Raw genomic sequence first — 72,089 nt, forward strand, 5'->3', positions numbered from 1 at the left:
TCACCAATAGCCACAAAAAACTGAAGTTAAGCTGATCTGAAGGCAAGATCCAGGAGCTTTTTCCAGGTCCCAAGAACTTAAGCCATGTTCTGCTGCTTTCCCAGGATAGCAAGGACTGGATTGGAAGTGGAGCATCCAGGACATTAACCAGTGCCCCCATGAGGTGCCAGTGCTGCAGACAGAGGTTTAGCATGCAATACCTTGGCACAATCCCCTAATCTATGGCTTTTACACGGTAACCAGTACAGAATAGAGACACAGAATTTGACCAAGTGACATGGAGAATTATGTTTTGCAAAGAACAATATTTATTGAATTATTTTTTATCCTTCTGATTTTTACCTCCAGAATGGAAAACAGTCTCAATAGCAATAGTAAATGATGAGAAGACAGCCTCATCTGCAATGTATCTGTACTTCCCAATTCAACTCCCTATTGTAACACTTGGCAGACCAATGTGTTTTCAAAGTAGAAATGAATATGCACTGTTATGCTATGGGACCTAGAAGATTTAATGGAAAGAACACCAATCAGAAGCCAGAAGACCTGGTGTTGAACAGTCCAAATGCAACCAATTCCAACTTTGATTTCTTTACTTACAAAGTGAAATTCAACAGCTATTTTACAAAAGATTTTTACTCATTTGAAAGGCAGTGTTATAGAGAGAGAGAGAGGGAGAGCTTCTTCCATTCACAGGCTTATTCTCTAAGTGGCTAAATTGGCTAAGGGCTGTGCCAGGCCTAAGCCAGGAGCCTAGAGCTTCTTCCAAGTCTTTCATATGGTGCAGTGGCCCAAGCACTCAGGCCACCTCCCACTGCTTTGCTGCTTTTCCAGGTGCATTCACAAGGAGACATATCAAAGTGGATCAGCTAGGTCTTGAACTGTCATCTATTGGGATGTCAGCATCACAGATGGCAGTTTAACTTGCACCGTTGAGCCCAATACAACGGTTATTGATGAATGTATAAACAGAAAGACCAATATATCCCCACAACAGAATATTATTCAGCTATAGAAGATTTGCAGAATTGACACACATTACAACAAAGATAAGCCCTAAAAACATTACACTAAATGAAAGAAGCCAGGCACAGAAGTACATGTGTTTCGTGACTGTATTTATATGAAAAATGGAGTGGCTAACTCTAGGACAGAAAGTAGATTACAGGATTTCTTACTGGGTTGATAAAAACCTCCTAAAATTGATTATAGTGATGGCTGTATTTTGTTTTAAATCTTGTGAAATACTAAAAACACTGCATTGTATATTTTAAATAACTGAGTTGCATGATATTGAATGATTTTTTTCAATAAAACTGTCATAAAAAGAAAACTGGAGTATACATTGTGAGACTCAAATCAGTTGCTTTTACAAAGAAGAAAACCACTTCAAGCTATTCAACAATAATTATTATTTTTAAGTTTATGAACTCCTTAAATCAGAGGTTGGTATACTAAAAGGGTTTCCCAGTGATCACTGGCATTTTCCTAGAGCAGCAAAGCAGAGCTGCTTACACTGACTTCTGTGAATGCACATCAGACAAGAGGGAGAAGTTCCAAACTGAGGAGAATGGCAAAGGGAAGGAAAATACCTGGATTATACACTAATCGATATTAGGGCTTGGATTCTTTTTCCCTATCTTGCTACCTTTCACAATCCCAGTGCCTCAGCCATTGTCTGGGTAGATAAATGTGGACAAGTGAATGAATGAACAATGGAAGGATGAAAAAGTCAAACAAGTGAGGTTAAAGTTTATCACCCCACCAATGGAGCCTTTCTCCCAGCCGGGTCTCACTTTGATGTTGACAGTGATGAGGAGATTTGGGATACTTAGTCCATTACCGAAGGAGGACTAATTCCCTGTTGAGTATTGTTGCCTATCACAATGGCCTTATTTCTCTTCAACCCTTCTGAGTGAAAATGTGATTCTGGAAGACTTCATCAATGTCATGGCTAAAATCAGCTTCACTTTCTACATTTGATCTTAGCCCAAAAGTCGAGAAGCGATTTAGCTTCACTTTCTCTGAGTTGTAAGGGGCCCAGGAGAAATTGGTCTCCAAAACAAAAGAGGGTAAGGCTTAGTCCAGCTGTACAAGCAGCACCAAGGGACTGGAAACACCTATAAGTTGCTTTAGAATGAGAGCAACACCTTTGTGTAGTCCTGGCATTGTAAGTCACTGTGATGAGCTCAGGAGTCCCCAGTTTTGGGGAGAAACAACTTCTTTTCATTTCTCCTTTCTTACCAGTTTGAAGAGACTTGTGACTTTGGGTCAAGTTAACACCATGGCAAATCAGTGCCGTTTAATAGGTGAAATCAAGTGGAAATTAGCCTAGGGAAGGATATTCCATTTTCTAATGTGTGTTTCTCCTCTTGTTTCACTAAAACTTTTCTTTTTTAAACACACAGGTATCTTAGTCCTTGTTATGATGCTGTAACAAAACACCTAAGACTAGGTGGTTTAAAAGAAATATAGGTTTATTCTGTTCATCATTTTGGAAGCTGGGAAGGCCAAGAGCATTGCACTGGCATCAGATCAGCTTCAGGTAAGGGCCTTGTGCTACATCAACTCATGTGCTACATCAAGTGTGTTCAGAAGGGGCAAAACACAAGGGACAACCTTGTCCTGCATTAAAACCTATTATCAGGGCAAAACGGTCACACAAGGGCAAGTACTCATAAAATAAGGGCATAATCCATGCAGGAGGGCTCCAGCCTCATAATCCAAACACCCCACTCTGGGTTCTGCCTCTCAACACTGGGGCATCAAGGACTTAAGGTTCCAATATGTAAACTTCTAGGGGACACACTCAGACCACAGCAATCCTGGTTATCCTAAAAATTCTAACTATAATCCGTGAAGGGCCATTTAGGTCTTATGTGTAAGTAACAGCCATGAAAATGAGGTTGGAGAATGTTAGGACCTGGTCTGTTCCGAGCAATGGCTACCTTATTCAAGCCTTGGAAATTTCCATTTAGAAAGCAAATCTGTCTCAAGAGAGTTCCTTATGGTAAGAATAAAAAGGTCACAACTGGGAAAAAAGAGAAAGAGAGAGAGAGATGTGGAACATGCAGTGTAAGCTTAAACCAGTGTACTGGGTGCCAAAGACTTTTCACAGAAGGGTAACTCCAGATTTTCTAATTCATGCTTCAATGGACGGTTGGCCCTTCTATCCAAAGGCTTAACAGCAGTGGCAGAAGGGACTTTCTTAACTTTTTACTTTTCTCATTACATGTCCAGTCACTTTAGCAACAAGTCCTGGAGCAAAGAGCAGTAAAGTCTAAATTTTCAATGCCTCAACACCTTTCTTCCAAAAATAGACGTCTGAAAATCCAACAAAGGAACAAATACACAAACACAAACTGGTGGTAAAACCAGCTCACTTAAACAAACAAGTAAAAGCCTTTAAAAACTCCAAATATCTACTTTCTTGAATTTATAAATACCTGAAAATATGTTTGGTGATAACTTTGGATTATTCTGACTTCAGGCAAATTTATTTCAGATTGCAAATTTGAAGCTCATGGTCTATTTTTCCTCAGGGGGCAGTCTGAATGATACAGTTGCACAGATTTTGGAACCAGGCAGAGCTAGGCTACAATGAGGCTTCATGAGCACCAGCTGAGAATCCTGGTAAATGGGGCAAGTGATGTAATCTAATCTTCATCTGAACAGTGGGAGTAATAATACACAGCTCAGACTTGCCATAAGGAGCTAATGAGATTGTGACTATAAATGAAAATAAACTCTGGGATAATCCCATCCCTGTCTCTGACTATACTCTGCTTTCTGAATCACTGTTTTTGTTCCCTAGCCCTCCAATTTCTTTATGCAAATAAAAGCAAGTGTGTTTCTGTGTTCCTCTCTTGCTTTCTAGCTCACATAAAAGGAGCATACAACTGCTCTCTATTTTGTTGCTTTCCCTTAATCTGTCTTGGAAATCTTTCACATCAGTACAAGGAAATCTTCCTCATTCTCTTCCCCCAATCCCAACATCACAGCATGAGATTCCATTGTGTGGTAAAAGCACACTTTATTAACTACCCCTGATTGAGAGAACTGAGATGATTCCCAACTTTTCCCAGGACAAATAAAGCTTCAATATACATCCTTATACACCTCATTTTTTACATACATGTGAGTATGGGGGAATTTATGCATTTGAAATTTTCCAAAATATTGTTGTTAACACAAAACTTACTGCACTTTTTATTTTGATGGTTTTAACCAAATTTCCTTCTGCTATGGTTTGAGTGTGATTTATCTCTACCAAAAATCATGCTCAGGTTGGACTCCTCCATGTGGCAGTGTTGGGAGGAGGACTGTGAGAGGTGTTGGAGTCATGGGGACAGAGTGTTTATGAATGGATTCATGCTTTTCTCATTGGAATGGTAAGTTATCTATCACAGGAGGTCAGCTCCTTTTCTCTCTTCTGTATGCATCCACTGGCTTTTTTCAGCTGCTGAGTTGGACTTTCCAGCTTTCAGAACCACAAGCCAAAATAAATCTTTTTTTCTTTATAAATCACTCGGTTTCAGACGTTGTGTTATAGCAACAAAGAACAGACTAAGGCGCTCTGAAAGGAGTTTGTGCCAAGTGTGCTCTAAACTCTTAGGAGGGAGTTCTTCTAGTCAGTGTTGGAGGGTACAGAGAAGATGGCAACTTTCTTTCTTTTTTTTTCAGAGATACTACCTGGTAATATTTATATACATTTCTACAGTAAAATACTTCAAGTAGTAGAAATACATGGTAAGATTCTGAAGTTCTCCTTGGCCAACACTCCTTTCTCTCTCAGCACTCCCATCCCAACTCTCCTTTTTTTTTTTTTAAAGATTTATTTAAAAAAAAAAAAAGATTTATTTTTATTATTTTTTTATTGGAAAGGCGGATATACAGAGAGGAGAGACAGAGAGGAAGATCTTCCATCCGATGATTCACTCCCCAAGTGAGCGCAACGGGCCGATACTATGCCGATCCGAAGCCAGGAGCCTCTTCCGGGTCTCCCACGCGGGTGCAGGTTCCCAAGGCTTTGGGCCATCCTCGACTGCTTTCCCAGGCCACAGCAGGGAGCTGGAAGGGAAGCGGGGCTGCTGGGATTAGAACTGGCGCCCATATGGGATCCCGGGCGTGCAAGGCGAGGACCTTTAACCACTTGTGCCACCGTGCCGGGGCCCAACTCTCCTTCTTGTGAACTGTATGATTTGTCAGTTAACAACTGTCAAATCCAGTGACCAGTTCCCAATTGCCATCTTCCCTGAGAACTCTGAATATCTCTTCCCTAGATTCTCTTTTCTTTTGGCTTCTGTGATACAAACATTTTTCTGGATTCTCATAGTGCCCTGACCCTTCACCATCTTCTCTGGTTTCTCTCTCTTCTCTAGCCTTAAACAACAGTCCCAATAATAGGCAGAATTTACTGATTGCTGATGATGTGCAAGACCAGAACCAAGAGGAGCCATTAAGGCCTTGGAAGTAGTTGGTAGATTGTTTACAAAGGAACCTACAATCATTTCTCCCTTCTCTGTATGTGATTGGTTTTCTAATGTTGCCATAACAAAATACCACAAAATGTGGGATTTAAGCAACAGAAGCTTATTTCTCCACAATTCTGGAGACTAGAAGTCCAAGATCAAGTTGTTGGCAGGGTTTGCTTCTTTTAAAGCCACTTTCCTTGGCTTACACTTGGCTTTCTTCTCCCTATGTCAGCATTTAATCTCTTCTTACAATGGCCCTAGTCATACTGAATGAGGGTGTACCCCGAGGAGCTCATGTTTAACTGAATTACCTCTTTAACGACCCTCTCTTTGAACTGCTTACATCCCATATCAGAGTGTCTGGTTTAACTGCCAACTATTCTGATTCTTATCCACCTTCTTGCTGGTGTGGATCCTTGGAGGTAACAGATAACGGCTCACATACTTAGGTTCCTGCTAGTCAATGTGGGATACCTGGAGGAGGTATCGGGCTCCTGGTTCATCCCTGGCTCACCCCTGGCTGTTGTGGACATTTACAAGCATGAACCCACAGATGGAAGACTTTTCTCTGTTTTTCAATAAAATTAAAATAGATAAAGTATAAAGACCTTCTCTCCAATAAGAGACACATTCTGAGGTTATGAATTTAAGGACCTCAACCTATGAATCTGGGAGACACACAGTTTAGCTGGCAGCTATAAGCATATCTTTCACAATGTGACTGTGTTACCCTATCCATCAAGGGGTGTAACTTCTTTTTTTTTTTAAATATATTTTTATTTTGAATTTTGAATTGTGAGGCACAATTTTGTATAGACTGGGATTCCCTCCCAAACTCTCACCCCTGTCAGATTTTTCCCATTTTGTTACAGTAGTATAGTCCTTCATAAGGAATCATAGTTCTATCAGTCTTTTATTTAAGTGTACCCTGACATTGTTGGTACAGACAATGTCAGACAGTCCAGCATCCCATTGTCTACACATGTCCAACAGTTTCATTGGGATTCTATCTTTCGTCTGGATGCAGGGATGCATGTTCCGTTATACCCTCACATTTGTATATGACAGGCCCCAGGACTCTATCACTATACATTACCATAAGTGAGAAGCCATGAAACAAGGTCAACAACTGGTATGAGTTACAACAGCCACAACAACAACAACATCAAGAACAAATTATAGCACCTGGAAAAAAAAATGTGCCACTCAGCAACCAACACATCAGTGACAAAAAGGGAACACAGAAGTCTCTTGAGAAAAATGATGCCATCGTGTAATTCATGAGCCCGTGATGAATTTGACTAGAGAAAAGAGATTATTTGGAATGAGTCAAATTGAAATAAAAAACATCAAAACAGATGGGATACAGCCAAAAGAGCAAACAATCAAAAAACAGTATGGATTGGACTATTGGAGTTACATTTTCCATGTTGGTTTCCTTATATAAGAGAGAATATATGGTATTTGTTCTTTGGTGATTGACTCATATCACTGAGCATAATGGTCTCTAGTTGGGACCATCTGGTTGTAAAAAGAATAATTTCATTCTTCTTAATAGCTAAATAATATTCCATGGAGTAGATGTACCGCAGTTTCTTTAACCACTCTTCCTTGGACGCACATCTGGATTGTTTCCATGTCTTTGCTACTGTATATTGTGCTGCTGAAAATATAGGATTACGGATCCCCTTCTTACATGTAGATTTTATCTCTACTGGGTATATTCCTAAGAGAGGGATAGCTGGGTCATATGGCAGGTTTATTTGGAATTTTCCAAGCACTCTCCATACTGATTTCCACTGTGGTTGTACTAGCCCACACTCCCACCAGCAGTGAAGGAGGATGCCTTTCTCGCCACATCCACACCAGCAGGTGTTGTTAGTTGAGTTCTGAATGTAGGTCAGTCTCACTGGAGTTAGGTGGTACCTCAATGTGGTTTTCATTTGTATCTCTCTTATGGCTAGGGAGCCTGAGCATCTTTTCATATGTCTGTTAGCCATTTGAATCTGTTCTTTCGAGAAACATCTGTTCATTTATTTTGCCCATTTTGTTACAGGATTTTTTTTTTTCTGCCCCGGTTCCTAAAGCTCTTTGAAAATCCTGGATATTAGTCCCCTATTACTTGTGTAGTATGCAAAAATTTTCTCCCATTCTGTTGGTTGCTTCTTCACTTTGTTAATTGTTTCCTTTGCTGTACAGAAGCTTTTTAGTTTGATGTAGTCCTATTTGTTCATTTTAGCTTTGACTGCCTGTGCTTTTGGCAAATTTTCTAAGAAATCTTTCCCTGTTCCTAATCTTGGAGTGTGCTTCCTATGTTTTCCTTTAATAGTTTGATGGTTTCTGGGTGTAGATTTAGGTCTTTGATCCATTCAGAGCTAAGTTTCATATAATGTGACAAGTGTGGGTCTTGCTTCTCAATTCTGCACGCTGCTATCCAGTTGTCCCCACAGCACTTGTTGAATACAGATTTTTGCCTGTATTGTTTTCAGTTTTCTTGTCAAAGATTAGTTAACTATACATGTGTAGGCTCCCTTCTGGGGTTTCTATTCTATTCCACAGATCTTCTCTGTTTCTGTACCAGTACCAGACTGTTTTGATAACCACTGCTCTGTAGTATGTCTTGAGGTCTGGAATTGTGATTCCTCTAGCTTGACTTCTTTTTTCAGGATAACTTCAGCTATTCGTGGTCTTCTGTAATTCCAGATGAATTTTTGTATCATCTTTTCTATTTCTGAGAAGAATGCTGTTGGGATTTTGATTGGGATTGCATTGAATCTGTACATTGCTTTTGGTAATATGGTCATTTTGATAATGTTGATCTTGCCAATCCAGGAACGTGGTAAGGTTCTCCATTTCTCAAGGTCTTCTTCAATTTCCTTTTTAAATGATTTATAGTTTTCATGATAGAGGTCTTTCACATATTTAGTTTAATTCCTAGGTATTTAAGATTCCTCTCCTCTATTTTAAAGGGGACTGTACTTACAATTTCTTTCTCTCATGGAATTATTTGCATACACTAATGTCATCGATTTGTGTTAATTTTGTATCCTGCTACTCCGCCAAAGTCTCTTATGAGTTCCAATAGTCTCATGACTGAGTCTTTTGGTTCTCCTATGTAGAGAATCATTTCATCTACAAATAGCAATAATTTCAATTCCTCATTTCCAATTTGTATTCCTTTAATTGCTTTTTCTTGCCTAATAGCTCTGGCAAGGACTTTCAATACTAAATTAAAGAGTAGTGATGATAGTGGACATTCCTGCCTAGTTCTAGATTTTAGCGGGAAAACTTCCAATCTTTCCCCATTTAGTATGAGGCATTGATTTTTTTTGTAAATTGCTTTGATTGTGTTTTAGAATGTTCCTTCTATGCCTATCTTGTTTAGGGTTTTCAGCATGAAGTGGTGTTGGATTTTATCAAATGCCTTCTCTGCATCTATTGAGAGGATCATATGGTTTTTATTTTTCAATTTGTTGACGTGATGTATCCCATTTATTGTTTTGTGGATGTTGAACCATCCCTGCATGCCTGGTCCCGGTGAATGATCTGCCTGATGGACTGTTGGATCCTGTTGGCTAGTATTTGGGGTGTAACTTCTTTCTTCACTCAGTACACTAAATCTAGCCTGCCCTTGTGATTTGGTTGGATCATTATAATGTGACAGAAGTGCTGGTGTGTAACTCCCAAGTCTAGGCTGTAAGAAGCCTTGCAGCTTCTGCTTACACTCCCTCATATTGCTGCCTTGATAGCACATGTAAGGATGTTGGCTTAGTCTCCTGGAGAGTAAGTGGGCACAAGCAAGCAAACCACCACACCGCAGCCATCAATCAGCACTACATGTCATTTGAGTGAGGGCTTCTTGGCTCATGTAGCTGTTTCAGACATCAGCTGACTGCAGTTGCTTTAGTTAGCCCACACAAGACAAGCAGGAATGTCCATTCAACCATTAGAACATAGTGAAAAAGAGGCATAACTGCAGATTATTGTTGCAAAGTTACATTTTTATATAGCAACACTTCATTAATACCAGAGGAGACAAAGGAACTAAACTAAAAGTATGATGAGTTTCACAAAGGGAAAAATGCAAGTTGAAGCAAACAGTGGGAACCACACCAGCACTGGAACCGGCAGGGGCAGAGTGGGATGGGGGAGTCACGAGGGCCACTTGAGGGTGAGTTGAATTGAGATATTTATGACAAATATTTGCACTGACATACTTAAAATGAATAGTACTAGTGAGGCAGAGCTGGGGAATGGGGCAGAGAAGAATGTGTAGATTGCACTCTAATCGAACATTCACTCTCCTCTTGCCTATCCTTTGCAGGAGGAATGAACTTCCCTGCCCCACTGATGTTGGACTTAGTCAGCTGTTTCAACCAAAGGCAAAATGGCATTGTGCAATTCCCATCCTAGGCTGTAAAAGGTTGTGTGTAGTTCTATTTGCTCTCTTGGAGCTTCCAACCTCTGCCAACAGTTGAACATTTACCAGACAACCCTAGCAGAATGGTGGGTACATGGAAAAGAGCCACATGTAACCCACAACGTGGAGCTGAGCCCTGCCAGAATCAGACAAATCCTAGCTGACTCAGAGAAGCATGAGTGGGAAGGAAACACTGTGGCATGCCATTGGGGTTTTACGGTTGTTTCCCAGCAATAACTGACCAACAGGATCACTGGCATTCTAGGCAAAGGGAACAGTAAGTACAAAAGCCCAAAGGCAAGAGGGCAAAGTATATTTCAGGAGCAAAACTAAACAGTATGGTAGGAACCTGAGAAGTAGAGATGCTCACCAGAGACCAGAAAGGTCAGCAGAGCTCCAGCACTCAGGATTTTGCAGGCCATGTAAAAGATAATGAATTTTAGATAAAAAGTGTAGCTGCAAAGGAAAACAGCATGAAGGTTCCTAAAAAAAAGTTTGAAAAAGTACAGCCATATGATTCCAAATTATCTCCTTTAAGATTGTATATCCAGGGCCTGATATGGTGGCCTAGTGGTTAAAATCCTCGCCTTGAACGCGCCGGGATCCCATATCAGCACTGGTTCTAATCCCAGCAGTTCCACTTCCCATTCACCTCCCTGTTTGTGGCCTGGGAAAACAGTCAAGGATGGCCCAAAGCCTTGGGACCCTGCAGCCATGTGGGAGACCCAGAAGAGGATGTGGGCTCCTGGCTTCAGATTGGTGCAGCACCAGCTATTGTGGTCACTTGGGAGTGAATCATCGGAGAGAAGATCTTCCTCTCTGTTTCTCCTCCTCTCTGTATATCTGACTCGGCAATAAAAATAAATAAATCTTCAAAGAGCTCATTTAAAAAAAAGATTGTATATCCAAAGAATCCAAAGTGTGATCTCAGAGAGATATTTGCACATCAACATTTAATTCAGCATTATTTATAATAGCCAAGATGTAGAAATGACCCAAATGTCCAGTAACAGATTAATGGGTAAAGAAAATGTGGTATATGCCTACAGGAAATACTACGGTCACCTTATAAAGGAAATCCTGTCACATGTTAACAATATGGATAAACCATGAAGACTTGATGCCAAGAATTATGAAACTTTCACAAAGAACAAATTCTGTAATTCCACTCATATAAGATATGGAGATAAAAATCATAGACATAGAATGGAGAAATGCTTGCTAAAGGTATGGTATAGAGAGTAGAAATAATCAGTATTTAATGGACAGTGAATTTCTGTTTTACACGTAAAAATGTTCTAGTGATCTGTTACACAAAAACATGAATACACTTAACACCACTGAACTGTATACTTCACAGCAGTTAAGAGGGTATATGTAGTGTTATACATTTGTAAACATAATTAAATATGAATTAAAACTTGGGGCTGCCATTACTGCACAGAGGGTTAAGTTGCCACTTATGGCCAGCTTCCCACATGAGCACCTACTCAAGTCTTGGCTACTCCATTTCAGAACTAGCTCCCCTCTAATGCCCCTGGGAAAGCAGCAGAAGATGGCCCAAGGGCTTGGGCCCCTGCCATCCACTTGGGAGACCGGGATACAGCTCTTAGCTCCTGGCTTTGGCCTGCCTCAGCCCCGGCTATTGTGACCATTTGAGGAGTGAACTTGTAGATGGAAGCTCTCTCTTTCTTTAATTTTGCTTTTTAAATAAATAAATGAATCTTTTAAAAAATAAGTGAAACTTATAAAAGAGAACTCAGATTTTGTTTTAAAAGTACCTGGAGACAATTTCAGGTCTTAAACAGCAGCGACCTGCTCAGTATCCCTGTGCCTTCACATACCTGTGCATCATTTCCATTTCAACTGTGGCCTCTGTTCTCACATGTGCATCTCTGGTCTTGATTTCAACATTGCAGGCTATATGATGAACTTCCCAGATGGCTGAAACAGTGTATCACACTAAATTCAACTGATGTTAGGCTAGACATTATGGATTTGATCATGGCAATTCCAAACCTCAAGGGTTTCCTGACACAAATTTGATAACTAGGCACATAATGAAATAAACACTACCCTCTTTTTCTCTTCTTCCACCTCTCCTGTGCCCAGCAACCAGGTCAAAAATCACATTCTCTTTAATACTCACAGGTGAGTCATGCCCTCCAAAAGTTACACCTGGGTTTCTTGCTGCTAATGTGTTAAATTAACCTGTATTTCATAGAAATAACTGATGTACGTATTAAGATGGAAACTTTGAATGGGAATTCTTTATTTCTGTAGCTGGAGATAATTTTTCCACTCTAAACTTAGTTGAATCACAACACTGAACAGCATAGCTAATTCAAATCTTTCAAGAAAGATATGATGATGGAGCCTAGGTTCCAGCGGACTCCTAGGTGTTAAATGTAATGTGTGGGGTTGCTACCTTGCAATGGAATCTCCCCAAATTCTTACAGTTAAGTCCTAACCCCCATTACCTGGGATATGAGTGTATGCTAGATCTTCAGAAAGTTCATAGAAAATACACACTGTAAAAACATTACTCAGGGATTTCAGACCTTTTGTGTCAAATTATCCTTTAATTCCATTTCCCACAGACTTTTCCCTCATATTTGGAAATAGAATTAAAAAATTTTATTTTTTTTAAAGATTTATTTTTATTATTTTCTTATTGGAAAGGCAGATATACAGAGAGGAGAGACAGAGAGGAAGATCTTCCGTCCGATGATTCACTCCCCAAGTGAGCGCAACAGCCGATACTATGCTGATCCGAAGCCAGGAGCCTCTTCTGGGTCTCCCACGCGGGTGCAGGGTCCCAAAGCTTTGGGCCATCCCCGACTGCTTTCCTGGGCCACAGGCAGGGAGCTGGAAGGGAAGCGGGGCTGCTGGGATAGAACCGGGGCCCATATGGGATCCCGGGCGTGCAAGGCAAGGACCTTAACCACTTGTGCCACTGCGCCAGGCCCCCCCAAAATTTTATTTTTATCTTAAAGGCAGAGTTATAGACAAAGAGATTTTTCCATCTACTGGCTCACTCCTCAAGTAGCCACAATGGCCAGAGCTGAGCTGAACTAAAACCAGGAGTCAGAAGTTTCTTCTGGGTCTCCCCGATAAGCGTAAGGACCCAAGGACTTGGGCCATCCTCCACTGCTCCAGGTCATTAGAAGAGAGGTGGATTGGAAGTGAAGCAGCCAGGACATGGAATGGCACCTGTAAAGGATGCCAACATTCCAGGTAGAGGCTAAGCCTACTACACCATGGCACTAGCCTTTGGAGGTAAAATTTCCAGAGGAGTGACTATCTTAAAAGGAAATCACTAGGGAGGGTCCTACCACAGTGCAAATGCTGTCAACATAAGGAGGAAGAACACATGTAGAAGACTGTAAACCAAAGCCAGAGGCTTTGGAGACATGAATCTACTGACATCTTGCTCCTGGATTTCTCAGCTCGTGTAAGAATAAGTTTCTGGTTAATCCCCCAGTCTGGAGTGCTTGGTGATAGCAGCTCCAGCAAATGGTCCAGAGGGGCTATGACATTTGCTTTATAGTTATAAATTAAACAACAACAACAACAAAAACCCAAGTAAATAAATAAATAAATAAAAGATTTTGGAAAAGAACTTGAGGTTAGGAAACCTGAATCAGAATGGACCTATCTCAGGGCCCTCCTGTTTGGAGTTCATTTGTCATTCTGAGGGGAGGATCATGACAAAGGCAGGAGACAGGAGCAAGTTCCCTGTACTTTCACAAATGGCTGGCAGGGCAGCCATTGGGCAGGCACTGGCCTGGGGCCAAGCTTACTCCGCCGGATTATGGTGGGCAATTGAGGAGCATGAGAGAAGGAGAGAGAATGAGACAGAACAATGGAAAGATTCTGAGTACATTCTGCAATAAGTAAAACTGTTTTTTTTTTTAATACTAACACTTATGTTTAGAACATCATAATGATATTCTTAAAATGAACATATTTTCAACTCAGAATTGTCTCTGTGACTTTAATGAGGGTATGTATGTTTAGCTTGGCTTTAAGAAAGATCTCTGGAGCCATTCTTGTTCCAACATGTAGAAATGGCTCTCAATTATTTGTCTTGTTAAAAGAATGCACAGGACTACCTATTATTAGTGTATATTATTTTTCTCAATTTCTTCAGACATTTTGGCATTTATTTTACTGTTGCCATAGGAACCCAGGTTCATAATAAGCAGTTCTTTAAATTCTGACAATTAGGCTTCTATAAAGGAATATTTTAATGAGGTGAAGAATTTGAAGAGCCCAGCCAGAGGTCTGGCAGAATAGCTTTATTCTCCAAACAGAAAATTAGCCTAGATTGTCCTTTGTTACAATTGCCTTCTTTGACAACTGCTGAGCATTTATTAGCCAAGCCTCCCTAACGACTTACAGTTTTCCATAAAGACTGGAGGTTTGCTTCTTTCTTAGGAATGGGAATTCTGTTCAGCTCACTCTCCCTCTTGCATCTAGACTGCTCTTCAGTTGAAGGGAAATGTAATTTCTTTTTGCTGTCAGATCAGGTTTACCTTTAAGCCTGGCAGACAATAAAGGCTCTTTTTTTTTTTCTTTTAAATTAGCCAAAAAAAGCAAGTACACCTTTCTATATCATACAAGATTCAGAAGCCATTCTTTCTTATAGTTTTTGCATGTAAGAAAAAGATTTTTTGGAGAGGCAGGTGTTAAAGTGTAATGGGTTAAGTCCCTGCCTGTGACACTGCTATCCCAAACAGAAAATGGTTCAAGTGCCAACCACTCCACTTCTGATCCAGACCTGCTAATGTACCTGGGAAAATGCTTGGGCCCTATCACCCACTTGGGTAACCCGGACGAAGCTTAAGGTTCCTGGCTTCAGCTCGACCCAGCCTTGCCTAGTGCAGCCATTTGGGGAGTGAACTAGTAGATGAAAGATTTTCTGTCTCTTCCTCTGTCTATATAGATCTGCCTTTCAAATAAATAAATGCTTTAAAATATATATGTTGCAGTAACATTTATTTAATATGTTTTAGTGATAAATAAGCCATCCCCATTGCGCAAACATTAAGAAACACCCAGTAACATTTAGTCTCCCCTCTAATGTTGAATTGTTAGCCCCAGATGGCAACCATGGTAACCAATTTCCTTTGTTTTTTTCCAAAGATATTTGCTACACACACACACACACACACACACACACCTCACACAATATTGTGTACACTGCAGTGAACTTTATTTTTTCACTTCTTATTGAAATTTGGATGTAATTTTATCTCACTACAGAAAGGGCTGCTTCAATCTTTAGAAAAGGTTTTTCCTGTAATTGTTTGGTGGTCACACACTGAGTGTTATTGCATCATTTGGGCAACACTGAGCTGAGGACCACACAACTCCAGCTTTCAGGAATTTGTGTCAGAAAGATGGACACCTTTGCAAGTTACCACTATCCAGTGCACAGTTATGTGCAAGACAAAGTGGATGCACACAGAAGAGAGTCTGGCTTTGTTCAGATGGGTGACAGAGAGGCACACAGGAAGATCCTTGTGCATCATCTATACTAGTAAGCTGGGAGCCTTCAAGAAGAGAAAAGCAAGTTCATTCTGGTTGGAGGGGATAATAAGCATTTGGTCCTATAGATTATAAAGTAGTTCTGGGAAATGAAAGGAGTTTGTTATGGTGGGAAATTAGGTTAGGTGTGTATGTGTAAATAAGACTAGATCAGTGCATCTCAACCGTTTTTGTTTTTACTCCAACCAACAGTTAAGACACATATTAATTACATCACCACATAGTATGTAAATATGTACCATTATTAAATGTAGTATCATGGTCTGTTTTGTGTTGCTATAACAAAATACCTGGAGCTGGGTGCATTACCCCAAGAAGTTTATTTAGCTCACAGTCCTGGTGCTTCAGTGATGAAGACATTATGGAGGATGGCACCACAATGGTGGGAGCAGATACAGAAGAGATGGTGCACAGGACAACGAAGGAAGAAAAGAGAACCAAGACAGTGACCTTGTTTTATAACAGCCCATCCTCAGGAAAACTAACCCATTCCCTAGGACCAATAATTTCTTCCAGGGACAGGACACTCGTAACTTGACCACCTTTTGCTAGGTTCCCACCTTTGAAGGTTCCACACTGGGACCAAGCCTCCAAAACACCAACCTCTAAAGTACATGCTAAATCATACTCAAGCCATGGCGAGTACTCTAGTATTTGCTACTAAATTCCTTTCTAATAATTTTTTCCAAAATGCTTGTCATGATTCATTACTTTGATTTCCAACAGGAGTTGGAAAGTTCTGGACTAGTTTGTCCCCTGATTTATATACATTTTATAAAAGTTTCATTTATTTGAAAGGCAGAGTAACACACAGAGAGAGAGAGAGAGAGAGAGAGAGAGAGAGAGAGAGAGAGAGTTAGAACTAAGCCAGGATAGCTAGCTAGAGAGTCACAGAGAGAAATAGGTGAGAAAGATTGTCCATCTGCAAATGTCCACAATAGCTAGGGCTGGGCCAGACTAAAGGTGGGAGCCAGGAACGCCACCACGTCTCCCACATGTGTGGCAGGGCCCAGAGTATTTAAGTCATCATCTGCTGCCTCCCAGACATCAGCAGGAAGCTGGATGAAAACCAGAACTAGGATGACTTGTGCACCTTGACATGGAATGTGGGTGCCCAAAGCAGTAGTTTAAATTACCATGCTAAACACCTGCCCTTCCCTTATTTGTCTGATCAAGACCGCTTTTTAAATGAAAATATATTGATGAATCAAGTAGTTTATATATTGATGAATGAAGTAGTTTATCAAGTAGTTTAACCGACATCTACAATGTCTTAGACACTACTCTAGTAATACAGTGGCAAAAGAAAGCAAGATTTGGCCTTTACCTCACAGAATCAAAAACTGGTGTCCCAGAGGAATTATTTATTTAAAAATATGAAGTTTATAAAACATTTAAAAAAAATGGTCAAGCTATGTGAAAGAGTATAACATAGTAAGCAAAAAAATCTTAATTTGTGTGTAAAGTTGGCTTATTATTATAGGCTAGAAGGACTGAATTTCTGTTTAAATCTCTGACCCCATGGAAAGCATTTTCAGCAGAATATGACTCAGTTTTCCCCAGAAATTCATCAACTTCCACATCGATAAAGTCTGTTTCAATGACATCCTGTCTAGAAGCCAATTGCTTGGCCTGTCTATGTCTTAACTGGACTTTGAGACTCCTACATTTGGCTGGGAATGAGCCCCGGCTGTGATGGCCATTTGAGGAATGAACCAGCACCTAGAAAAATCATTCTCTTTCTTTGTCACTCAACTTTTCAAAAAAATAAACTTAAAAAAAGTTTAAAAACACCAGTGTAAAGATACCTATCTCAGGACAGACAAAAATGGCAATACAAAGTGAGTCTTAAAAGAGGAACAAGTAAGAGAAGGAACAGGAGATGAAGAAAGAAGAGAAGTGATGTCTTAAGTCCTTAGGCTCCTAACTGTTTCCCCTTATCACATATCCAGTGCATGGTGGGATGATGGTCACAAATATGCCCTACTCCCTGGGCACTTGATTTAGGCCCTTTGGCACAGACAAGGTATTTGCAGTTTCTGGTGCATAACTTTCCTTTTCACATATCATGTTTATGACATTATCATAACATATTACAATAGAGGTTACACACATACACCAGGATGCTTCAGAAAGTTCATAATATGTATTTTCATGAGCTTGTTGAAGAACCTATACATAATATACATACACATATACATGCACACTCTGTAATATTTGTTAAACTCTTTTTGTTTATTTTATTTTTCATATTATGGTTCCATAGGCATAGCGAGTTCCTTTTCTACTCCTCTATTCTCCCCAACTGCTTCTCTCACATTATTCTGGTTGGATCTGAAGTCAAAGAGGAAGAGGCATTGAAATAGGGGAATCTGAGATGAATGGAAGTTCATGAAGTAAAAAAAGAGAATTAGAACCTTTGGTGACTAGGACTAACTTGAGGTTCTTTCCCTGGGCCCTCAGATTTTAGTAAAGCTTCAGGTTACAGCTTAGTCACTTTGAAGTTTTCGATAATGCCATTTTTGTTGATTTGTCATTGTACATATCTGTTTGCCTTTGAAGTGATCCAAAAAACTCAGCAGTGGGGTTTACGAAAACAGTGTAATAAACAGTGTGTTCATTTGCCAGAACTATCCCTCCATGAAGCTCCCTTGGGAGCTTGAAGAGGCCACAAGGGTCTGGCCAGAGGCCAGGGATGTTGAATCACTGCCAAATGGCGTCCTTGAAGATACAGCACACAGGGACATTCCAGGAAGAAGGAACAGCATAATCCAACAGTATTTTGTTTGTCAAATGGAAATATCCTTAGTGACAAACAGGTGTGACCTTTGGTTATGCAACAAAATCACGGATCAGCTAGAATGTGATTTTTGAAAGACCCAGACTGTTTAGTTCCCTAAGAGGATCAATTGGTTTTGTCCAGAAATACTGTCCCAACACCAAGACTGCATTTGTAACTCTAGAGGGCCTTTCCCCCATTAGTGGGTACTACCAGTTGCCAGGAGAATCAGGTGGGAGTGTGTGCATAGCCAGTGGCATGCAAGCTACTATCGCTTTCAGAAAAACAGCTCAGTATGTCTTTTCTGGTGGAAGGTCAGAGACATCTCTTTTTGGTCATTAAAAGTGCAGTCACATGCTCTCATACAACAAACTATTTGGGGCGGGGAAGGTAATAATCTTTATTTCTTCTCCTATAGTAGATGCTTGACACTGCTTTGATGTTTTGAAGTGATAGTGTTCTCTGAATCTGTGGAGTTCAAGGAGTACTAGAAGCTTCACTGGGCACTGTTCTGCACAGTAACCACATCAACAACAATTAAAAAAAATCCCCACTGACTGTTTTTACAGATTAGATTCAAATTGACTATTTCAGGTCACAGATTTGTAAGCCAAGTTCTCCTTTGATGACAGCCAAGGGTCAGCAGCCAAGGGTCCTTGTGGCAGCTATGTGATAAAGCAAAAAGCACAGAGGAGTTAGGACCCTCCAGTGCCTGACACACTCCTTCTCAAGCAGTTCACTGATCAGGTAACAAAAAGCCAGCCATCAGTGCAACCTAGCAGGAGTCATCAAAGGGAACAAGCCACGAATTCTAGAACGTGTGAACATGGAAAGAACATTCCTACGAAAGAATAGCCAGGCACACTAGAATTCTTTAAGTCAAAGACCAATAAAGGGGAGCAGCAGAGCAGCCAGGAACGTGTCAGCCCAAGTTTAAGGATCCTGCTAAAAGGGGTCACGAATCAGTGAGAATCATCCAGAAAGCAGACACTACAATATTCTCCATTACCCCTTAAAGAATTCACATTCATCCTGGGCCCGGTGCAGTGGTGCAAGTGGTTAAGGTCCTCACCTTGCACGCCCGGGATCCCATATGGGCGCCGGTTCTATCCCGGCAGCCCCGCTTCCCTTCCAGCTCCCTGCCTGTGGCCCAGGAAAGCAGTCAGGGATGGCCCAAGGCTTTGGGACCCTGCACCTGCGTGGGAGACCTGGAAGAGGCTCCTGGCTTCAGATCAGCATAGCATAGGTCGTTGCGCTCACTTGGGGAGTGAATCATCGGACAGAAAGATCTGTCTCTCCTCTCTGCATATCTGCCTTTCTAATAAAAACATAATAAAAATAAATCTTTAAAAAAAAAAGAATTCACATTCATCAATTTGGAAAAAGTTAGTCCTAGCCTCACACTGATTTTATGAAACTTCTAGGAACTACTACTTCTATTCCTTTTATTTATCAACTCACTATCCCAATCAATCAGTCAGCAAATCAAGCTTCAAATTATATATTGAACCATCCACCTCTTTTTATCTCTAATGACATGCTCCCAGTTCAAGACACAATAAAATCAATTGCTTTAGTTCATAAATATTGTTCCAAGATCCAAGATTTTTAAAAGATTTATTTATTTTCATTTAAAAGGCAAATTTTGCAGAGAAGAGATAGAGAAGGTCTTCTATCCACTGGTCACTTCCCAAATGACCGCAACGTCCAGAGCTAAGTTGATCCAAAGTTGGGAGCCAGGAGCTTCTTTCAAGTCTCCCATGTGGGTGCAGCCAGGATAGGAACTGGCACCCATATGGGATGGTGGCACCATAGGGTAGACGATTAGCCTGTGTACTACTGCACTGGCCCCGCACTGTATTTCTTTCTTTTTTTTCTTTCTTTCTTTTTTTCTTCTTTTTTATTTGTTTATTTATTTATTTTATTTATTTATTTTTAAAATTGTTAATAACATTGTATTATGTGATACAGTCTCATAGGCACTGGGATTCCCCCCACCCACTGACTGTATTTCTAACTCTAGTAAGCCTTTCCTCTACTGGCAGGTACTTCTGGTTGATAGAAGAATCATGTGGGCACATGTACATAACACTGTTGCACATAAGCTACCATCACTCTTAGAAAGAAAGCTTCGTTCTAGCAGGTCAGAGATATCTTGGATCAGTCATTATGGGAGAGCAGTCATACAGGCAATAAACTGATTGTTTTGGGGGACAGCCTCAACAGCTCGTTTCCTGCTTTCTCCATATTCTTGGCTTCCCTCCAATTCAACTTTTGTATGGAGAAGGTTTTTCTGAACAAAGTGTACAAATTTGCAAAGGCAAAGTTTTGCAGATGAAAACATTTTTAAAATGTATTTTTTATTTAAAAAATCCTATTTACTCACTTAACTTAGTTTATTGGAAAAGCAGAGAAAGAAGCATGTATATACACAGAAAAAGAAAAAGCTGTCATTCCCTGGTTAGGTTCTCACATGCCCCCAATAGCCAGGAACTCAACTGGGGTCTCCCAACTGGGTGGCAGTGACCTAAGTACTCAAATACTCTCACAGAGGAGCCTGGATTATGACTTTGGATCCTGGCTTTAATCTGGTCCTGCCCTGGTTCCTATGGGTATTTGGGGAATAAACTAGGAAAATCTTTCCCTGCAAATCATCTGTTTTAAGTTAAAGATCTTCCCAGTTTTTTGTCTCTCTTTCAAATAAAATAACTTAAAAAAATTTTAAATGTCTTATTTTACTGATCATCAAGAAAGTGAAAGTTATTACTTTTGCCCACTATAATAGCAAGATTTTAAAAATGCAATAAATCTAATACTTTTCTTCACAATCTGAGAATTCATAATTCATTTGGTAGAAAACATGACAATATGGGTATCTCAAAGATTTATAGCTTTTTACTAAAGATTTTATTGTTAGAAATAAATCATAAGGTAATAATCACAGATATGGGTGAAGAGTCAACTAAACTGTGACATAACAAGAAGATTCAATTATACTTGTAACACAGTAAAAATATATACCTTGTCTCTGCCCAAGCTCCTGACACAGAGCTCCAAAAACCCTTGTGATTTCCTGAATCACAGCTGTAATTTTTTTTTACATATTTGTTAGGCTATCTGGCATTTGACCTTGTCACTGATACCAAGCTCCTAAATCTCTTGTAATTTCTGGGTGACAGGATCTTTTGTTCTAACAAGGGAACTCTTGGTGGATTCCTGAGCACCTTCAGGATGCAGGCTGATCCACAAGCCTTGATTAGCTTAGAACTTTCAGTCCCCCCACAAGCCATCCTCTGGGGAGCAAAGAGGAGCTAAACACTGAATTAATAACGGATCATGTCTACATGATCAAGCCTCCATTAAAAAAAATCCCTAAACTATAGGGTTTGGAGAGCTGCTGTGTGATGAACACATCATATGCAGGAAGAATGGAGTGACCAGAAATGGCATGGAAACTCTATACATCCCTTCACATAAACCTCACCCAACATCTGTTCATCTACCTCCTTCTTAGTGACCTCTCAATTGTAGGTAAGTGTTTCCCTATGTTCTGTGAGCCTTTACAGCTAATTATCAAACCTGAGGAGAAGGGTTCTGGAAATTACTGATTTGCATCCAAGTCAGAAGTGTGAGAAACCTGAGTACCCTTGCGACTGGGATGTAAAGTGGAAGGTTGTATCGGCATGTAAAGTGTAAGGGTGACTGCGCCCTTTACCTGGATCGTCAGGGCCAGTAGTTAAGAATTCCTTGGGTTGGGAGATCTCCACATTTGATATTAAAAGTGCTGTATGAGTACGATAGTTCATCTGAGAATTATTTAACTGATGAAAATAAAAGGCCTGAATAAGGGCATATTTAAATTAATATATTATATAAAAAAGATGAACTATGATGCTTCTACAAAAATGTTTATGAAAGCTCAATACATTAAATATACCAATTTCCATAAGTTAAATATAAACTTATCATAATTCCAATAAAATATCTTTAGAAACTTTTAACAGAAAAATCAATTCTAAAAGTCACATAAAAAATAAACAATAACAGCTAGGAAAATTCTAAGTAACGAAAAAAACATTGAAGGACTGCCCCTACCAGATGTATCTGTAAAGCCTGCATAACTGAAGGAGTGCCACTAGAATATTAGTACAAGAATGGAAGGAAGAACACAGATACAACATATATATATATATATATGTATATATTTGTTATTCTGTGAATATCTTAAACAAAAAGGGAAAAGGTAGACTGGTGAATAACAAATTCTAAGGCAGTCTACCATCTGATAATTGCATAAAGAAAATGTGGCATATACACATGATCTTATACTACTCAGACATTAAAAAAAGCGAAATTCTAATATATATAACAAAATGGATGTAATGGAAGTCATTGTGCTAAGTGAATCAAATCAGGCCCAGAAAGACAAATAATATGTGTTTTATTTGCAGAAAATGTATATAGGGTGAGTGGATTTTTCTTTTGAATTTTTTTCTGATCTGTTTCCTTATAGTACCATTTACCTTGTTCCTCTTGAGATCTTAAAGTTAAGTTTAGAAGATTAGTTATCTTTATGTTAAGCTTTTTGGGCAATAATATTTCATATTATACTTTGTATCCTTTATTAGTGAAGAAGAATTTGTTCAAGTCTTATTGGCGAGAGTAGGGAAACATGCATTGTACTGGACCTATCACTGGTGATGGAAGTGGCATTCCAGGGTTAAGTTCATTAATCATCTGTCCGTCTGGGATGGGCATAGTGCCATGCTTCTTGATAGGAAAAGACTAGATACACAAACCAAAGGGGCTCTTTAGTCAGGAGGAAGCAGATGGTCTTCTCCACTATCCCTCCTGCGCATAAGCAACTTCTGTTGAGGTTACTCTTAACACATGCCAGAAACCCATCCAATGTTTTCCATCTGCCTGTTCTACCTGTTCTAGTTTCCATGACTTTGGTCTCCAGTGGTAAATTCCTAATCAGTCTCCTTGTCTCCAAACTATTATCAATACAGAAACCGGAGTTCTCTTTTCAACTCTAAGTCAGATTATGTCAAGCCCCTGATTTAATCATTTCAATGGCTTCCTAATGCATTTAAAATAAAACATCCAAATCTCAACTTGGCTTACAAAGCCCCACACCATTTGGTCCGTGCTTACCTTCTTAGTCTTGTGATTTACTCTCCTCCGGTGTCAGCTACGTTATGTGGCACTCTGCTTCTTATTGATTCAGGGTTTGTGTACACATAATTCTTTGCATGGGACATTTTTTTCATTCTTTGCCTGGAAATAAAATATAGAGATGAAGTAAGTAGAGTCTGGAAAAACACCTCTCAATGTACTAATCTTCTTTTAAAAAAAAAGATTTATTTATTTATTGGAAAGTCAGATATAAAGAAAGGAGAGACAGAGAGGAAGATCTTCTGTCCAATGATTCACCCCCAAGTGAGTGCAACGGCCGATGCTATGCCTGTCCAAAGCCAGGAACCAGGAACTTCTTCCGGGTCTCCCACATGGGTGCAGGGTCCCAAAGCTTTGGGCTGTCCTCGACTGCTTTCCCAGTCCACAAGCAGGGAGCTGGATGGGAAGTGGAGCTAAAGGATTAGAACCAGAGCCCATATGGGATCCTGGGCATTCAAGGTGAGGACTTTAGCTGCTAGACCACTCTGTCGGGCCCTAATCTTTTTTTTTTTTTTTAAGTTTTTTTTTTTTTTTTAATTACAAAGTCAGATTTACAGAGAAGGGGAGAAACAGAGAGGAAGATCTTCTGTCTAATAATTCACTCCTGGGCCCGGCGCGGTGGCGCAGTGGTTAAGGTCCTTGCCTTGCACGCCCTGGATTCCATATGGGCGCCGGTTCTATCCCAGCAGCCCCACTTCCCTTCCAGCTTCCAGCTTTTTTTTTTTTTTTAAAGATTTATTTTTATTATTTTGTTTTATTGGAAAGGCGGATATACAGAGAGGAGAGACAGAGAGGAAGATCTTCTGTCCGATGATTCACTCCCCAAGTGAGTGCAACGGCCGATGCTATGCCGTTCCGAAGCCAGGAGCCTCTTCTGGGCCTCCCACATGGGTGCAGGGTCCCAGTGCTTTGGGCCGTCCTCGACTGCCTTCCCGGGCCACAGGCAGGGAGCTGGAAGGGAAGTGGGGCTGCCGGGATTAGAACCAGCGCCCATATAGGATCCCGGGCGTGCAAGGTGAGGACTTAACCACTTGCGCCACCGCGCTGGGCCATAAAAATAAATCTTTTAAAAAAAAATAAATCTTTTTAAAAAAAATAATTCATTCCCCAACTGGCCACAGTGGCCGGTGCAACACCAGTCTGAAGCCAGGAGCCAGGAACTTCCTCTGGGTCTCCCACGCAGGTGCAGGATCCCAAGGCTTTGGGCCATCCTTGACTGCTTTCCCAGGCCACAAGCAGGAAGCTGGATGGGAAGTGGAGCTGCCAGAATTAGAACTGGTGCCCATATAGGATCCCAGCAGTTCAGAGTGAGAAATTTAGCCATTAGGCCACTGTGCCGGGCCCAATCTCTATACTAATGTTGATGCAAATTATTTTCTATTTCTTGTTTTCCTGTTTTAGACTAGGAGAATGAGATTGGTATAATGGCTCAATTGGCTAATTCTCCATTTGCAAGTGCTGACATCTCATGAGTGTTGCTTTGTGTCTTGGCTGTTGCACTTCCCATTTAGCTCCCTGCTTGTGGCCTAGAAAGAAATGCAGACACAAAGCCTTGGGACCCTGTACCCATTTGGGAGACCCAGAAGAAGCTTCTGACTCGGGCCCGGCACAATGGCGCAATTGTTAAAGTCCTCGCCTTGAATGCGCGTGGGAGACCTGGAAGAGGCTCCTGGTTTCAGATCGGCATAGCATCGGCCATTGCGCTCATTTGGGGAGTGAATCATCGGACGGAAGATCTTCCTCTCTGTCTCTCCTCTCTGTATATCTGCCTTTCCAATAAAAAAAATAAAAATAAACCTTTAAAAAAAAACAAAAGAAGCTCCTGGCTTCTGGCTTTGCACTGGCTCAGCTCTGGTTGTTGTAGTCATTTGGTGAATAAACCAATGGATGAATATCTTTCCCTCTGTATCTCCTTCTCTGTAAATCTATTTTTCTAATAAAAATAAATAAATCTTAAAAAGAAGAAAATGAGTATGATAGCAATAGTATCACAAAAGTACTGCCTGAGAGGTAAATAAATGTTTAGTTTGCTTTTATTTTTCTGTGCCTTTGTTTGAGCCATTGAACTTACACCTCTATTAGTGCAGATTAGTTAATTATATAACAGTATGTTTGTTTAATGTGTTTGATTTGTTTAACTTACTTCTCTATCACTGGAAAATAAACTTATTGAGGACATGGAACTTATCCTGGCCTCCTAGCAACTAACCCAGTGTAGGCACATAGGAGAGGCATGATAATTATCAAATGAGTGAGTAATAGCATAAGAAAATGTTTATGACAGTATTAGGTGAGTCAAATAACACTACACAAGCAATATGTAAAAATAAGCAAACAGACTATGCATAGGAAAAGTGGATGGCAGTAATTCCAAAACCAAACAATAATGATGTGAATAACATATCTTTGTGTGACTTTTTTCCTTTTTCCAGATTTCCTTGTTGATAATCTATTTGCATGTATGTATACATGTATATATAATAGAAAACATGTATGGAGGTAAAATTGCCTGAGGACAAAGCAGTCGATCATGGAGGGACTTGAAGAGGGAGTCTAACCATCTGTGGTCTGCACAGACTTTTTCAGACTCTTCAGATACACAAGTTGTCACATAAAAACTGGCATGCTAGTCAGACTCTTAATATAAGGAATGGAACTTGCTTCTTTTAAAAAAGCTATGAAAAAATATCAGATGACGTCTGATATACTGGAACAATAAGACAAAAATCTTTAAATGTAGCGGCAATCAACCAAAGGACATTGCTATGTTAAAACTTGCAAGGAAATGTGACTGTTTCTATCACAATTACACAAATGAATTGGTTATAATCATCACAGAGTTATGTACACTGAGAGAAAGCAGTGAGCCAATAACACAACTAAAGATTCCAATAACACTTCTGTGCTCATTTATGCTGTTAATGTTTGCTGTTGTTGTTGGCTTATGTATTGAGCTTGATCATAGCTCTGATTGGGTAAAGATGTATATTTCAAAAATATTTGTTTTGGAGCAGGCGTTGTGGTATAGTGTTAAGCTGCTGTTTGTGAGGTGGGGTGTCAGAGTCTTGGCTGCTACGCTTTGGATCTAGCTCCCTGTTAACATGCCTGGGAAGGCAGCTGATGATGGCCCAAGTGCTTGGACCCCTGCCACTCGAGTCAGAAACCTGGATGGAGTTCCAGGTTTTTGGTTTTGACTTGGCCCAACCATTGCAGCCATTTGGTAAGTGAACTAGTACATGGAAGATCTCTTTCCCTCTCTGTCACTCTGCCTTTCAAATAAATAAAACTTAAAAAGAAATTGGTTTTAGGGACTGGTGATGTTGCATAGCATGTGAAGCCACTGCCTGTGACACCGGCATCCCATACGGGTACTGGTTCATGCACTGGCTGTTCTACTTTGAATCCAGCTCCCTGTTGATGTGCCTTGGGTAAAGCAGCTGAAGAGGCCCAAGTGTTTGGGTGTCTACCACTCATATGGGAGACTTGGAAGAAACTGCTGGCTCCTGGCTTCAGATCGGCTCAGCTCTGGCTGTTGAGGCCTCTTGGGACTGAACCAGCGCATTGTAGACATTCTGGATGGTTATGTTTACACTGGTTTCACTCTTTCGAATTCCAGGCTGGACCTTGGAGGACCTGTCTCCTCAAGCAGAATTTTGGAGAATTGTCCGGTCGAACGTCTAGATCTTACCTGAGCACTTAAGATTTATGTGAATGGAGCATAAAAGAAGCATAGCTTCTTACAATGTTCAAGGGACTGGCATTCGGGATAAAGCTGGTAACAAAACAATGACCTTACCTCAGGGAATTTGAGTGTAGTGAGAGCAGCTTACTATGTTGTTCCTCCCCCGAGGTGCAAGATGGACGCATATCCAAAAGCAGGCGATCCTCCACAGATGTCTGAGAACACAGGTTGGTTGGCGAGTGGTCACCAGACCTGGGCATCCAGGTAAAGGACATTTTCAGCAACGTGTGGGACAATCCTTCTGGGGATGGTATTGTTGGTGTCAAGAGGAACAGGGCAAGGTTTTGCGCGCTGACCGGGGATGTGATAGACAGGACAGCCTCAGAAGCGTACACCCATCTGGAATCGTCTGTGGATGGACAGGAGCAAAACAGAACTCAAGAGAGCCTAGTCCGACTTCGGCAAATATTTCCTGAAATCCACAAAGTCTTTGAGCGCCACAGCGACACCTGGCTCTCCTCCCAGAGAAGCTTCCCTCCAGCGCCGTGAGGCGGCCTTCCCGGCGCCCTGCGAGGGCGTGGCTACGCGCGGCCGGCGCGGGGTCGAAGGGCGTGCGGCGTCGGCGTCATGGCGGCCTCCGGGCTGGGCTGTGCCTGGGTGTCCTCGCGGCTCGGTGGCCTTGGCCTGGGCCGCCGACGGTCACCCCGAGATCTAGGCGCCCGCGTGCGGCGACTCCCCGGGCCAGCCGTGTCGGGGCGGAACGTGGCGGTGGCCAGCGGAGCGGGCGCCGCAGGCTCTGAGCACTACTGCCTGGAGCTGCTGCGGTGAGCGCGTGCGGCCGGGAGGAGGAAAGGAGGCAACTGGCACCTGCACGGGGACCGCGAAATTGTGGCAGATGCCCCCCTAGTTCTGCTCTCGCCCATCACTGTGCCTGGGACCTAACCTGATTCAGCATTATTTGCATGCCTAGCTTCTTTTTGTTTATATAACGGCGAGCAACAGTTTAGTGGCAAAAGCAGTCCTGTGGGTCCGGCACTATGCAAATACAATTAATTTATTTCATTCTCATTATCTCCTACTTAGGGTCGTGAGGAAGAAAACATAAAAAAGCATAAGTTAGTATAAGGTCTGGCACTGAAAAAGAGTCATAGAAGTCATGACTGACTTACTAAATAGGCAAGAAAATGCGGTTTTACATAGATTCGGGAACTTGCCTGGGATTCCCTAGAATAGTCTGGAAGCCAAAGGCATGAAGTCCGGTTTAGTTGGCATGTGTACAGCCCTAGGAAGGCGTGGCACTTGAGAGTTTCTGCTTAATCCTGTGTGGGGGATGGTGGCGTCGGACCTGGCACCCTTCCTTGTGAGCTGTAGTCTCAGGTCTCAGAGTTCTGGAGCCCAGACTCCTGAGAGAAGTATTGGAGAACTTGCCTACCCTAGATTTCATCAAGAGAATAACACTGGAGTTTGAAAATACAATTTTAGTGAAACGTGACAGGCCGCATAAACTTCAGTGTTTTTAGTCACCTCTTCAAAATTGTGTTCCCTCCCCTGCCTTATTTGTTCCTTATGTGATGCCTTATTTGTTCCTTATCTGAGACGCTAGGTAGCAAAAGCAGGAATCATGACTGGGCCAGCGCAGTGGGTGAAGCCACTCACGATGGGAGAACCTTTTGGAAGCCCTTCTACTCTGCTTACAGTCCAGCTGTCTGGCAGTATGTGGGAAGGCAGCAGCAGATGACCAACTACTTGGGGTCCCTGCCTTCCCTGCCATCTATATGGAAGACCAGGTTAAGGGTTACCTGGTTCTGATCAGAACAAATTCTGTGGAGGTTTAGAGGTGTAATAGCTGATGGAAGATCTCTCTGCCTCCCTCTTTGTTGCTTTCAAAAAAAATTTTTTTTCTGAAAAAAAAAAAACTGTAAAATTCACTTTTAAAACGTTGTACTGGCTTTATTTGAAAGGCAGGGCAAAGAGAGAGACATCTTCCATCTGCTGATTCACTTTCCAAATGATCACGAGAGCTGAGCGGGCCAGGTGGAAGCCGGGAACTTGGGGTTTTTCCTGTGGGTAGCAGGGACAGGGCCTAAGTATTTGGGCCATCATCAGCTGATTTCCAGTCCAGTTAGAGCTGGATTGAAAGTAGAGCAGGTAGTATTCTACCTGCAGATAATTTGAAATGTCAGCATTTGAGGGGGTGGTTTAACCCACTGAATCAAAATATTTTTTTACATATTTTAAAGTTGATATTTTTTTGATGATAAAAAGTTCAAGTTAGCACCTATACTTATTCATATTCAGAAATTTCTTAGGTGTTTGCCTACTGATAATCTATGGATCTGCAAGTATGTGATGCCTCCACAAAGCTCTATAAATTGAAGAGTAATTAGTAATGAATACAGTTTGGGCAGACAACTTCAGTACTGTGTAAATTTCATGTTTCTAACTTTCTTGCATTTCAAAATTCAAGCATTTATGGAAGATTTTTTTGCCAGAATCTGATAGTTATCAGATGATGATCTGTAAAAATTATATCATGTCAAGAAACATATCAAGAGACATTGTACTGATTGGCAACTTTTTCATTCTCTTCCCATTTATTTATTTACTTATGCTAGTAAGAGCTCCTATTACAAACTATCATATTATTTTGTGCTACAGTCTAGAAAGCCAGTTTCTACCTTTGATAAGTTCTCTCTATTCCTCAAATGCTTCTTTACTTTCTACTCTAGAAGATATTCCAGGGAGCCATAATTTCCTTTAGTGGAGAATGGTTTTAGGAGCCAGATGTAAGAGCTAGGTGTATTCACTGATTTAGTGAGTATAAGGAGAATCCATGCTTCTAAACTCTTCTAATAGATGCTTCTAGAAAACAGTGCACACACACACACACACACACACACAACCCTATCTATGTTATCTGTGTCTTAGGCTTATATCTTTAGTGTTAATAATGACAGTGAATTCACTGCCAATACTTGCTTGAATTAATTTTCTAACCTTGATTTCTACTTTTGTACCTTATTTGAGTTGTTAGTAAAACCAAAGTTGAATGGTCTTTCTTCCCTTGTAGCCCTCTCCTGTCACTATAGCAGGAGACCTCTCTCTCATTCTGTTTTAAATAACTTTTGCTTTGCATACTGAAGAAAAAAAAAGTATTTCTGAAATAAAACAAATATTACATAAGTAAAATAAATTTCATATTGTAGTGAAATAGGTATCAATGTTGACTTGTTCTTAACTGAAACTTCATTATTTTCAGTTCTTTTTTTTTTTTAAGGTTTATTTTTTTTTTTATTGCAAAGGCAGATTTTACAGAGAGAAGGAGAGACAGAGAAGGATTTTCCATCTGTGGGTTCACTCCCTAAGTGCCTGCAACGGCCAGGACTGGGCTGATCTGAAGCCAGGAGGCAGGAGCTTCTTCTGGGTCTCCCACATGGGTGCAGGGTCCCAAGGCTTTGGGCTGTCCTCAGCTGCTTTCCCAGGTCATAAGCAGGGAACTGGATGGAGGGTGGAGCATCTGGGATATGAACCTGTGCTTGTATGGGATACCAGCACATGTAAGGCAAGGAGTTTAGCTACTAGACTACTGCATCGGGTCCTTTATTTAACCTTTTAGAAAATGTATTCATTTATCTGAAAGACAGAGTGAAGGAAGAAGGTGAGGAAGAGACAGAAATCTTCCATCAGCTGGTTAATTTCTCAAAGGGCTGCAGTAGCTGAAGGTGGGTGGGTCTGGAGCCCGCCCGGAGCCAGGAATTTCTGTGGATGCAGGGACCCAAGCACTTGGGTTACCCATTGCTTTCCCAGGTCTGTTAGTAGGGAGCTGGGTCAGAAGTACAGCAGTTACAACTCAAATCAGTGTCCATGTGGCATACCCTATGCCACAGTGCTAGCTCCCAGTTAATTTTGGTTAATATCTTTTTTGTGAAAAGTAACTTTTTTTTTGTTCATTTGTTTCTGTTGTAGGAAACGAGATTATGAAGGTTATCTCTGCTCCCTGCTGCTCCCTGCAAAATCCCGAAGTTCTGCTTTTGCACTGAGGGCCTTCAATGTGGAGCTGGCTCAGGCTGGTATTAAAATACCTTAAAACAATCTTTGCAGGATTGTGCTGTAATGTGTTTATTTCTGAAATTAGATAGATACAGTTGTAATTTGTATGTTAGGTGTGTTTAAGGTCTCTGCTGGTGATTTCTTGGCAATTATTTGGGCCTAATAGTATAAGGCCAACAATAAAACTAACTGATGAACTTAATATTTCTAGAAATGCTGTTCTGGAGTTTTTTACTTCTTTTTCTGAGATTTCCATGAAATTATGCAGTTAATATTACAAAGCACTTATTTATTTGTTTATTTAAGAAACATGTAATCTCCTACCCACATGGGAGATTTAGGTTGAATTCCTAACTTGAGTTTGGCCCTGCTCAGACTGGGCATTTGGCTAGGGGGACAGTAGGGGGTTAGTAATCTCTCATTGTTTCTTTACCTCTCTCTGCCTCTCAAATAAATAGGTAAGATAAATTATTAAAAAGTTAAAAACAAAAAATTACTTAGTTTATTTTAAAATATGTATAGTATAATGCATCCTCTGTGGTATACAGTTCTCTTGGTTCTGAAAAATGTAGTCATGCTATAGAACAGATCTATTGACCTGTTTCCTTAAAATACTAATTCCTTACAAATACTAATTTTTTGAGACTGTGAACAATGCATTTGCTAAAGTTTTTAAAACTTATTTACAGGTTAAGGACTCAATCTCTGAGAAAGCAATTGGACTGATGCGAATGCAGTTCTGGAAAAAGACTGTTGAAGATATATACCATGACAATCCACCACCTCAACCTGTGGCCATTGAACTGTGGAAGGTAAATAAACAAAAGCTAAACTACAGTGCTAGGAGTCCCCCCCAATCCTTTGATTTTTAACAAGCGAGGAGAGAAAGTAAGAGAGAGCCCTCTTGGTTCACCCAAATGCCTACACCTAGCAGCTGCCTGGAACTGGGCCAACACCAAAGGCAGGAAATGGAAATGCAGTCTGGACCTCCAGTGTGGTAGACAGGGTCCCATCCTTGAACTTTCATTGCTGCCTCCCAGCTCACATTGGAGCTTGCAGCCAAACCAGGGACTTCGATTTGGGAGATGACAATGTCTTAATGACTCAGTTCACTGAACTCTTCCCCCAGGTTTTCTTTGTCATAGGTTCAGTTTGGATGGTGATGATGGTGAATCTTTTCTGAAACTATTCTCAGGCTCATGGGATGGTCAGATCTATGTTTGTTCAGACAGAAGAATTTGAAGTCATCCACTGTTAATTTGTACAGGCTTGCCATGTACTTCCTTATGAAAGGAAAAAGAGGAGACTCATTTCTTTATATGATGTTGCTTGCCTATTTTCTACATATTAAGTTGTGAGATTTACACCTTGTCTATTTTGATGCAATGGCAAGTAAAATTTTCTTTTGTGTCTGCCCAGTAGCTTGTCCTACCAGTATTTTAATCAAGACTCTCTGGGCTATAGAACAGCGTGTATATTTGTGGATTTGTTCTCATCATTGTCTAGACACAAATCTAAAGCTATCCTGTCTAGTTTAATAGAATTGCCTATTTGTTGCTGAATTTTAGGTACTAAAGAAGGGAAACCTCTAGGTTAAGAGTGTTATTTGTATATAGCTAGGTGTGTATAATTAGTGGTTTTATATTAAAACAGCTATATGCTGTCTCATTCAAAAACTGTCCATGTTTGGAAGTGTGCTAAAGTATGAATGGAGAAAGGGAATTAGGTAGCTTTTGTCTCTGATTGCTGCCCAGTGTGTATTGTGAAGGGTGCCAGGAGAGGGTGTCTGTGCTAGGAGCCATCCTCAGATAGACCTGACAGTGGCACGCCTCTTCTCAGGTCTGCATACCAGCAGAGACAGGTGCATTTTCTGGGTCAGATCGACTTCACAGACCACCCTAGTAAAGGTGCAAAGCCACAAACCTGCCCCTGCTGCTGGGGACTGCCTGAACTGAAAAACTTGACGAAGCTGTGAGTATGATAGTAGTGGTTTAACATTACTGCACTTTAAGAACTTGACCTAGATGACTCACTGTAAAATTTCTCTAAATTCCATAAACTCTGTTTTTCTATTATTTTATACACAGATGTGGCTATACCGAAGATTTATGTTAACACTTGCATTGAAGGCTATGGCTTTTGTCAGGAAATGCAATGAAAGATAGGAATAAACTAAATTAACCCTAACCCCTCTCTCCTTGATTTCTATTAACCAGAAGTCGCATCTGAATTAGAGAATCTTTGAACATATGCTGATTTAGAGTTTTAAGTTTGTCCAGTTTTAATTGCTGCTTAACTTTTTCTGATCAATATCAGCTACCTTTTTAATGTAATCAGTGTTAAAAGTTAAAACGAATATTTTAAACAAAAAGGTAGTGTTTAGAGCAATTTTTATTAAAGATTATTTTATTGGAAAGGCAGAAGTACAGAGAGGAGGGACAGAGAGAAAGGTCTACTATCCACTGGTTTACTCTCCAAATAGTTGCAATGGCTGCACCTGTACCAGGAGCTTCTTCTGTGTCTCCTGGGTTGGCTCTGGTGAGTACTTGGATGAGAGGCTCATAAATAATTATTTTTAAAAACGTGTGAAATGAAAAGAGTCAACGTGATTACACAATAGAGTAACTCAATATCTAATTCTTTGCTTTTATTTGAAAGTGAAGCCATTAAATTACTTGTGTACAATGGGAAAAAGGACCAAAAGATTGGTGGAAAAATACCAAAAATGTAATCTTTATATGGAAATGTTCTCTATATTTCTTCAACACAGCTGTCTATTCATGAGTGATTATAATGTGCCCTAATTTAATTTGTATTTTGTTTGTTTAGGTCTTCAGAAATCATTTCTAGCATTTTCTAAAATTTTTCAATACTTTTTTTAGGCTGTCAAAAGACATAATCTGACTAAAAGATGGCTTATGAATATCATTGATGAAAGAGTAAGTTGAAATTGTTTAAATCACAAGTAGCTTTTAATTTTATTCTTTAAGCTAATTCTTCAGGATAAAAATGTCCTATTTATGTCTGTTTATATTTTGGAAGGCAGAAGCATCTCAACTACAACCCCACTCTATTATTTTGAAATTTTTAATCAAATGTTTATACTTATATAAAGGCGTAAAAAATTCTGTATTGTACTTTCATATGTCTGAAACTCATGTTTTGTTACCAACACACATCCAGTCTTGTTTCATCTTGTTTCTTCTCTTCACACTGATCACCATTGGATTATTTTAAAGTGAATTTCAGATACCATATATTTTTTATCTGCAAATACATGAGTACCTTAAAAGATAAAGACTTTAAAAATTACTAAAAGTTTCTTAATCATATCAATCATATACATACCTTAATGTAATCCCAATATTTGGACCTATACCCAAACAGTAAAGGAAATAAATTTTGACAAGTTGCAATGAGTAGAGTTCTGTACAGAACTGTTAGAGAATCAGGTCTAGCCAAGCCTGCAAGTTGCTATGTAGCCTTACCTAACTTGTGTAATCCTCCTAATGTACTAGGCCAGCATCCTCATTGTGCTGGTATCACATACTGTTGAATTATAAGTTACTTAATCTATTCATAAATAATCTGTTGATAATCATAGGCTATCATGCCTAGTAAGACAAAAAGGTAGAAATGACTTTACTATTAAAAGAGAATTGCTCAGTTGACTTACAGGTTGAATTAGCACCAAGGAAATATATGCATTTTTTTGGTTTTCTTTTTTACAAGGTAAACAAAATAAGAGAGTTCAAAATGAAGACACTTATTTTGTTAAATAAGAAATAAGAAATAACATTTGACATTTGACATTTGAAGGAAGGGATATTTAAAATTAAAGGACTGCAGTCAAATATTGATCTATATATTAAATGTGATCCCTATCAGAATTCCAGAATTGCTTAAACTTAGAAATTGGTCATAAAACTCGTGTGGAAATAGAAGGGATACAGAACAGCTAAAACAATCTTGACAGTGATTAAAACAGTTGGAGGACTCACATATCCTGAGTTTGAAACTTAACTACAATATTGGTGCAGGACACGTATATGGAAGTGGGAGTCCAGATATCAACTCATATACTTAGAGTCTGTTGAGAGGTAGGGATGTCAAGAAAATCAATGGATAGAAAATAGTCTTTTCCAAAATAGCTGTTACATATATTCAAAGAAATGAATTTCAAACCCTACATCACACCATATACAAAAATTAATTCAAGTCAGGTTAAAAAAATTTGAGGGTAAGAGCCAAAACTGTAAAACCTTAGGAGAAAGCAAAGGCATAGGTCTTTGTGACTTTCCAGGGTTGGGAACATCTGACACATATGACCCATGGAATCATTTGGTCTGGCTCTGCCAAGGCAACTGCGGGCAGGATGAATTCAGTAAATCTGTAGCAGGCTGTAAGTTGATAACTTTGTTTGGCCTGTCAGTGATGTTGTAAATGTCCAAACAGCTTTGCAAAAGCAAAGCTTTTAGGTAATGGTTTTTTGAATAGGATAACAAGGCACATGTAGGAAAAGAAAAATTTGATTTCATCACTATTAAAAGCTTCAGGTGGCTAAACAGACTAATCCTTTATGTTCAAGCACCGGTATCTCATATGGACACTGGTTCTAGTCCAGCTGCTCCATTTTTGATCCAGCCTCTTGCTTACAACCTAGGAAAGCAACAGAGGATGGCCCAAGTTTTTGGGACCCTGCACACATGTGGGAGACTCAGAGGAAGCTTCTGGTTCCTGGCTTAATATTAGCCTAGCTCCCCTGTTGCAACTATTTAGGGAGTGAACCGGTAGATAGGTGATCTTACTCTGTCTCTGCTTTTCAATCTGTATATCTGCCTTTCCAATAAAAATAAAGAAGTCTTTAATAAAAGACCAAAAGCAAACAAATGAAAAAACCGAAAGTTTCAAGAAGATTAAAATCTATAAAATGGGAGAAAAGCTTTGCCAAATGCATATCTACTAAGAAACTAATGTCTAAAATATATAAGAAATGATTACAATTCAGCAATAAAAAGACAACCAACTTAAAATGGGCAAAAGATTTGAGATATTGCTCCAGAGAAGGCAGAAGAATGACCTATAAGTAGCTGAATAAAAATACTCAATATTTTTTATTAGAGAAATGCAAATCAAAACTATGAAATAACACTTTGCAGCCATTAGGGCTACTGCAATTAAAAACATTTTTTTTTAGAAAAGAAAAATAGTTGGGTTGGTGAAAATGTAGAGAAATTGAAGTGCTTCATGCATTTCTTTTAGAAATATGAAATGGTATGATTTCTTTTTTAAAAACAATTTGACAGTTGTTTAAAAACTTAAACAGAGTTAACCTTAAAAAAAAGTTTTATTTATTCTGAGCTGAGTCGATCTGAAGCCAGGAACCAGGAGCTTCTTCTGGGTCTCCCATGTGAGTGCAGGGTCCCAAGGCTTTGGGCTGTCCCTCACTGCTTTCCCACATTACAAGTAGGAAGCTGGGAGGGAAGTGGAGCAGCTGGGACACAAACTATTGCCATATGGGATCCTGGCAGTTGGAGGTGGAGGATTAGCCAGTTGAGCTATCACACCAGGTCCATAGTTATCTTTTATGCAGCAGCTTCACTCCTGGGTTTATATCCAAGGGAAATGCAAGCATATGTCCTTATAAAACTTACATGGATGTTTCAAGGAGTGCCGTTCATAGTAGACTAAGTAGGAAGGAGTCATAGTCTGTTAACGGTTAGACAAAATGTGGTATATCAGTACAGTGGATGTTAATCACAGTATGTCCAATTTAAAACAATGATGTGCTCCATGGCTGTTCAAACGTGGGTGAACTTTTAAGCATGCTATTGAAAGAAGTGAGACACAAGAAGCTACCTATTCTATTACTTTCCTAAAGACTAACTTACTTTATCTGAAAGACAGAGGTTACAGAGATAGCCAGGGAGGCAGAGAGAGAGGTCTTCATCACTGGTTCACTCCTCTAATGGCTGCGGCAGACAGGATTGGAGCAGGCCAAAGCCAGGAGCCTGGAAATTAGAAATCCATTCAGGTCTGTTTTATTATCAAATGCCCAGAATACACCAATCCATGACCATAGAAAGTAGATGAGTAGTTTGCTGAGGCTGACAAGAAGGAAATGAAAAGTGGCCACTTAATTCGTACAAGATTTCCTTTTTTTCCCTCCTTAAATATTCATTTGTTCATTTAAAAGGCAGACTTTACAGAAAGAAAGCTCTTCCCCCTGCTGGTTCACTCCCTAGATGGTTACAACAGTTGGATCTGGTCAGGCCAGAGCCAGGAGCTAGTAGCTTTTGGGTCTCCCATGTGGGTGCGGGGGCCCAAGGACATGGGCAATCTTCAGCTACTTTCCCAGGCCATTAGCCTGAAGCTGGGTCAAAGTAGAGCAGCTTGGCCTCCCAGCTGGAACACATGTGGGATGCTGTTGTCATGGGTAGTGGCTTAATCCACTAAACCACAAGCTGGTCACTGTTATTTAATAGTAAAAGGGGGAAAAAGCCTTTTGTTTTTAAAATGTTGAGTTTAGCAAACTATATGCATCTACTTTGTAGGAAAAAAATTTGGATGACAAAGCATATCGGAATATCCAGGAACTAGAGAACTATGCTGAAAACACCCAGAGTGCTCTTCTTTATTTGATTCTGGAAACGTTGGGTAAGTTTTCTGTCTCATGTTTCTCCAGTGAAACACTTTTCAGATTTCTCTCTTTCAGAACCTGACATTTACAGATTTAGCACTGAAGCTTTTCTTTGTAGAGGAAAAGGTTGTGTTTAATAAGGAAGAGACTCCGTCTTTCTGTCTTTCTTTGATCCAAATCCTCAGTTTCTCGGGAAAGAATACTTTGGTTACCTCATGGGAATGCAGTGGTTAGCCATGTCATGGTTATGAGTGACATGACTTTTTTTTTTTTTTTGCTACATCACTTCTTTTTGCTTAATTTTTAGTATTATTTAAAAATTTTTATTTGAGGCCCGGCACGTAGTGTAGTGGTTAAAGTCCTTACCTTGAACATACTGGGATCCCATATAGGCGCCGGTTCTAATCCCTGCAACCCTGCTTCCCATCCAGCTCCCTGCTCATGGCCTGGGAAAGCATTCGAGGACAGCCCAAAGTCTTGGGACCCTGCACCCGTGTGGGAGACCCAGAAGAAGCTCCTGGCTCCTGGCTTTGGATCGGTGCAGCACCAGCTGTTGTGGCCGCTTGGGAAGTGAATCACCATACGTAAGATCTTCCTCTCTGTCTCTCCTCCTTTTTGTATATCTGCCTTTCCAATAAAAATAAATAATAAACCTTAAAAAAATTCTTTTTTTATTTGAAAGGCAGAAAGTTAAGAGAGGGAGAGACACAGAGAGAGATCTTCCATCTGCTGATTCACTCCCTAAATCGGCTGCAACAGCCAGAACTGAGCCGGTCTGAAGCCAGGAGCCAGGAGCTCCCTCCAAGTCTCCTACATGTATGCAGGGTCCCAAGATCCTGGGCCATCTTGTATTGCTTTCCCAGGCCCAAGCAGGGAGCAGGATAAGAAGTGGAGCAACTAGGATATCAACCAGAGCTCATTTGGGATGCTGACACTACAGCATAAGCTTTGCCTGCTACACTCGGGTGGCAGCCCCGGCATTATTATTATTATTTTTAAAGATTTATGTGTCTTTTATTTGAATCTCAGAGAAAAGGAGAGACGGACAGCATTTTTCATCTGTAGGTTTCCTCCCCAAATGGTCACAACGGCCAGAAATGAGCTGATCTGTAGCCAGGAGTTTCTTCCAGGTCTCCCAAGTGGATGCAGCAGGCTGAGGACTTGAGCCATCCTCTGCTGCTTTCTCAGGCCATCTGCAGGGAGCTGGATTGGTAGTGGAATAGCCAGGACCCAAAATGGCTCCAGAGACATCTCTGGAGGTGTTGACTCCAGAGAAGAATGGTTAGTGTGCTACACCATCATGCTGACTCCATTACATTTCTTAACAATTTGGAAGTTTTGGAGCCTTACTCTTCCTTTCCTTTCAGTAATGCTCTCTGTGTTCTTTTCCGTTTTGTTTTGTTTTTAAAGTGGAAGGAATAAAACAACTTGCACAAAAGTTTTTATGAGGAAGCTATTCAACCCCAGTACATATCATCTTACTTGAAGATAATGTGTTTTTATGTCACCTTACAGGAATAATGCAACTGTGTGTAATGTTTCCCAAGCCTAGTCTGCACACACCGCTAGTGACATGTCCGCTGTGCCCATGAAAGGTGGCACCAAAGAGCGGAGTGTTTACAAAGCCTACACTGTGAGGGAGGCCTTGTGGACACTATCCTAAGGAAAAGAAATGCAAGGCTTGAAATGCAAGGCTTTTCCATGATAGCTGATTAAATTATTCTAAATGTATTCTTGGTGTGATATAATCGGAGAGAAATGCTTTTTTTCTTTTCTTTATTTTTTTTAAGTTTATTTACTTTTATTTGAAAGAGCTACAGAGAGAAGAGAGATTCAGAGGAAGACCTTCCATCTGCTGGCTCACTCCCCAAATGGCTTCTGTGATCAGTGCTGGGCCAGGCTGAAGCCAGGAGCCAGGAGCTTTATCCATGTCTTCTACATGCATGGCAGGGACCCAAGCACTTGGGTCGTCCTCTACTGCTTTCCCAGGCCATTAGCAGAGAGTGGATCAGAAGTGGAGTATCTAGAGTGTGAACTGGTACAAAGAAAGTGACTTAACTCACTATGCTACAACACAAGCCCCTAAAGGGGAGCGCTTTTATTAAAAAGGTTGAGATTTGGGGCTGACATAGTGGCCTAGCTGGCTAATTCTCTTCTTTGCATTGCTTACATCCCATTTGAGTACTGATTCAAGTCTGGGTGCTTCACTTCCCATTCAGCTCTATACTTACAGCCTCAGAGAGCAGTAGAGGATGGCCCACGTCCTTGGGTCCCTGCACCTATGTGAGAGAAATCAAAGAAGCTCCTGGCTCCTGGATTGGATCCTGGGTTTAGTTTAAATGCACATCAGTTTTGAAATAGTAATACTTGGGGCCTGTGCTGTGGAGTAGTAGGTTAAGACAATGCTTTGGTGCCAGCATCCTATCTGGGTGCTGGTTCAAGTCTAGGCTGCTCCAATTCCTAACCAGCTCCCTGCTTATGGCCTGGGTAAGCAGTGGAGGATGGTGTAAGTCCTGTACCGATGTGAGAGATCTGGAAGTAGCTCGTGGCTGGTGGCTTTGGATCAGCTCTATCTCAGCCAGTGTAGCCATTTGGGTAGTGAACTAGTAAACGGAAGACCTCTCTCTCTCTGCTTCTCTGTAGAATGATGCCTTTTGGGCCCAGTGTGATGGCGCAGTGGTTAAGGTCTTTGCCTTGCATGCCCGGAATCTCATATGGGCACCGGTTCTAATCCCGGCAGCCCCGCTTCCCATCCAGCTCCCTGCCTGTGGCCTGGGAAAGCAGTCGAGGATGGCCCAAAGCTTTGGGACCCTGCACCCACATGGGAGACCCCGGGGAGGCTCCTGGCTTCGGATCGGCATAGCATTGGCCGTTGCGCTCACTTGGGGAGTGAATCATTGGACAGAAGATCTTCTTCTCTGTCTCTCCTCTTTGTATATCCGCCTTTCCAATAAAAATAAAATAAATCTTTAAAAAAAAAAAAAGAATCATGCCTTTCAAATTATATATATTGAGGTTCAGCAATCCATTATTTCAGGTGAATGATCAACATGTCTTCCAGCCCAGTTTTTCGCTCATCATTCCTGGTTTTCAGCTAGAATGCTTAGGGTAAACAAATGTCCTCTTATATGGTACAGATGATTTCTTTGTGGTTTCCTTTGATTTGCTGTGCACTTGAAGAGAATTGCCCCATTGTCTGATCTCTAAAATCATAGGTGTAAAGGATCTTCATGCAGATCACGCCGCAAGTCACATTGGAAAAGCGCAAGGAATTGTCACTTGCCTGCGAGCCACGCCCTACCACGGCAGCAGAAGAAAGGTGTTTCTCCCCATGGATATCTGCATGCTGGTGAGGCTGCCTTTTGCGCTGTCGGGTAGTTTACCTCGGGACCAAGAGGGAGGGAAGTTAGCTCCTGGTTTTCTTTCTTTTTCTATTCCACTAAATGCTTTGAAATGAGTGCATTAAGCTTCTTGGAAACATGACTTTTCATTTTGCCTTCAATTTCTGAAGTCAGAACCTTATCTGCAGCTCCCAAGTTATTTCTCGTGTTCAGCTCACCTGTTCTTCACTTTTTCATTTTGGTTTGTATCTATTAGAAATATGTTGTTCATAAGAATTCATGTTTTCATTATGAGAGTCAGTATTACCTATTGTTTTAAATTTCTGTATGTTTAGGATTTAAAAAGTTTTGTTATTTTGATTTATGATACAGTTTAATAGGCACTAGGGTCTCTCCCCTCCACCCAAGTTCTCTCACCACTCCACTGATCTTCCCTCCAGTTTTACAGTTGGTGTCTTTTTGTGAACTTTCACAAGTCCATCATGCTGCCACTGAGATGTTTCCCAACAATGTAGGCAAGGACAATGTCAGAGAGTCCAACGTCAGGACATTATCAGCCATTTCACTGTGCATCCATCGTTGCACTGCATGCGTGGAGACATACTTCTCTGTTTCCACCTGTGAACATATTAATTTCCATTACACTTCCATTATGCATCCCTTTAAATACAGAGCCAATGTACACAGTTCACCACAGGGAGGAAAAAATAGTAGACCTTCATCCACATGAAGTTAATGAACATGTGGTATCAGTGTCACAGTAGGGTGGTGAAAAAGAGTGTCAAGAATCTTCCTGTAGGAATAGATTCCAGCTTATGTCCCATGTGGCACTAATGAGAGTACTGTAAGGACTACATCATTGTTACTTATGGGCAATAGCAATTACAGTCATAAAAGGGACATACCAATCTCAGGTAAGTTGAAATAGGGAAGAGCCATTCCCTGAGATGATGTACAAAGCTTCCCCTAGCCATGTTAGCATTGAGCCTCATCAAGGCACAATCTCTTACAGTTAGATATATTAAATATATGTTTACCTGCATTCATTTGCAAAAATGCATTCTGTTGATTTTCCTTGATTCCTGGAATTCTGTTCTCTGTTACATCCTTTGATTGTGGGGTTATATGTGTTTGTTTATTCACTTTGTTATTGTTTTGTGTTTTTAATGGCTGTTATATTAGAGCAAACATATAATATCTGATCTTTTGGGGTTGGCTCATTTTGCTTAACATAATAGTCTCCACTTCAGCCCATTTGGCCACAAGCAATTGTATTTTTTTTAATAGCCAAGTAGTATTCCATAGTGTAGATGAACCACAGTTTCTTTATCCAGTTCTCTGTTAAAGAGCTTTTAGGTCACTCCATGTGTTTGCGGTTATTGATTGTGCTGCAGTGAACATAGGGGTGCACGTTGCTTTCTGATGTATCAGGTCTTTTGGATACATTTCTAGAAGTGCAGTTGTTGGGTCATATGGTAGATTGATTTTCAGTTACCTGAATATTCTCCATACTGATATCCGTAGTGGCTGCACCAACCTGCAGTCCCACCAGCAATAGAGCAACCTTGCCAATAGGTGTTATTGGTAGTTTTTTTTGTATGTGGGCCATTCTCACTGGAGTTAAATGAAACCTCAGTGTTGTTTTTATTTGAATTTCCCTTATTGCCAGGGATCTTGAGCATTTTTTCGTATGCCTATTAGCCATTTGGATTTGTTCCTTTGAAAAGTGTCTGCCCGTTTCTCTTACCCATTTCTTGACTTTTTTGTTTGTTGTTATGATTGTCCTGGAGTTCTTTGTATATTCTGGATTTTAGCCCCTTGTCTCATGTGTAGTGTGCAAAGATTGTTTTCTATTCTGTTGTTTGCTTTTTTACTTTGTTAATTATTTCCTTTGCTGTGCAGAAGCTTCTTAGCTTAATGTAGTTATGTTTAGGGTTTTTTTTTTTTTTTGCTCAAAGTCCCTTGTACAGGAGTGTGCGCGCACATACACACACACATATGTATACCTCAGAAGAGCAAAAAACAGTCACTGTACTGTACATGCTGTCAGCTGTTTTCTTGAGTTAAATTAGTTAGTTGTTAGTGTCCTAATATAATATGTATTTTTCCATATAGCATGGTGTTTCACAAGAGGATGTTCTACGGAGGAGCCAAGATAAAAATGTGAGAGATGTGATATATGACATTGCCAGCCAGGCACACTTGCACTTAAAGCATGTGAGTAGCCCCTCTCTGCCCAGTCACTTAGGTCACTGTCCTTTCTGGTCATGGTCCTTTTTCCTCAACACATGAGTGCTCGTTTTTCTGGGTAAATCTAGCCCGAGCATCCCAAGGGGCTGCTATGCCCCATTCATATCACCCTTTTCCCCTTTCAGTACAGGGTGTCTCTGCCTTGCTCCATGGGCCTTTATTTCCTGCTTTCTGTTCTCTCCCCCGTCCTTACTGTAGTCAGTGCTTAGTTATCATTAGAAAGATCTTTTGTGGCCACTTTTTCCAAACTCACACCCTCCCACGCGCTCACACACACACGGGTCTCTCACACGAGTCTACCCTTACTTATATAAGTACTTTTCACTACCTGATGTATTAAGGATTTGTTTACTGCCTTCCTCTTCATGGAATGTGATTTTGCTTGGTTCTGTGCTGTACTCTTGAGCATCTGAAGTGCCTGTTATGTGACAGGCACTCATTTACTTACTAAATAAATTAGTAAGCAGATTATAATTTTTAATTAATTTTTTTCATTTTAAAAAATTATTTGCAATTCAGACTAACAGATAGAGAGAGAGAAAGATATTGCCTCTGCTGCTTTACTCAGCAAGTACTGGCAATAGCTGGGGTTGGACCAGGTTGAAGCCAGGAGCTGGGAACTCCAACCAGGGTCTCCCGTGGGTATCTTGGGAACATAAGCACCTGAGCCATCAGCTGCTACTTTCCACGGTGTGACTAGCAGGAAATTGGAATCAGAAACTGAGCTGGGATTGAACTGAGGCTCCTGAATGTGGCACGTGAGCATCCCAAGTGGGATCTTAACCTGTACACCAAATCCTCTTCTCCAAATTGTACACTTTAAAAAACTATTGTGTTCTAAACATTTATATATGAAAGTCAGAGTTACATGGTGGTGTGACAGGCTAATTCTCTGCCTGGCATCCCATGTGGGCACAGATTCATGCCTCAGAGCAGTTGATCCAGCTCCCTGCTAATTGCCTAGAAAAGCAGTGGAAGGTAATCCAAGGCCTTGGAGCTTTGCACCGATGTGGGAGACCAGGGAGAAGCTCCTGGCTCCCAGCTTTGGATCAGCTCAGCTCTAGCTGTTGTGGCCATTTGAGGAGTAAATCGGGGGATGGAAAATTTTCCTTTGATTCCCCTCTCGTTCTAACTCTGATTTTCAAGTAAAAATCAATAATTCTTAGAAAGAATGAGATGAAAGAGTTACAGAGAGAGATAGAGCAATCTTCCGTACTTTGATTATTTCCCACTTGGTCCTAACAGCCAGTGCTGAGGCGTAGTGAAGCAAGGAGCTTCATCCATATCACCATGTGGGTGGTAGGGACCCAAGCACTTGTATCATTTGCTTTTTCCAGGCTATTTGATATAAAGGAGCTAGATCAGAATGGAGTAGCTGGGACATGAACTGGTGGGATGCTGGCATTGTAGGCAGCAGCTTTATCTGCTACACCGCAGTGCCAGTCTCTAAATTGTAAACTTTTTGTTTTTAGATTTATTTATTTTTATTTGAAATGCAAAGTTACCGAGAAAAGGAGAGACGTACAGCAATCTTCCATCTGCTGCTTCATACCCCAAGTGGCTGCAGTTGTCAGAGCTGAGCTAATACAAAGCCAGGAGTCTGGAGTCTCCTTCAGGTCCACTATGTGGGTGCAAGGATCCAAGAACTTGAGCCATCCTCTGCTGCCTTCCCAGTCCATAAACAAGGAGCTGGATCGGAAATGGAGCAGCCCATGTGGGATGTTGGCACCAAAAGCCCAGCCTAGTAGTCCACAGTGCCAAACCTAAATTACAAAGTTTTCTGAGGGCAAAATCTCATCTTAAATTCCTTTTGAGCTTCTTGAAGAATGTGACATAGTTCTCTGCCTGACAGAGACACTGAAAAAAATACATGAAGCTTTAGCTGATAGGTTACAACTAAGAGAGTTCAGATTAGGACTCAGGAGACTGTAGAGTAATGGAAGCCGGAATGCCCTCCCCTGTGGGGATCCTGGGTAGTCCCTGTTGATGCACATGTATTACATCTAAGAAGTACATGTTCCCTAGCCTCGCTCCCTGGGAATTGTACAGTAGAGCTGGTTGGGAGTTAATATTTCCAAGTGATCTTATTCAAGTGGTAAGATTGATTTGAAGCGGTGGATTGAATGAAGAATGTATATGTTCTGGAGGCTTCTGAGAGATAGAAGAACTTGGTGGGTGAAGTGAGGGAGTAAACTCTGTGACCAGGAGCCTGACCTTAATGCTAGTCCTGCCCCTTACTGTGTGATTGTAAGTGAGGATTATAGTAGCACTGACTCAAAGGGTTATTTGCATAGATGAATTAACATACTTAAAACGGTATATACTGATACCTGGCACATAGTAAATGAAGTGTAAGTTAACTCCATCATCATCATGATCCAGTAAAATGATGATAATGGCATGACACAGTAGGAAACTGGCAGTAGTGTTTTTAGAGTTTGGAGGTTTGGGGGATCATAAGATGTTTATTTAGGTGTGGAGAAAAGTCTCATTTGGAGAGTATAAATGTTTATTACATGTATGCATGTACATCTTCTGGCTCCCAGGCACCTCCCTGCTATACACACACTGAAGTAGAATTCACTAGACTTGAGAGCTGGGATTTTATCAGAAATCCAAACAAGTAAAGCTGAATGGTATACAAAAAGTTCATAGATACAGGATGATAGTGCCATTCAGAGATTCTGGGGAAAAAAAAAAAAACACAGTGGTATGCCTGATGCAGATCTATAGACTAGCTGCTGGACATGATTGAATTTAAGGGACTATGTGACATCTAGGGAGATGCACTTTGAAAAAATGAAATCCTGACTTTCAAAGATCAACCAGAGATCATAGATTAGGAGTCATCCACTTGGACCTGCTATTAAAGGTCTTAATGTGGACGATGTTGCTCAAGGGGCGTGTCCTTCTGGGTAAGAGGACCAGGTGCAGAAGTTTGAGACCTACCTTCATTTAGCAGGTACAAGAAAAAGGAATCCTTTAGTAGAAGGAAGCGGGAAAGAATGACCATTGAGCTGAGAATTGGTATTTTGAAAACCAAAGGAGAAAATTCCAAAGAAGAGAAATGTCGATGTTTTACAGATTGGAGAGGAAAGGTGGTCTTAGGCAGCCAGGGGTAGCACCAGAGTACAGTGGTTGAAAGAGAGGCAGGAGTAAGGCAGTGAGCATGTGCTCCTCAGGTGTAAGGGAAACTGTAAGAGAGGATGCAGAGGGCGGTGGGTTCTGCCCAGGGCAGCAGGGAGTAGGGGGCTCAGTGAGCTTAGTCAGGTTGCGAAGGTCTTTGAACTGTTGTGAACAGTTGAGAATTGATCTACCAAGGAGTCAAGCTAAAGAAAGTAGAAATGAAATGAAGACATAAGGGCATTCATTTGGCTGACTCGTGTAGGATGGATTTTGGATCAGGAAGCATATAGGCAGGAAGATCACGGAGGAGGATCTTATGTTCAGCTCAACGTCTGTTCCTGCGGAAGGGCTGGGACTTGTTAATCCAAGCATTCATTTGTTTGTTCTTTACTGTAGAACTGGAAGATCAAAATTATTATGATCTGTGGTAAGGTATTTGGAAAATGCCAAGGCTAATAATCCATAATGAATAGAATTTTAAATATGGTTATTTTTAATTTTCCTGAGTCCTGGGCTTAGGAAACTAAAATCCAGAGAAAAGCTGTTTCCTTGGAGTTTAGAGAGACTGTAGTTGTGTTAAACCATGGGTGTTGCTTTGTGTTTACTTTCAGGGAGAGTGTGTTTATTTGTTGAACTATTTCAGACTGGTTTTCTTTTCTCTTCCTTTTAGGCTAGATCCTTCCACAGAAGTGTTCCTGTGAAAGCCTTTCCTGCCTTTCTTCAGACGGTAAGTAGATTAACAGAGGAGGCTGTGATTAGTCAAACAGATGTGTATGAGCTGATCTTTTTTTTTTTTTTTGTCTTTTGTAAAGTTCCCAGAACATTCCTTGAATTTAGAGTCTGCGTTTATTTCCCTCCCTTACAGTAGGCTTGCTAGTTGTGTGATGTATTTTGTTGGGCTTTTCTGTGCTTCCCAGAGGAGGAGGAACTGCATTGTTTTTAGCACAGGCTGCAGCCCAACTGCATTAGGGTGAATCTGCCTTACCCGCTGCTAGTCATGGAACCTTAGGTTCTCCCTCCCTCCCTTCCTTCCTTCCTTCTTTCCTTCCTTCCTTCCTTCTTAAGATTTATTGATTTTTTATTTGAAAGGCAGAATTACAGAGAGAGAGAGACAGAGAGAGGGAGGTCTTTCTGCCTCATGGTTTACTCCCCAAATAGTCACAGTGGCTGGAACTAGGCCAGTCCAAACCCAGGTGCAAGAAGCTTCTTCCAGGTCTCCCATTGGTGCAGAAGCCCAAGAGCTTAAGCCATTCTTCCTTGCCTTCCCAGGCCGTTAGCAGAGCTGGGGCAGGAGTGGAACAGCTGGGACATGAACCAATGCCCATATGGGATGCCAGTGCTGTAGGTGGAAGCTTAACCTGATAGACCATGGTACAAGCCCCAGACCTTAAGTTCTTTTTTTTTTTTTTTTTAGATTTACTTATTATTATTATATATATTTTTTTCATTGGAAAGTCAGATTTACAGAGAGAAGGAGAGACACAGAGAAACAACTTCTACCTGCTGGATCATTTCCCAAATGGCCGAGCCTAACATAACCAGGAGCCAGGAGCTTCTTCTAGGTCTCCCACACTGGTGCAGGGTTCCAAGATCTTGGGATGTCCTCTACTGCTTTCCCAGGCCACGAGCAGGGAGTTGGAATGAGAGTGAAATAGCTGGGATACAAACTAGCACCCGAAGGGTATCCTAGTGCTTGCAAGGCAAGAACTTTAGCCAACAGGCTACTGTGCCAGGCCCCAAGACCTTAAGTTCTTAACCACTGTGTTCCTCAATGTACTTACAAATAGAATGGGAAAAGCAGGAGAAAGTAATTTCTAGGTGACAGTAGTTCACAGATCTTTACTGAGCTGGCTGCACTTGTCATAATACATACTGACTTAAGTTATCTTTTTGCAGAATGAGACTCTCAAGATTGAGGAGGGGGCCAGTTCCTTGGTGAACTCAATTTTTAAAAGCTACACAAGTGATTCTGATGTTAGCCACAGATTGGAGAATTCTGGTTGGAGAAATGATAAGTGATGCAGTTACTTAACCTGGTTAAGTAACAAGATCTGACCTAGGTTGTCTCATACATTATGTGTAGTCACTTTAGAGGAAAACTTATGAATGTTTTTGTATATTTCATAGAAAGAAACCAGTGTTCAAAGATTTGTGATCTTTTTTAAACTACGGATACATGTGTCTTCGTAATGCCAAATATATTTTCCATATTTTTTCACTAAAATAAGAATATGCATTTCTATCCCATTTATATCTTTTATCGTAATTTTCAGATCTGTGTGTTTGAAGTGATTGTGTTTATTGAGTTTGCTTGTTTTGAAACGTATCATTATTTTAGATAGGCTCATAATATATGTATGAGAGAATACAAAACAGTAAATAGGTCTGTAAGCGAAGGATATTGTTTTGTTAACGCCTGTGGAAAAGATTGTTCCCAGCCCTGACTATACATTACAATCACTGGGAAACTTGAAAAAAGAAAACCCAGCCAATGCTTGGGTTCCTCCTCACACAGCTGAGCCAAATGTCTTGAGAGGCTGGACATGTGCCTTTCTCAGGAAGGGACATTTAGTCTACCAGGCACGATGGCTGCATGTGGCGTTGGAGCCCTGGGTTTGATACCTGACTCCAGCTTCCTGCCGACGTGCACTCTGGGAGACAGCAGTAAGGGCTCAGGCGATTGTGTCCCTGCCATCCGTGTGAGCTCCTGGATCCTGGTTTGGCCTGGTCCTAGCCATTGCAGGCATTTGGGAAGAGAACTGGCAGATGGGAACTTTATGTCTTCTTTTTGTCTGTCATCTTCATAAGTAAATAAATAATAGTAATGAATTTTAATTTGAAAGCTTCCCCAGTAATTGTGGAGTGCAACTCCGCGTTGGAAGTGCTCTTTTAGATCTGGGAACTTGTTAGCAATAAGATCTTGGGCCCTTCTGCAAACCTCCTGAATCCCAAACTCTGGGGCTGGGCTCTCCTTTCCTTCCTGTGCCCAGAGAAAGCGCAGGGACAGTGTGGCAGATCCCAAGGAACTGCCTCTATAGCACACCTCACTCCAGTTCCAGCAGAGCTGCTTCATTTTCAGTTGACGCATTAGAATGATCTACTGGCCCAGTGCAGTAGCCTAGCAGCTAAAGTCCTTGCCTTGCACACACTGGAATCCATATGGGCACCAGTTCTAATCCTGGTGTCCTGCTTCCCATCCAGCTCCCTGCTTGTGGCCTGGGAAAGCAGTCGAGGACGGCCCAAAGCCTTGGGAGCCTGCACCTGTGTGTGGAGACCTAGAAGAGGCACCTGGCTCCTGGCTTCAGTTTGGCTCAGCTCCGGCCATTGCAGCCACTTGGGGAGTGAACCAGCAGACGGATGATCTTCCTCTCTGTCTCTCCTCCTCTTTGTATATCTGACTTTCTAATAAAAAAGAAATCTTTTAAAAAAGAATCATCTACTTATTTTATTCAAAAAAAGTTTCACAGTTCCAAAATTATTTGGAAGTGACTCACCTAGGCATAGTATGCTTTTATCATAACAGAGTTTTAAAGAATTTATATTCATCAATTGTCATGTCCTTGAGAATTTCTTAATCTGTTTCCTTTAAACAATTTATTTCCCACTAGCCAAAGTTTGTTTTGAAACAAATCCTGATTTGTATATATCCAGTTGAACTCTGTTTGATTTTGAGGTCATGTTCCTCTAGCTGTAAAAGCACTACATCTCATAAAGATTTGAACAACACAAAAAGAGAATTGGAAGAAAATAACTATCACAGATAACTGTTTATTCTGTAATTAAAAAATTTAAAATGTTATAGTTAAAGTCACATTTTTTATATTAATTTCCTGTTTATCAAGCATTTTACTGCATGATTAAAAATTTTACAGGGCCAGAGCCATGGCATAGTAGGCTATGCTTCCACCTTTGGTGCCATCATCTCATATGGGCACTAGTTCAAGTCCCGGCTGCTCTACTTCCAATCCAGCATCTTGCTTGTGGCCTGGGAAAGCAGTGGAGAATGACTCAAGTCTTTGAACCTGTGAACCCACTTAGGAGGCCTGGAGGAAGCTTCTGGGTTCAGGGTTCAGATCGGCTCAGCTAGAGACATTGCAGCCATTTAGGGAGTGAACCAGCAGATAGATGATCTCTCTCTGTAACTGCCTTTCAAAAAAAAGTAAATAAATTTTATTTTAAAATTTTATAAATACAGTACTAAATGACTATATAACATTGTGTCATGTGTCTGTAGCTTAATTTCATTGATGATTCCTTATCATGGAATAATAACTGTTGAAGTTAATGGAATAGAATTATTGTACAGGATTGATTATAACAGTAAGTGGTAAAAAGCAAGCAAAGGACATCATGAATAAATTTAACTCCTCCATCCCTTTTTGTGAAGATTTATTTGAAAGGCGGTTACAGAGAGAGGGAAAGATGAGATCTTCCATCTGCTGGTTCAGTCCCTACATGGCTGCAATGACCTGAGCTGGACCAGGCCAAAGGTAGTAGTCTGAAACTCCATCCAGATCTCCCACTTGGGTGGCAGGGGTCCACGTGCTTGGGCCGTCTTCCCCGCTTTCCTAGGCGCATTAGCAGGGAGCTGGATTGGGGGTGAAGCTGCCAGGACTTGTGTGGGTTGCTGTTATGGTAGGTGGTGACTACTGCCTCACAATGCCCGTCCATACTGCTCCTTCTTTACAAAGAGAGAGACAGAACTATGAAAGTACACTAAAATAGTAGAATATTTATTACACATACATGAATATATAGATGGATATAGATACTTAGAAAGCCAACCGTAGTAAACCACTCGAGGAGCAAGGCCACTGTTAAGTTGCATTTCTGTGTTGTCTGCGTCCCACTCCCTGCCTCTGCCTTCCTCTTGCAGACAGATATCCTAAACTTTGGATTCATTGTTCTATAGTGTTCTAAAAAGCTTCCTACAATTTAGATATTCTTTTTTTTTTTTAAGATTTATTTTTATTATTTTTTTATTGGAAAGGCGGATATACAGAGAGGAGAGACAGAGAGGAAGATCTTCCGTCCAATGATTCACTCCCCAAGTGAGCGCAATGGGCCGATACTATGCCAATCCGAAGCCAGGAGCCTCCCCCGGGTCTCCCACGCGGGCGCAGGTTCCCAAGGCTTTGGGCCGTCCTGGACTGCTTTCCCGGGCCACAGGCAGGGAGCTGGAAGGGAAGCGGGGCTGCCGGGATTAGAACCGGCAACCATATGGGATCCCGGGCATGCAAGGCGAGGACCTTTAACCACTTGCGCCACCGCGCCGGGCCCAATTTAGATATTCTTAAGCGATATGTTAGTTTTGTTTAGAGCTTTATATAAAAATGAATCATTTCTATGTGTCTTACGGGACACATACACATTCTTAATGTTTCTAGGACTTGGACATGTTACTGCAACTGCCATATATGATGTACTTCTGTTTCACTGGCTGTAATCTTTCATTGTATGAACAATTAAGTTTTTTGTTCAATAATTTACATATATATTGCTATATATATGTATACATATATATTTATATATATATTGCTAACAAAGTAGGAATAACATTTGGCACAGTGGTTAAGACACTGCTTGAGATAATCATGTACCATGTTGGAGTGCCTGGGTTCGAGTCCCAGCTTTGTTTCTGACTCTAGCTTTCTGGTAACGCACAGCATATTTGGGCCCCTGTACCCATGTGGGAGGAGACCCAGTTTGAACTCTTGGCTGCTAGCCTCAGCCTGGCCCAGCGTTGACTGTTTGAGGGCATTTGGGGAGTGAACAAATCAGCAGATGAAAGATCTTTCTCTGTTGGTCTTTGTCTCTGCCTCGCTGCCTTTCAACTAAAATAAAAATAAATAAAAAGGAAAAAATGAGAAACATAGCAGCATAGATTCCTGCACATAATATCTTTTGCACTGATAAATAAATTTCGGGTTTTAATAAGTAGGTACTGAGTTTGTCTACTCATATATTTATAATTTTATGGTAGAAACTTCTGGGAGAAGATATGATACTTGTTGTTTTGCTTTTTCTCATCCTTATGTCCAAGTCTCCAGAGTTAATTCAGCCTCCTCTCTGCACCCCACCACATTCTTTGCTGTAGAACTCTAGGGGGCGCCACGCATGTGCTGGAAGACGGGGTAGTGCTTCTTAATTATGCAAAACTGTGTTAACCTGCCTGTTAGAAAATTAATAACCAAAAATTTGTAATCTAATAAGTAAAAATCTGTAAATTAATAAAATAGCTGAGAACAAAAAGTACTATGGATTGTCAGTGTTTTCCTCCTGTGCCTGTTCTTACAACAACTTTGAGAAGTCTTATGTGATGGCAGAAGCATGGAGTGATATTTAGGGGGCCCTGTGATTACTCTCCCCAAGGTGCAAATCATGTTTAGATGTTTAGCAAGAACGGGGAGATCTACTGAACATTTTAACAAGAAAAAAAAAACCAATTTTTTTTAATTGAAAAGGCAGATTTACAGAGAGGACAGAGAGAAAGATCTTCCATTCATTGGCTCACTGTCCAAGTGGCTGCAGTGGCCAGAGCTGAGCCAATCTGAAGCCAGGAGCCAGGAGCTTCCAAGTCTCCCATGTGGGTACAGCATCCCAAGGCTGTGGGCCGTCCTTGACTGCTTTCCCAGGCCACAAGCAGGGAGCTGGATGGGAAGTGAAGCAGCTGGGACATGAACTGGTACCTAGATGAGATCCTGGTACATACAAGGCAAGGATTTAGCCACTGAGCCATCATGCTGGGCCCCACAAAAAGCAATTTTTAAAACAGCACAAGCTCCCTCTTGTGGCACACTGTGTTTGGCAGTGATCGTGGTGAGGGGGAGTTGTTTTCTCTGATTGAAACATCCTTTCTGTATTCCACAGAATCTAGAGATAAGGTCAGACAAACATAATTAGCCTTTGTATTGTGACAAGAACATTTTGTATTATAAGCAGAAAAGGCTTATTTTCTTTAGTAGTCACTTTGGTTTTTCTGAGTCCCGTAGAAACTAATCAGATGTCTTCATTTTCTCTTTAAAAATTATTGCTTGAATTCTTAGTAAGTAGAAGACCATTTCAGGGAAACTAAAATAGCTTTAATATTTGTTATTACTCTTAGGTTTCCTTTAAAAATTTGATCATTATATGACCTAATGACCACTATTTTGTTTTTCCAGGTTTCTCTAGAGGATTATTTAAAGAAAATTCAGCGAGTAGATTTTGATATATTCCACCCGTCTTTACAGCAGAAGAATGCATTACTTCCATTGTCTTTATATATTCATTCATGGAGAAAAACATATTAAAATAATTTTCATAACAACTGATGTTCTTCTAATGTGTTACTTTTTAAAAAATATACCAGCTAGGATTTTTGTTTAGAAACTATAGAACATTGACTTAACAAGAAAAAGAGTTTGCTGAATGGGGAATGTGTAGCTGGCACCCCCTCCCCCCGACATTGCTGTGGGAGCAGGCTGCCAGGACTCTGCAGGATTATTTGTAGCACTAGTTATGTCAGAGCCCCAGGAAGGAGCAGGGAAAGGGACTGTCCTCCTCTCTCTCTGTTGGAAGGAGGCTCTAGTTAGCACTGGGGTTTATTACATGCTAACTAACCAAAGTTCAAGATGTTCAGTACAGCTGGAAAATGTATTTGTTTTGGAAACTCAAATGGTAAAGTTAACATCTAAGGAGTATCAGTCACCATGTTGAGAACTCAAGAGTCCAAACATTGCATGTTTACAACTGTATGTGAACATTTATTCATGATAAATGACTTCCTGGGCCAGCCATCACCTGCAAAACCAGCATCTCATATCAGCCAATATGAGTTCTAGCTGCTCTGCTTCCAGTCCAGCTCTCTGCTAATGTGCCTGGGCAGGCAGCTGATGATGGTCCAAGTGCCTGGGCCCCTGCCACCCGTGAGGACGACCAGCTCCAATTGTTGCAGCCAGTTGGAGAGTGAACCAGTGAGTGGAAGGTCTCACTCTCTCCTATTGCCTGCCTTCCCGCCTCACATCATTCTGCCTTTTAAATAATATAAATCTTTTAATAACATAAAATAACTTATTAAATGTAAAGATAGCAAGAGCTGGAACTTCAGTTTGACTAGGTCTTGGTCCAGAAACAGTTTTTAGTGTTAATTCCACTGCTTTGCTATTATCATATTGTGACTAAAATTGTTTTTGATAAAATTTATTTAAGTTATAGTAATAAAACAGTATCAAACCTCCTTAAGGAGATAGCATTTTTTAGAAGATGTTTGTTTATGTTTGAAAGGCACATTTACAGAGAAGGAAAGAGAGAAATCCTACATTCACTGATTCACACCCCCAGTGGCCACAATGGCTAGAGCTTGGTTGGTCCAAAACCAGGAGCTAGGAGCTTCCCCTGGGACCCAAGGTCTTGAACCATCTTCCCATTGCTTTCCAGAAAACATTAGCAGGGAGCTGATTCAATAGTGGAGGAGCCGGGATACAAACTGGTACCCATATGAGATGCCATTCCTGCAGGCAGAGACTTAACCTACTATGCCATGGTTCCGGCACCAGGAGATGACATTTTTAAACACTGGTATTGAGGTTCCTAGTGAAAAGGATTATGTAGTATGTTCTCGTTCGATCCTATCATTAACCAAAACGTTTCATTATTAAGAGATAGGAAGGCAGATAACTCCCATCTGCTGGTTCATTCTCCATGTACCTGTGGTGGCCAAGGCTGCACTAGATGAAGCCAGCAACTCAATCCAGGTCTTTCACAAGGGGCTCAGGAGCCAAACTGTTTGAACCAGCGCCTGCTATCACCAAGGATCTGTACCAGTGGGAAGCTGGAGCCAGGAGTAAGAGGCAGGTTATGAACCCAGATACTCCAACATGACGCATTAACATCTTACTAGACTAGCTGCCTATACCTTCCAGTTGATTTTTTTAAAGATATTTTTATTTTTTTATTGGAAAGTTAGATATACAGAGAGGAGGAGGAGACAGACATGAAGATCTTCTGTCCACTGAATCACTCCCCAAGTAGCCACAACGGCTAGAGCTGAGCCAATCCAAAGCTAGGAGCCTGGAGCCTCTTTCAGGACTTCCCACATGGGTGCAGGGTCCCAAGGCTTTGTGCTGTCCTCAACTGCTTTCCCAGGCCACAAGCAGGGAGCTGGAAGGGAAGCGGGGCTGCTGGGATTAGAACCAGCACCCATATGAAATCTGGGCACCTTCAAGGTGAGGACTTTAGCTGTTAGTCTACCACATTGAACCCTTGAATTTTTTTTATAAGATTTATTTTGTATTTATTTGAAAGGCAGAGTTAAAGAGGGAGTTGGGGGTGGGGAGAGAGATCTATCCACTGGTTTACTCAGATGGCCACAGTAGCTGAAGATGAGGCTGTAGAATGCCAAAGCCAAGAGCCTGGAGCTTCTTCTGAATATTCCACATAGGTGTAGAGGCCCAAGCACTTGAGCCATCTACTGCTGCTTTCCTGGGCTTGCGTTAGCAGCTGGGTCTCAAATTAGCACTTTATATGGGATGCTGGTATTACAGGCAGGGGCTTAACTTGCTATGTTAACCCCATCATTGAATCTTTTTAAAAACCCTGTGAAATTAGGTACTTTTCAAAAAGCATTTAAAATTTTAATTATAAAATGTACACCAATTCCAAGAACTGAGATGGCTTACACTGCTGTAATTGGATTTGGAATCTGAATGAATTCAAAACTCCCCAAACCAGGATTATGCCAGTTTCCTTTTCCCAACGTGGCGTGTGTATGTGTGTGTGATCCTCGGCCCCACTAACAGCTCTCATCTTCTATTCCGTTTCTCTCAACTGTTTGGTTTCAGCAATAAATTACTGCCTACTTAACATGTGAGTGATGGCTTAAAATATTACATTTTGCAAATAAAGTCCAAACTGACACTTTCAAGGACAAGAATACGTTTCCATCTTGGTGTATCTACATTACTGAGAGTGGCTTTTGAAAGAGACGAAAAAATACACCATTGATATGGTTTTGTATGGTAGCTTATTCTGAGTTGAGATGAGTTCTGAGAGAACATCCCCTTGTTGAATTCTGTGGCACTGGAGAGACATTTAGCTTGCCTCCAAAGGCAAATACAAGGACATGGGACCATTTCTTGGGATTCTGAATGATCCCCAGTTGAAGACTTAGAATCTCTGTTTGCATTGTCTGGTAGGGGGTGTTTCCCTGGTTAAATTTATCAGCCATCAGCTGATAAGTGCCTTGGCTCCCATATAAAGATCCCGAGAAGGGTTTAAACACTCAGCTGGATTACTGGATTCTTTACTAGCTCAGCAGTTACTTTGTAAATTATTTCAAAATACTCTCTAAGCCATTTTAAATTTGATGCTTAGGATTTGGATGAACTAAAGTTACCAATTTCTAAAGATTAAGACATTCGGTAACATTGCTCTACAATTAATTTTGCCAACATTCCTTTTTTGTTTTTCAAACATGAGTTTATTTATGAGAGTATTATGAAGGAGTCAGAAACTTTCCCACACCATTTCAGATATATTTTGTTAATAGGTAGAGAGCAACAGGTAACACATATGAATTATAGGATGATTTTTTTTTTAAGATTTATTTTTATTATTTTTTCATTGGAAAGGCGGATATACAGAGAGGAGAGACAGAGAGGCCGATCCGAAGCCAGGAGCCTCTTCCGGGTCTCCCACGCGGGTGCAGGGTCCCAAAGCTTTGGGCCGTCCTGGACTGCTTTCCCAGGCCACAGGCAGGGAGCTGGAAGGGAAGCGGGGCTGCCGGGATTAGAACCGGCGCCCATATGGGATCCCGGGCGTGCAAGGTGAGGACCTTTAACCACTTGCGCCACCGCGCGGGGCCCTATAGGTTGATTTTTTAAAGAACTTTTTTACTGAAAGAACAAATTTACAGAGAGATGGATATACAGACAGAAAGATCTTCTATCTGTTAATTCACTTCTCAGGTGGCTGCAACAGCCAGAGCTGAGCCAATAGGAAACCAGGAGTCAGGGACCTCTTCAGAGTCCCCCATGTGGGTGCAGAATCTCAAGACCTTGGGCCATCCTCTGCTGCTTTCCCATGCCACAGGCAAGGAGCTAGATGGGAAATAGAGCAGTTGGGACATGAACCAGCACCCACATGGGATTCTGGCGCATGTAGGGCGAGGACTTTCGCCAGAATACAGATTAATTTGAGTGTAAGTGAAGATGTATGTCATTAGGAAGTGTTGGTAGTTCATAATCAATTAACAATTTTCTTTCTCTTCTTTTGATTAAATCAAATCATTGGTGAGAAATGTGACCCGAGCTAACCTGTTGATCATAAACTTGGCCAGGTGGTATACTTTGCATTTCCACGCTTTACGCCTCACAGTGAAGCCAGTCTTTATTTTCCAAATGATAAAATTGTCCCAAAGATAGGACGTTCAGGGACACAGGGCCTTTACTGCTAGAGCTCAGTGCCAAACCCACATTAGCTCAAAGCCCATTTTTTTTTTTAACCACTCTGAAGATTGTAAAACAAGCTGCCAAGTTTAAAGCTCAAGAATGCAAGTTTTCCATAAATAAGTATTACTAAATCAATTTCAAATACAAATTAGGTTAAAAAGTAATTACTACATAAATTCTAACTACAAATTAGGTGAAAAAGAAATCGACAATTATAATAGATGCTAAGTGCTGGTCACTTGGTTTAGGCTACATGCAGGAAGGATGGTTGGCTGGCCAGAGGAGGTGGGTAGCCCGGGAGCCGTGCTAGGATGACTAGGTGGGAGTTGGAGCTTTGGGAAGGGGTCTGGTTGTTGTGGGGAGGTTCTGGCTGAAGGGGTGGATGCTCAAAGGCCAGGAGGCAGGATAGATGGCCTGTGTTGAGCCTCTTAAAATTTTGGCTCCAACTTACTTAAGTAAAAGGAACAGAATGTAATGTCCAGAGTTCTTAGGAAAGTTTGTAAACAAAAAGTGGACACATTCCCTGGTCTAGTGGCAGACTTTTGAATTAAGATCAAAGGCTTGAGGGTTTATGTGTTGTTCATTTCAGCAAACCCCTAGGTGCCCTGGATTTATTTTAGGTTGTATAACTTCAGTTTCTCCGAAGGCACTGGCTTAATTGATTGCTTTGTCCAGAAAGCCTCAAGAGTTGTAAATATTTATACAGACAATTGTTGAGAACATTTCAAAACTTCCTACTGTTTGTTCCTTTAAGGAGGACTGAGCAAGAAACCACACATAGCCAGAACTGGAAACAAATTGGAAATGGGTCAGAAGGAAGGGTGAAGATTTGGGGAATACATTGACATACTTTAAACACTGTGTCTACTTTTGGCTGTAATGAATATATTATTCTTAGATAACTGCCAAGTTATTCTTTAAAAGATTCAGGCCCTTCAAACGAGAAAATTGGCAGGAGATGGGAAAGGAACACTGGATAGGTGGACATGAATTTTCCCAATCAATCAATATATACAAGTTAAAAATTTGCTCAACAAGAAGGGATATTTGGCCAGTGTTAGTAAATATATGACTCATTCTATAGTAGAAACTGAAAAGAATTAAGAGTTTAGATATAAGCATTGGATATCTGTGATTTGAATAATTTCTTTCAAGTATATAGACTCCAGAGGATGTCAACTCTGTGTTTAATACCAGCTCTATCACCCGAACAGCAGTGTAATCCCAGTAATACCCCAGGCTTCAATTGCTCCTTTTTAAAAACACAAAATCATATCAACCTGTATGGTCATCATGAGGGGTAAATGAATCCATAAAATGAAGTGTTTAGTGAAATACTTGTAGTAAACAGTAAGTGTTAGTATACACAGAAGCCGCACACATTGGCAATCTGAACCAAATTAGGCCTACAGGCTTATTTTGTTTTGCGGGCATAGTATTTGAAGTCAGAATAAGTTGAATGTCTGTAGGCATGAAGTGTGCTCTCTTACTGACCAAGGTCCCAGCATGAGCTCCATGCGGTATCTCACACCCAGCCTGACTCACAGTCATAACATGTTACAAACAGGTGAGTATGCAGCCAGAGCTGCAGGATTGGTGATTAGCAACAAATGGTCCACCACTTCTAGCTTCACAGGGCAGGGCTGTGCTCTCTCCCAAAATGCTGACCTTATTCAAACTGTTGATAGAACAGATGGAGTTCCGGTGTGACTTCCAGAACCTCTGTGAACCAGATGTTCCTGGTTGACGTTCATTGGCATGATGGCTGACGTTTCGAAGGCAGTAGAAATATGTGTGGAAGATGTGGTTCCTGGGCAATGCATGTGGTGTTCAAGAACTGATGTTGGGTATGAGGAAGCAAAAAGTGCAACTGGAATGACAAGCAAATCAGAGGCCATGTTAATGTGTCTGGGTCTAAGAATGGCGTGAGAGTTGAAAACAAGTACTTCTCTACAAATGGCCCATACCACATGCAATTTGGGTAAATGCATTATTTCTGTTGTAATCATCTCCTTGGCTAAGCAGTGCTTGTTGGGCCAGGGAGTTGAATATTTTTGTTGTTATTTCTGGGTAGACTTTGTATTCCCCTGCATAAAGACTGTTTTCCTTCAAGTCACCCTTTTCTCGTTACGTAGTCCTGTCTTGCTGGACTGTGCTTTCCCTTTTATTTTTAATCACAATCTTCCCAGCTGCTTGGTTATGTAATAATATCCTGTGTGTTTAAATGCAGGCCTACATAATGCATTTCTCAGAGACAACTTCGACAACTTTTTAAATAAGTCACAAGATATGTTTTTTGAGTGCTAGCCAAGAATACTTTAGGAATTCGATGATTTTCATGACATCCTATATTCATTTCTCACTGCAAACATTTTAGACAACATAATTTTTTAAACTGACTAGTAAATTGAGAAATTAAAGACACCACCTCTACTCCTTTCTTGTAAGCTACTCCATGTGTTTGTTGGAGATAGACTTGTTTGACTCTTTGGAGGACCATATAATAGAGTGTTTCCTAAGAGTTGTTTTCTTTGAGATTTATTTATTTTATTTTTATTAAGGAAGATATACAGAGAGGAGGAGAGACAGACATGAAGATCTTCTGTCTGCTAATTCACTCCCCCAGTGGCCGCAATGGCGGAAGCTGAGCCAATACGAGGCCAGGAGCCAGGAGCCTCTTCCTGGTCTCCATGTGGGTGCAGGATCCCAAAGCTTTGGGCTGTCCTCTACTGCTTTGCCAGGCTACAAGCAGGGAGCTGGATGGGAAACAAGGCCACCAGGAGTAGAACTAACACCTATATGAGATCCCAGGCATGCAAGGCGAGGACTTTTGCCACTAGGCTACTGCACCAGGGCCAAGAGGTTATTTTTTAAAACAAAACATGTATTACAGGTCACCACTACAGAAATCTTGGGGGAAAACCACAAAAATATAAAGGAAATCTCTCTCTCTCGATATATCTATCTATCTCTATATCGATATCTAACTATATATATATATATAACTTGGAAAAGTTATAGTGAGGGAGAGACAGGATGAGAGGAATATCCCATCTTCATGTTTATTCCCCAGGTGACTACAATGGCCAGGGCTGGGCCAGGACAAAGCCAGGAGCCAGAAGCTTCATCCAGGTCTTCCACCTAGGTGGCAGAGTTGTAAAACCCTTGAACCATCTTCCTCTATTTTTCCCAAGCCATTAGCAAGGAGCTGGATTGGAAGTAGAGCAGCTGAGATGTGAACTGGCACCTACTACACCTCAATGCCAGCCCTGAAAAAGACTTTTTTTAATGCTCACAGTTGTACTGGATGAGAAATAACCACCATTGATATTTGGTCTATGTCCTTCCAGTTGTTCCCTTGGCATATATACAATGTGCAAGAATGATAAATTCTGAATAATTTTAATGTATTTTAGTTTAGTAATACAATGGGGAGAAAATCATATCAGAAAAATATTCTTAATTTTTGTTTTATAGGAGACTATTTTAAATAAGAGGGAACATGTTTTCTTTTTTCTGTTAAAATCAAAGCGTATGTTAAGCTTCAAGTCTTCTGAAGTAAGTCTTTAATTACCAGATAAAGCTGATGAAACTACTGTCCCATGTACCGTTCTTTGGAATGCTGGAATAACCTCTGTCAGTGGTGGATAGATTTCCAGAATGGAATGGCACCTGGGATTGTTGTCCTAATGTCACTTCCCAGTAGAGTCTCCTTTGCTTTCATCCTCGGTGAATTTGAGCACCTTTTCTTATACTTTAAATAACCCAGAGGAGTTCACTTAAAAGTTTGTTTTCATTTTATGTGAAAGACAAAGAGACAGAGTTCTTTCATCTTTTGGTTCATTTCCATGATGCTCACAACAGCCGGAGTTGGGTTAAGCTCCAGTCAGGGCCTCAACTCAGTCTGAGTCTCCCCCATGGGTGAGCTGGATGACAAGGGACATAAATGCCTGTGCCATCACCTGCTGCCTCACAGGTGTGTGTTAGAAAGAAGCTGGGTTGGAAGCTGAGCCAGATGCTAGATGCTTTGATGTGGGATTCAACTGCTCCCTCCACTGCCTGCCCCAGAAAGTCGATTTTTTAAAAATAGATCTGTTTTCCTTATTTGTAAGGCAGAGTGACAGAGAAAAAGAGTTACATCTTCCCTCTGCTGGATTGCTCTCTAACTGCTGCCAACAGCCAGGGCTGGGTCAGGCTAAATCCATCAATTTGTAATTTAATCTGAGTCTTCCACATGGGTGGCAGTGGTCCAAGCACATGGCCATCTTCCACTGCCTGCCCAGGTGGTTCAGAAAGGAGTAGGGTTGGAAGCCGAGTGCAGGGATTTGAAGCACTACTTGGACATGGAATGGTAGTGCTTCAAATGATCAGTGCACCATATTACCTAACCCTCTCCATAATCCCTGTAATTAAAAATACTCCCTGGGGGCCCAGCATGGTGGCCTAGTGGCTAAAGTCCTCGCCTTGAACACGCTGGGATCCCATATGGGCACAGTTTCTAATTCAGGCAGCTCCACTTCCCATCCAGCTCCCTGCTTGTGGCCTGGGAAAGCAGTCGAGGATGGCCCAAAGCCTTGGGACCCTGCACCTGTGTGGGAGATCTGGCTCCTGGCTCCTGGCTTCAGATTGGCCATTGCAGTCACTTGGGGAGTAAATCATTGGATGGAAGATCTCTCTGTCTTTCCTCCTCTCTGTATATCTGACTTTCCAATAATATATATATATATATATATATATTTAAAAAGTATGCAAAAGTTTTTAAAAACTACTCCCTGAGTAGTAGTTACTCTCCATTCATTTTTGCGAGTTTTTATGAAAATTACTTTGTTCAAATTGAGTCTAAGTTTAGTCTTAAATCAATTTTCAATCAATTCTTTCAGCTTTGTTACTGTCTTTTTCTTGCTCTTAGTTTTCCCTTTATCTCCTTCCTTCTTCTCTTCCTCCCTTCCTTCTTCCCTCCTTTGCTATGCCAGCTCAGTTGAGGAGAGACAGAAGATGAGTTTCCAAACCTCCCTGCAAGTTCATATGCCACTCAGCAAAACATTGAGAATTGCACAGTTCTAAGTCATCTTGGCTATTTGGCTTTGTGCTCCTGGTTTTGGTCAGCACTCCCCTCCGGCCCTCCACGCCCCCCCCCCCCCCAAAAAAAGCTTTTTAGTTTGTTTCCTGATGGGCTAACTCAGCTGTAAAACAAACCAAGAGAAGTGACCTGCTGACCCCGGGCTCAACCAAGCAATAAGAGGGCCAACGGATCAATGAGCCCTTTCTGAATTAATATGCATTGCAATCAGTTTCCAGATTCATTTCATGTGGATGGAGCTGGTCCCAAGGGACTGTTTTCTTTGCTCTTACAGTCTTGAGTCTATTTTAGTTGAAGCACCTGTTTTAACAGACTTTGGATGCCAGTTCCAAACTGCTATGGGAAGGAGGCATAGAAATCCAGCTTCCCCACTGACCTCTGTAGCGTAAAGGGGGAGCTTTGGATCCTTCATCAACAGACGCCACCCTGGCAGGAGGGGCAGGAGTGCTTGCTTAGTGTTTCCTGTGAGGTTTCCTCACCACTGAGTGATTGTAAAGGTCCTAATGCTCCATGCAGTCTCCTCTGATTCCAACCAGCAGGCGAGGGGAAGGAGGACCACCTTGCTGCCAGATGAGGCGGGGTCCAGACCCCTATGGGGGCAGGAACCCTTTTACCGCAAGGTGAGACTGAGCTTGCAGGCTTCCTGTGGCCCAGTGGAGCTGGGTCCCCTCAATACAGACTGATAAGGAAGGACCTGCTTGGCTGGTGCAGATGGGGGTGGGGCTATAGTCTTTCTGCGCTTTTTAACTAGAATAGGTGGTTTTGGTCTATTGGTTTTCTACCCTGGGCCCACTGGCCAGAGATGGCAAGCTTTGATCACAGTTTTCTGTACACTCCCCTTGGTGTTTCTGGGTTGCCAGCTTCTTCAGCTACAAGTTTGGGATGTGAGAGGCTAAAGGAAAACCTAAGGAGGAGCTGGCACCCTGGCTCAACAGGCTAATCCTCCACCTTGAAGTGCTAGTATCTTATATGAACAACAATTTGTGTCTCAGTTGTTTCACTTCTGGTCTAGCTCCCTGCTTATGTCCTGGGAAAGCAGTGTAGAATGGTCCAAGGACTTAGGACTCCACTCCCATGTGGAAGACCCAAAAGAAGCTCCTGGCTATGGATCAGCTCAGCTCTGGCCATTGTGGCCATTTGGGGAGTGAACCAGTGGGTAGAAATTCATATTCATTCTTTCTCTCTCTCCTTCTCTCTATAAAAACTACCTTTTAAATAAAAATAAATCTTTTCTTCAAAAAGGAAACCTGAGGAACTCACCATCAGGTTGTTCTTTGACTCCCAAAGTCCCTAGCCAGACCAAAAACTTCTTTCCAGTTTTTACAATCTCTTTGTGTTTTATGCATAATGTGAGACTTTTAGCTATACTCAGCAGGAAACATGGGGGAGAGGTATGAAGGGTATTCAAAAAGTTTGCATAAAAAGCTATTTATGAAAAAGCTGTGCAAGGATTTGAAAAGCTTTTGCACCAACATGAACTTTTTTTCATGAACTTATTTTTAAATTCCATTTCCCGTGAATGTTTGAAGTGCTCTTGTATATCTGCTCATCTTCCTGGAAAGCAGAGCCAAGACGCAGCTTAGAAATATCAGTTGGCTTCCTGTTTTTGGAATTGTACTCTGATCTGGTTACCACTGCCAGAGAAGCATCTAGCATGTGCTCAGAGCCCCTTAACATGTAGGCACTGATAAAACCCCACTTCAAATCTGAGACAGCACAGAGGGAAGGAGTTCAGAGCATATGCTGGCAGAGAAAACACTGGGGTTCAGACACTGGCTGCCTGATTATTAACTCCACATTCCCAGACTCATCACTACTCATTCATGAAGTCCAAGGCCCTCTTTGTTCTTCAGAACAAAAGACAAGTGAGAGGGCACCTCCACTTGACACAGTGACAATGCGACACCATGACTGTTTTCCACTGAATGAACAACATCTTTACATTCTGCCAGTGAATGCCCAGCACTCTGTTCTCTGTCCCTTCATTCACTAATACATTTCCTCATTATGCCTTCATTCTTGCGTGCCTTAGGTTCCACTTCCACTCCTGTTTCTCTTCTGCAGCTGCCTTTTTTCCCCCCCAATGGCCAAAGACCCAGTTCAATCATGTCATCCTGTTCAGTTTTTTTTTTTTAGATTTATTCATTTCAATTGGAAAGGCAGATAAGATTTACATAAATAAAGAGAGACAGACAGAAAGACCCTCCATCTGCTGGTTCACTCCCCAAATGGCCATAATGACCAGACTGAGCCGATGCGAAGCCAGGAGCTTCTTCCAGGTCTCCCATGTAGGTGAAGGATCTCAAGGCTTTGGGTCATCCTCTGCTGCATTCTCAGGCCATAAGCAGGGAGCTGGATGGGAATCGGAGCAATTGGGAAACAAACCAGTGCACATATGGGAGCCTGGCTCTTGCTAGGTGAGGATTTAGCCAGTGAGCCATCGGCCTGGGTCCCATCCTCTTCAGTTTTTACTGCCTGATGTTGTTCACCACTTCCCACACTTTAGTCTTCACTGTCATGCTGTTCCACTTTCTGGAATGTCGCCCATCTCTCTGGGTGCTTTCTATCTTTTGTTTTCAAGTTGGCTGGATTCCTTACCATCTGGCCTTTCTCTTGTCATTGTCTTCGTTATTGTCTGTGGTTTCACTTTCAGAGAGCCTCTCTCAGCTTACAGCCTCAACAAGCTTGGAAACTAATACACTTACTCACCTATAATTCATGTATTGAACACCTGCTATTTACCACTCCCCGATAGCAGAGAACAAGGTAAACAGGTAACAGAGCCAGTGTTATGGAGCCACATAACATTCCACAATTTTAAACTGGTAAATGTGTGTATAGTCTCAATGATTAAATTCTTAGAATCACTAAGAGTTGTATTATCTGCATAAGATTACTGCTACTTCCTACTACTTATTCATAAGAATTTAATGCTATATTTTCACATACTTGATGATTCAAAAATTCTGTTGAATTCAAAGCGACTTCATTTTTCTCTAGAAGGTTTATTTACATATGCTTCAAAGCACTTTAAAGCGTTGTTGATGTTCTACAGGGAATTCAAAACCTGTCTAGCCACATACCAGTCTCCTGAATGGGGCGAGTTACTTAACCAATCTGTGCCTTCATTATTTACATCTCCAGGAGCTGCTTAACTCATGAGCCACGTACCCAGAAAGGGACTGGGTTCACACAAGGAACCCAGTGCTCCTCTGTGTCCCAGCAGGAAGACCTCCTTTGTTTGAGGGGCACAGCACACATGCTAGAAATGGAGATTTGGAACCAGGCATCTTGAGCTTAGGAATTGTCTCCTCTACTTCCTAGGGTTGGATTATTAGCAGATGATTTAACCTCTTTGTGCCTCAATTTTCTCATCCACAAAATGGAAGGATAACAGTGCCTACTTCCTAGACTTGTCATGAAGATTAAGTAAGTTAATATCTGTAAAGTGCTGAGAATAGGGGCTGGTATTTAAATGCCACGAGTGTTTGCATTTTCATCTTTTTGTATGTATTCTTTTGTAACTTTAAAAAAAAATCAGGCCATTGGATCTTCTGTTAGAATCTTGCTGTCATTAAAGTTTCAAATATGATATTTTCCATCTTGGATGCTTTATTACTAGGTTATTAGACACATACAGTTAACAGGTGAAACACATTTTTCCCTCTTTTAATTCCCAGGAATGAATCAGTGCTACGGTTTGAACAGGCTTTGTCCAGACATTTAACCTCCAAGTCAGGGATTGGTGGCACTGGAGGATAGAGGATTCATCCAATTATGGTGCTCAGCAGGTGGATGTAGTCACTGGGGGTGTGTCCTGAGAGGGAGGTTTATTTCCATAAATCTGAGGAGGGCCCTGCCTCTCTCTCTGTTTCTGCCTGGATTTGCTGTTCCCTCTCCACATGCACTCTGCCATTGTCATCCTCCGGCCTCATCAAATGACTGACCCAAAGGAGCCCACCTGACTTTGGACTGTGACATTCCAAAACTGTGAGCCAGAATGAGCTTCCTGCCTTTATGGGTAGTCTGTCTTGGGTGTTTGGGTTTAGTGATGAAAAGCTGACTAATACAACTTCTAAACATGCTTTGTGGTATGAAATAAATAAAAAATATATGTGTGTATATATATATTATATATATAAATGTGTGTATATAAATATGCATGTATGTATTTATATATACACACAAAATCAAAACAAAGCCACATAAAAACACGAGAACTCAGAAGTTCTATCTGAAACAAAGAGGCCAGATGGCAGATAATTAATATACATGAAAATCGTTAATGTCACACCCGAGGATTAAAATGTGTCAACATGGACAAGATGGGCTGAGAATGTCTCGTGTCACAATTTGCGTTGGTGGCTCTTGGCTGTACAATTCAAGTACAATTAAAACAGAGACAGCCTCTATCCCAGACTTGCCCTTGGCTCAGGTTTGTGATTTGAGGCTTCTCTCTCATGATATCCTGCCTTTTTTCCCCTCCTCTTATTACCTTGCCTTTATTATTTGCCTCTGTCAGAGGGAATAAGTAATTTTAGGAAAGCAAAAAGAAATAAAAAGCAATCTATAATGGAAGCAGAATGGGTGATATAACCCAGACCACACAGAAGTTAGGTCTGTTCTCCTTAAAAGGTGGTAGAGGCTCACTTTACATCTGTTAGTCTTCCATGGTTATTTTGTTTTAGTCCTGCCTTGGAGCTTGCCCCAGCATCCTGTGCAGCTTCTCCAAGGGTCTCAGAGGATCTACATCCTGTTCAATAGACACAATGAAAATGGTTTATATCCTGGTCATATTTGGCAGTAAAGCGCTCCTGGCAAAATTTCTTAGATTACAGTTTGGATGGCAGTGGAGATATCTCCACACTTAAGTGATGAATGGAGTCAATGCCATGGCATTGCAGATGAAGCTTCCACCTGTGGTGCTGGCAGAGACAGGAGGGTACTCTCTTCAGTGACCTTGGCAGCCAAAGCAGTGGCTGGCACTCAGACTTTCAGTGGCTGTCTGGGAAGTGAGCCAAGGGGAGCAGAGTCAATTGTGTCTCGGCTCTCTAGTTTCCATTATGGTACAAGAAGCCCTGAATGCCAAGTAGCCAAGGGGGCATCATTGGGACACTAGTAGATAAACTAGCCTGGTCCACCCACCTGACACCAGGAAAGTGTGTGCTTTTGCAATCCACTGCTTCTTTAGGCTGGTGCTGCTGGGTGTGAAAGTCCAGAAGTTCTGTCCCGAAAGTACTGCCACCACACAAAAGTGACTACAAATGATTTTATAGGTATCCGATGAAGGTCTAGGCTGCTGGTAAGTAGAGAACTCTTGGGGACAAACACTCCAATCTGCAGACCTGAAAGAGCAGGCTGGGACCAGCTGGAGGAGCCAAAGCCTTTGGGCTGGCAGACAGGATGGCCAGAGTGTCATTGCACAAGCAATTGTGCAAACTGGAGTTTGGGGGATAGGGTTTTGTGGGCCGTGAGGACACATCTTAGTCTCCCTAGGCCCAGGGACATCTAGCACTGAAGCATTTCTGTTCCCTGAAGTCTTCATTCATGCCAGGCCAAGGGCAGCCAATCAATGGCCCAAACTGTGTGTGTCTGGTGCTCACCCCCACGGATGCTGCCAGAGCCAGTCCTGGGCCCTAGGCCACTGTCACACAGTCATCAGTGGCTCTGTACTGCAGCCAGCTACTACTGCCTCTTTTCTCTCCCATTGCTGCCAGGGTCCCTGCAGAAGAGAGATGAGGGTCGTCTGCTATTTCACAGCAAAGGAGGCTGATGGGCAGCCTCACCTCCCTGGGAGAGCCTGCAGGTGAAGGCCCCCATACATTTCCCCGGGTCCACTGTCCCAAGATTCCCTTCCCCTTTCCTTCTTGGGTATTCCCTTCCCTGCCTGTCCCCTGCAGATCCTTCCTCAGGGCAAATCCCCAGACACTTCTTACTTCATGCTTTTTCCTGCTAACCCCATGCTTTGTTATGTCTGGCTATAGAACCTTCACTGGGTATCTTTTGTTTAACATTTGCGATAAAAATGGATCCGAATCTGATAACAGCTTTCACTGTATAGGATAAATGGAGGAGAGAGGAACATATTAAAACACGCCAACTGAATGCAACTGGCAAAATCCATACTGGGAAACTCATGTGTTCAAGCAAGAAGTCGGCTCCAAGTAGCTCCACTCACAAATAAACTTTAAGGCAGTGGGGAGGTGGGGAACCCATGGAATGAAAGAGGTTTGAAAACCTTTCAACCCCAGCTGGCACTGTAGTATAGCAGGTACATTTAGCTGCTGCTTGCAATGGAAGCATCCCATATAGGCACTGGTTCTTGTCCCAGAGGCTTCACTTTTGCCCCAGCGCCCTACTAAGACTGGAAAGGCAATGGAAGATGGCCCTAAGGGGTTGGGCCTCTGCCAGCCATGTAGGAGACCTGGATGAAGCTCCGGCCTACTGACTTTTAGGCCTGCCCTGACTTGAGGTCATCTGGGGAGTGATGAGCAGGTTTTAGAAGTGCTCTTGGTAATTTCTTCAAATAAATGAATAAGTCTTTGAAAAAAAATCCCATTTAGCCAGTTCCAATGTTTAGCCTAATTAGGATTGATTCAAATAAAAAAATCTTTTAAAGATTTATTATTATTTTTTTTATTGAAAGGATACAGAGAGGAGGAGAGACAAAAAGGAAGATTTTCTGTCCTTTGATTCACTCACCAAGTGGCTGCAAAGACTGGAGCTGAGCCAGTCCAAACTCAAAAACCAGGAGCTCCTTCCGGGTCTCCCACACGGGTGCAGGGTCTCAAGGCTTTGCGCCGTCCCTGACTGCTTTCCCAGGCCACAAGCAGGGAGCTGGATAGAAAGCGGGGCTGCCAAGATTAGAACTGGCACCCATATGGGATCCCTGCGGCTTACAAGGCGAGGACTTCAGCCACTAGGCTATTGTGCCAGGCCCTGTACTAGTTTTTAAAAAGAAATAAAAGGTGACTATATTTCCTTTTACTCCTTTTAAAGTTGAGTTAGGATAACAGGCAGTTCTTCATGTTACTGCCTTGTGTGGCTCCTCTTGCTTTGATGCCTGACTGGGCTCTTCAGACTTGGTGCCTGGGACCTGTCGGTCTTTGGCTGATTATACTCTCCAACATTTCTCTTCCTGAACATTACCTAAAAGTGAGCCTGGATTTCTGTCTACCTGAAGATAATTTTTTATCTCTTGTGATGTCTGTATGTTTAAAACTGTACAGCTCTAGGGCCTGGCACGGTGGCCTAGCAGCTTAAGTCCTCGCCTTGAACACGCTGGGATACCATATGGGCACCAGGTCCAATCCCGACAGCCCCACTTCCCATCCAGCTCCCTGCTTGTGGCCTGGGAAAGTAGTCGAGGACAGCCCAAAGCCTTGGGATCCTGCACCTGCATGGGAGACCTGGAGAAAGTTCCTGGCTTCTGGCTTTGGATTGGCACAGCACTGGCCATTGTGGTCACTTGGAGAGGGAATCATTGGATGGAAGATCTTCCTCTCTGTCTTTCCTCCTCTCTGTATATCTGATTTTGCAACAAGAAATAAATAAATCTTAAAAAAAACCCTGTACAGCTCTTTGCTCAACACTCTAACTTCCCCATTTCTATTCATGGCAGAACATTTCCCCTGTCTCTATCACAGACCAGAAGCCACTTCGCCATCCTCGACTTCCCTTCCTCTTCTGTCTGTACACCCACGGAGTCACCAAGCTCGACAGATTCTCCTCACAGTGTTTCTCTGACTCATCTTCTTTTCCCTTCCACTTTCATTGCTAGTGTCTAATCCCAGATCCGGATTGTCTCCTCTTGGGTGCCTACCCAGGGTGCCTTCCTTCCAGCTGTCCCACCAGCCATCGATCACCAGAGAGAGACTTCAGATCAAGGGGCTGAGTTGATCTAAAGCTGAAGGAGGAGGAATTAGGACTGGGTTGTATAGACTCCAAGTTTCTTCTCCTACAATGTTGGGAGTTTTACTCAAAGTTAAGTTGGAGTGATGATTATCAGGCAGCCAGCAGCCCTATCCCTGAAATACTGTCTAACATGGAAAGTGTTTTTTCTCCCAGTTGGCAAGCAGATATTTCTTCATTAAGTGGTGAAAGGTCAACAGCACCCCAGATGCAGACGACTGACAAGCAGAACCTCAGGTCTAGAATATCCTATCCAAGTGGGTCAGAAGACAGGTGGAAGGGCTCAAGAGACGGAAGAAGCAAGGCCTGAGATCCCGGCCAGTTTCTCTGGTACGCACTAGAGTACAGCGCTATGCCAAGTTCCTAGCAAGTTTGAAAGGGACTTTCAGATTTCTGAACTCATTCATGTGAAGTTGTACAAAGGAGTTCAGTTATAAATCATGTTTAGTTATACCCATAACATTATCCTTATTGAGAAAAGTTTACAGTAAATGAAATCAGGTCCATCCAGGAAAATTCAAATGACTAAAGGCTATCAGAGTAAAAGATACAGCCTCAAAATGCATGGGATGAATGGGGTGGGTGCTGTGTCGCTGCAGGCTCAGCTGCTTGGGAAGCCTGGGCCTTCTGTCAGAGTGCCTGGGGTAGGATTGAGTCCCACTCCTGACTAGGATCCGGCTTCCCGGCATTATTTCTGGGAGGCAGCAGATGATGAAACAGGGACTTGGGTTCATGTTACCCATGTGGGAGGGAGACCAAGATGGAATTCCTGGCTCCTGGCTTCAGGCTGGCCCAGTGCTAGATGTTGGGGCCATCTGGGGAATGGAATGCCAGTTGATAGAAATTCTCTCTGTGCCTCTTTCTGTAACTCTGTTTTTGACATACATACATACATACACACATAAACAAATAAATAAAACAAAATGCTTGAAATGAGAATCATTTATCTTGAGTCCCCCAAAATAGGTATTTATTATTTATTCAGACAAGCATCCTCTTTTTTGAGTTGGGATTTTTCTCTCCAGAATAATTATTTTAAAAATATCTTGGGAAAAAAAATCCTGGGGCCCCGGAATGGGTAAGCAGGCCAATCATTGTTTCCCTAGGTCTTTCTGGTTGGTTTTGTGAGGGAGAGTCCCCTTTTCTCTTTGGAGGAAACTAAGGACATAGCCACTC

The 72,089-nt window shown here is 41.5% G+C and overlaps 1 protein-coding gene across 3 annotated transcripts; it reads left to right on the forward strand.

Annotated features, from left to right (window-relative positions):
- The first annotated feature begins 27,693 nt into the window (after window positions 1-27,693).
- On the forward strand, window positions 27,694-53,806 carry NDUFAF6 (NADH:ubiquinone oxidoreductase complex assembly factor 6). 3 transcript variants are annotated; one of them, XM_040972605.1, is made up of 9 exons: window positions 27,694-27,910; window positions 31,053-31,152; window positions 31,826-31,948; window positions 34,019-34,075; window positions 37,691-37,793; window positions 40,992-41,125; window positions 43,233-43,334; window positions 47,164-47,220; window positions 53,657-53,806. In XM_040972605.1, the coding sequence occupies exons 1-9, from the start codon at window positions 27,714-27,716 to the stop codon at window positions 53,783-53,785; spliced, it is 1,002 nt and encodes a 333-aa protein (XP_040828539.1). In that variant the 5' UTR covers window positions 27,694-27,713; the 3' UTR covers window positions 53,786-53,806. The 3 variants fall into 3 exon arrangements, with proteins under 3 accessions (XP_040828539.1, XP_040828540.1, XP_040828541.1); XM_040972606.1 differs by lacking the exon at window positions 27,694-27,910 and having other exon boundaries at window positions 31,051-31,156; XM_040972607.1 differs by lacking the exons at window positions 27,694-27,910; window positions 47,164-47,220 and having other exon boundaries at window positions 31,057-31,156.
- Window positions 53,807-72,089: the final 18,283 nt, after the last annotated feature.

This window comes from Ochotona curzoniae, unplaced genomic scaffold (genome assembly GCF_017591425.1).
Source record: "Ochotona curzoniae isolate NIBS_2020 unplaced genomic scaffold, NIBS_Ocur_1.0 contig_2318, whole genome shotgun sequence".
Classification (NCBI taxonomy): domain Eukaryota; kingdom Metazoa; phylum Chordata; class Mammalia; order Lagomorpha; family Ochotonidae; genus Ochotona; species Ochotona curzoniae.

Excerpts from the sequence above, each read along its gene's own strand:
- NDUFAF6 (XM_040972605.1), top strand. The coding sequence starts at position 27,714 with ATGGCGGCCTCCGGGCTGGGCTGTGCCTGGGTGTCCTCGCGGCTCGGT. Across the intron at positions 31,949-34,018 it reads TGGCCATTGAACTGTGGAAG|GCTGTCAAAAGACATAATCT; the intron begins GTAAATAAACAA and ends TACTTTTTTTAG. Across the intron at positions 47,221-53,656 it reads TTCCTGCCTTTCTTCAGACG|GTTTCTCTAGAGGATTATTT; the intron begins GTAAGTAGATTA and ends TTGTTTTTCCAG.